Below are 72089 nucleotides of genomic sequence, written 5' to 3'. Positions count from 1 at the left end.
CAAGAGTTCAAATGTTGGTTAGGAAAATGTTACAATCTAAAAAAAGGCTGTGTTAAAAACAACCCAATCTGGGTAAATATTGGACAGAACACATGTTGGATTATTTTGACCAAGCCAGTTGGCTCACAAACAACCTATTGCTTTCTTTAAATGTGGCTGCTGAGGCTGGGTTATTGAGCTATGAGCCACTGGGTCAGATCAGAAAACTGGATTCATGGCTTAGTAGGGGTGTGGCTTTCATTTTTTGGCCACCCGTGAGAGTAAGTGTCAATATGCTCTGTTTTATGGTCAACACATTCAAATCTAATATTATATGTTATATGTTATATGTTACTGTAAAAAATTATCACATTCCTTGTGTATTATCATATATTTTGATACATTGAATGTTAATATTGTGACACTATGTTATACATTTTGTACCTTCTGTTTCAGGAAGTGATGTCACTGAGTACTGCCCCTGAGTACAAATGTATTTACATCACTGTTAGTGAGCATTTCTTCTTTGCCAAGACAATCCATCCACTTGACAGGTATGCCATATCAAGAAGCTGATTAAACAGCATGAGCATTACAGAGGAGTCCTTTGTGCTGGGGACAATAAAAGGCCACTCTAAAATGTGCAGTTTTGTCACACAACACAATGCCAACGATGTCTCAAGTTTGAAGGGAGCTTGCAATTGGCATGCTGACTGCAGGAATGTTCACCACAGCTGTTGGCAGAGAAGGAATGTTAATTTCTCTACCATAAGCCACCTCCAATGTTGTTTTAAAGAATTGGCAGTACTTCCAAACGGCCACACAACCGCAGACCACGTGTAACCATGCCAGCCCCGACCTCCCCATCCGGCTTCTTCACCTGCAGGATCGTCTGAGACCAGCCACCTGGAAAGCTGATGAAACTGAGGAGTATTTATGCCTGTAATAAAGCCCTTTTGCGGGGAAAAATTCATTCTGATTCATTCTATTGCACCCATGGCTGCAATAATAAATAAATAAAATTCAATAGGCGCTAATCTTTGGATTTCAAATGACTGGGCAGAGGTGCAGTCATGGGTGGGCCTGGGAGGGCATAAGCCCACCCACTGGCTGCACCCTTGCCCAGTCATGTGAAATCCATAGTTTAGCGCCTATTGAATTTATTTTAATTGACTGATTTTCTCATATGAACTGTAAGTTGTTGAAATAGTTGCATGTTGAGTTTAAATATTTTTTCAGTATAAATATTTTGTCATTTGTATCAAACTGGGCTGAACTACACTCCAATGTTCTTTGTAACAAGATGCTTGCGAGAGCTGTAATTTTTATTTTCTAAATACAAAATACTTTTCTATACCATTTATTATAGCGGTTCATAATTTTGTGCCCCCCCTTTCACCCTGCATTGGTATCCGAAGTCTGATGGCACTATGGTGTGATAAGAGTGTCTGCTAATGACTAAATATCAATTTATATGTAAAAATTAACAATTGCAAAGCATGCTGAGAATTATTCTTATGAGCTCCTCCCCAAAACAAGGCAAAAATAATAACACTCAGTGTGCTTTGCAACTCATTTTGGTATGTTAATTTTAACATATACATTTTGGTCATTTAGCAGAAACTCTTATCCAGAGTGACTTACAGTCAGTGTGTTCAACTAAGGAAGATTAACAACAACATATCACAGTCATAGCAAATAAAACGTTTCCAGACCTGTTACTGAGAATGTTGTTGCAGTTTGGGCCAGCTACTTTTAAAATACTAAATACTGTTGAAGTCGGAAGTTTACATACACCTTAGCCAAATACATGTACATTTAAACTCAGTTTTTCACAATTCCAGACATTTAATCCTAGTAAGGAGTCCCTGTCTTAGGTCAGTTAGGCTCACCACTTTATTTTAAGAATGTGAAATGTCAGAATAATCGTAGAGAGAATGATGTATTTCAGCTTTTATTTCTTTCATCACAATCCCAGTGGGTCAGAAGTTTACATCCACTCAATTATTATTTGGTAGCATTGCCTTAAAATAGGTTATCTTGGGTCAGACATTTCGGGTGGCCTTCCACAAGCTTCCCACATTAATCACACAATAAGTTGGGTGAGTTTGGGCCCATTCCTCCTGACAGAGCTGGTGTAACTGAGTCAGGTGCCTTGCTCGGAGTCAGGCCTCCTTGCTCGCACACACTTTTTCAGTTCTGCCAACAAATTTTCTATAGGATTGAGGTCAGGGCTTTGTGATGGCCACTACAATACCTTGACTTTGTTCCTGACTGATGTCTTGAGATGTTACTTCAACATATCCGCATAATTTTCCTCCTCATGATGCCATCTATTTTGTGAAGTGCACCAGCAAAGCACCTCCACAACATGATGCTGCCACCTCCGTGCTTCCCTGTTGGGATGGTGTTCTTAGGCTTGCAAGCCTCTCCCTTTTTCCTCCAAACATAACGATGGTCTTTATCGCCAAACAGTTCTATTTTTGTTTCATCAGACCAGAGGACATTTCTCCAAAAAGTATGAACTTTGTCCCCATGTGCAGTTGCAAACCGTAGTCTGGCTTTTCTATGATGGTTTTGGAGCAGTGGCTTCTTCCTTGCTGAGAGGCCTTTCAGGTTATGTCGATATAGGACTCGTTTTACTGTGGATATAGATACTTTTATACCTGTTTCCTGCAGCATCTTCACAAGATCCTTTGCTGTTGTTTTGGGATTGATTTGCACTTTTCACACCAAAGTACGTTCATCTCTAGGAGACAGAACGTGTCTCCTTCCTGAGTGGTATGAAGGCTGCGTGGCCCCATGGTGTTTATACTTGCATACTATTGTTTGTACAGATGAACGTGGTACCTTCAGGCGTTTGGAAATTGCGTTTGGAAAGGATGAATCAGACTTGTGGAGGTCTACAATTTTTTCTGAGGTATTAAAACAAGTTTTAAAGACTCCAACCTAAGTGTATGTAAACTTCCGACCCTTAATTCAAGACATCTCAAAATGCAAATATTTTGTAGTTTATTTTGATAAATTGATCTTTATGGTATTCTGTAATTGTATTTTGCAATTATTTTTAAATTTTTGCCCGTCCCTGCCTACAGTAATGCATCCCTTTCCTTGTGGTATATAGCTGGGAAACATTTGTTATGTCCAATCAACACAATTCAGGAAAGGAAAAGGGTTCCTCATCAAGTAACCGAGACATAATTCATCAAGAGGATGGGGAGAAGAAATCCTTTTGATGCACAAAACAAGCTGTTTGTTTGATCTTATTCATAATCTGGCCCTGCGAATGAAATGAAATGCTTAGTGAGATGAAGTCTCCAGTCACTTCATTAATCCTCATGGTTAATACAGTTTCTGAGAGAGCAGCCGAGTTGAAGTAAACGTGTTGACCATAAATCATATCGTATCTTCGCAAATCCTTATGAACAACATAGCTGTACACTGTTAGATGTTTTTGTAATTTTATCAGTAACTTACTGTACTAATCAATAGTATGATTCTGTATAAACTGAATACAGTAGATTACTGTAGAATTCACAGTAAAATACTGTATATTTGTACGACAGCACACTAACACCTATCTGTAATTTCAACAGTAAAACACTGTAGAATGCATAGTAAAATATAGTAAATGTGTTTAACAGTGTTAGTTATGGCACATTGTGAGAAAGTGTTGTGGGTGGGGAAATAGTCCCTGGCTCATTAACGTATTTTAAGGCATGCCTTGTAAGAGGCTATATTTGTTGCACCTGTGAGTGAGAATACTATACCCCCACAGAAAATAGTAATATACTGTATTTTTGTAACGTGGGAGTCGGGAAGCAAGTTCAGGGAGTGGATCATTTAATAAACAAATGAACAAAACAAGAAACAATAACACCTGAGGAAAGAACCAAGGGGAGTGACAGATATAGGGAAGATAATCAAGGAGGGGATAGAGTCCAGGTGAGTGTCAAGAAGCACAGGTGCGTGAGACGATGGTGACAGGTGTGCTGGATAATCAGCAGCCTGATGACCTAGAGGCCGGAGATGGCGCATACGTGACAATTTTATGGATTCTCCAAACTCAACAGTAAATTACTGGCCAATTGCTGCCAGTAATGTACTGTAATTCAAAATACAGTACCATACTGCCTTATTGGAGCTACAAAAATCATTCTCACTCGTTAACATATTTTGAAGAGTCTTGTAAGAGGCTATATTTGATGCACCCATTATGTGGTAGTGGTTCCCTAACAATTAAATATAGGGGACAGAGCAGAGTGACAGCAATTCTCAAACCTTTAGTGGTTCGCCATGTCCATTTGATCTGGTTTGCTATGTAGTCACTGTCAGTTTAGAGGACTTTGTGAAGGCCTGAAGTGCAAGTGATATTAAACACCAAATGTAAACTGGTATGCTGTAATGTATAATACAATATTCACTACTAGCAATTGCTAATTTTATGTTCACTACAATTCAACTACAAAGTGCTGTTTTGCTATATATGTTTTTACAGCATACTGTAAATTATGGTGCATTGTGGAGAATCTCTGGCTCATTAACATATTTAAGTCATGCCTTGTACAGTAAGTGGGTCCTGTACCAATTTAAGTGATATGTGGTAGTAGTTCCCTAATAATTGAACAGATCAGAGTGGTAATGGGTATTAAACCTTTTCATAGTTTAATATTTATTCATATCCAATTAATCTGTTTTGCCCTGTAATCAATACAATTTTAAAAGCCTTTATTTATGAGGCTAGAAGTGCAAGACATATAAAACACCCAGTATTCATAATTATGCTTTAATATTTAAAGACAACCTGCTTGCGCTAATCCCTTGTAATTACAGTAAAATACTGTAGAAATAATTTTCTTACAGTTAATAGTCACTTTTACTGTATTGTACTGTGATTCATTGCTCTGGCATCAAGTTACTGTGAATTTCTCAGTATTGTATTGAGGCTCCCGAGTGGCGCAGCGGTCTAAGGCACTGCATCTCAGTGCTGGAGGCATCTCTACAGACCCTGGTTCTGTTCCAGGCTGTATCACAACCTGCCATGATTAGGAGTCCCATAGGGCTGTGCACAATTGGCCCAGTGTCGTTAGGGTTTGGCCGGGGTAGGGAGTCATTGTAAAGAAGAATTTGTTCGTAACTGACTTGCCTAGTTAAATTAAGTTTATAAAAATATATATAATAATATATACATATTTTTTAAACTATCCAACAAGATATCTTGTTGTAATTATAATCACAATGAAGACCAATGTATCCTTAACTACAACAACATTTTCAGTAACGGTTATGGATACTTTTTACTTGCTATGACTGTGATGTGTTTTTTTAATCATCCTGTAACTTACCAAGGACAAGAGTGCCCGCTAAAAAAATATAAATGTAAACTTGCAAAGAACACTGTGTCACATATGTCACAGCATGGGTAATTCCATTAATATACCGTAAATTAGATTTCAGTAACATTTCCGGTACTGTAAATGGATAATCGTAAAATGGATTACAGTAGCTGTGCTGTAACATAAATTACAGTAACTTACTGGACAATTGCTGCCAGTAAGTTCCTGTACATTTTACAGGAAATATTTTACAGTGTAGTCATGGAAGGATATGGAATATGGTTGAAGTTAACTCATAGGCACAAAAGTATCAATAGCAATGATAATCAAATTGCATAAATACACTAAATATTTGATGCACACAGTCTGTCATTTATTCAGGCCCAATACTTATGAAGTTTTCAACAATGAAAACAGCAATGAGGTTTAAAAGAATCAAAGCAGTGCTCCTTTCAATAGTTTGTAGGACCATGCATCCCACATGAGCAATGAAAGTGGAAAGTGCACAATAATACCTGATTGGAGGGATATCGGCAGTCACATAGTGCTCATGTATGGCATTCTCGGCCAAAAGCCTTGCATTCCTTAGTGAGATTAATTGGCTAAAGTAACTGCATCTAAAATTCGGAAAACTTCTCAGTCAAGACCATGTCATTCACTACATGTAACCTTGCCAGAGTAAAAGGATCGGTAGGAATGCATTCTTTGAGGGGAAATGCATTTAATTTAAAGCACTTATGTTTTTTTTTAAAGGTGCTGAGTGAATGATGGTGACGAATCAGGGAAAGACTCTAGTCATGTTCCCAAGTAAGGCTATATATTTCCAATGTGTTATGGGAAAAAAGAGATTGCGCTCGCATCAAAGGTTCAAAGCGCTTCATTCGGCATCTCGGTAAACAATATTTTGTGATTGCACAACAGCGGTACAATTTAAACAAGTGTCCAGAGCTGAAATGTATTTACAGTTGAAGTCAGAAGTTTACATACACCTTAGCCAAATACATGTAAACTCAGTTTTTCACAATTCCTGACATTTAATCCCAGTAAAAATTCCCTGTCATAGGTCAGTTAGGATCACCACTCTATTTTAATAAGAATGTGAAATGTCAGAATAATGGTAGAGAGAATTATTCATTTAAGCTTTTATTTCTTTCATCACAAACCCAGTGTGTCAGAAGTTTACATACACTCAATTAGTATTGGTAGAATTGCCTTTAAATTGTTTAACTTTGGTCAAATGTTTTGGGTAGCCTTCCACAAGTTTCCCACAATAAGTTGGGTGAATTTTGGCCCATTCCTCCTGACAGAGCTGGTGTAACAGTCAGGTTTGTAGGCCTCCTTGCTCGCATACGCTTTTTCAGTTCTGCCCACAAATTGTCTGTAGGTTTGAGGTTTTTGTGATGGCCAATTTGCAACCAAGCTTTAACTTCCTGACTGAGGTCTTGAGATGTTGCTTCAATATATCCACATCCTTTTCCTCCTCATGACATCTATTTTGTGAAGTGCACCAGTCCCTCCTGCAGCAAAGCACCCCCACAACATGATGCTGCCACCCCGTGCTTCACGGTTGGGATGGTGTTCTTCGGCTTCCAAGCCTCCCCCTTTTTCCTCCAAACATAACGATGGTCATTTTGGCCAAACAGTTATATTTTTGTTTCATCAGACCAGAGGACAATTCTCCAAAAAGTACGGTCTTTGTCACCATGTGTAGTTGCAAACCGTAGTCAGGCTTTTTTTATGGCGGCTTTGGAGCAGTGGCTTCTTCCTTGCTGAGCAGCCTTTCAGGTTATGTCGATATAGGAGTAATTTTTACTGTGGATATAGATACTTTTGTACCTGTTTCCTCCAGCATCTTCACAGGGTCCTTTGCTGTTGTTCTGAGATTGATTTGCACTTTTCGCACCAAAGTATGTCCATCTCTAGGAGACAGAACGCATCTCCTTCCTGAGCGGTATGGCGGCTGCGTGGTCCCATGGTGTTTATACTTGGGTACTATTGTTTGTACAGATGAATGTGGTGCCTTCAGGTGTTTGGAAATTGCTCCCAAGGATGAACCAGACTTGTGGAGGTCTATTTTGTCTGAGGTCTTGGCTGATTTCTTTGGATTTTCCCATGATGTAAAGCAAAGAGGCACTGAGTTTGAAGGTAGGCCTTGAAATACATTCACAGGTGCACCTCCAATTGACTCAAATGATGTCAGAAGCTTCTAAAGCCAGGTCATAATTGTAAATGAGAACTTGTTCTTAACTTGCCTACCCGGCGGAATAAAGGTGAATTTTGTTTTTTAAATGACATCATTTTCTGGAATTTTCCAAGCTGTTTAAAGGCACAGTCAATTCAGTGTATGTAAACTTCTGACCGACTGGAATTGTGATACAGTGAATTATAAGTGAAATAATCTGTCTTTAAACAATTGTTGGAAAAATTACTTGTGTCATGCACAAAGTAGATGTCCTAACCGACTTGCCAAAAAATAGTTTGTTAACAAGAAATTTGTGGAGTGGTTGAAAAACAAGTTTTAATGACTCCAACCTAAGTGTATGTAAACTTCCGACTTCAACTGTATATGAAGTGTTCCTGGAAAGTGTTACAAATTCGAGGCTTTAAAAAAACAAGGAATTGCAGTACCTGCATCACTGACCACCAAACCCTTTCAATGGGGGAAATTGCCACCTGCATACTGGTAAGTGAAAGCATGTTGCAATTTCAATGGAAAACAGGAGGAACCAGTGAACTAATTACTTTCGTTGGAACTGTCAGTGTGTTGCCGCCGGCTTCCATTTATTTTCCCAGTGTGGTTAGGTTTGGAAACATCACTGGCCTTCTGCCATGATGGGAATCACCTGGCCAACAGTGGAGAGTGTTGGCAATTGTGATGAACATTTCAGAAAGATTGAGGTTCCATGAATCTCCAGTTGACATCTATGATGAGTTATAGAAGTTTATCCAAGGATTCCAAACAGTGGCTGTTACAGTAAGTTTCCCAGATGCAATAGCAACTTCATAACATTCTCATAGAAAAATACCTTTCACTGTTGATACCTCTTCTCAAGTGCATTATTCGTACTGTAATGTAGATGGTACGGTGAACCACACTAATGTAATGAGTAGACCTGAAGACGTACAGCTTTGTACCCAGTCAATCACACTACTGTACATACCACAAGTAGAGTCTACACAGTATTGCCCTAAAATATTGAACCGTTTTTGTTTGTCTGTTTGTGAAAAAGAAAACTTCTAAAACCTCCTGTGGTGCAGTGCAGAAGATGAGGAGTACACAAATTATACATCACCTCATTGACGTAGTGTGGATGTGAAAAGCAGGGGAACATGAAACATTCACCCAATGTAAAGTAATGGAATTTAATGAAGGTCAATCAAATCAATCACTAGTATTTATAAAGCCCTTTTATACATCAGCAGATGTCACAGTGCTGTACAGAAACCCAGCCTAAAACCCCAAACAGCAAGCAATGCAGGTGTAGAAGCACGGTGGCTAGGAAAAACTCGTAGAAAAGGAGTAACCTAGGATGAAACCTAAGGAGGAGGCATTTAAGGCCAGATTGTTCTTCAAGATGTTTAAAAGTTCATAGATGACCAGCAGTTAAATAATAATCACAGTGGTTGTAGAGGGTGCAACAGGTCAGTACCTAAGGAGTAAATATCAGTTTACTTTTCATAGCCGAGCATTCAGAGGTCAAGACAGCAGGTTCGGTAGAGAGAGAGAGAAGGCCGAAAACAGCAGGTCCGGGACAAGGTAGCACATCCGGTGAACAGGTCAGGGTTCCCTAGACGCAGGCAGAACAGTTGAAACTGGAGCAGCAGCACGACTGGGTGGAGTGGGGACAGCCAGGAGTCATCAGGCCAGGTCGTCCTGAGGCATGATCCTAGGGCTCAGGTCCTCCGGGAGGGGAGGAAGAATTAGAGGGAGCATATCTAAATTCACACAGGACTCCAGATAAGACAGGAGAATTACACCAGATATAACAGACTAGCCCCCCGGCACAGACTATTGCAGCATAGATACTGGATACTGAGACTGGTGGGTCAGGAGACATTCTGGCCCTGTCAGACGATACCCCCGGACAGGACCAACCAGGCAGGATATAACTCCACCCACTTTGCCAAAGCACAGCCCCGACACCACTAGAGGGATATCAACAGACCGCCAACTTCCTACCCTGAGACAAGGCTGAGTATAGCCCACGAGGAGCTCTTCCACCGCACGAGCCAGAGGGGGCGCAAAACCGGTGTAGTCAAACACCATCCAATCATGGGGGTCTCGGCAAAGAACAACAAAAAAAAACCTTTGATGGCTATCCTGGCAATCTCGACAGACATTCCAATATAGATAGGGAAGATGCCATTTTAACTGCTCTAGTAATGCACACCTTTTCCACCACCATACATTGTCAAAGATAAAGAGCATTGACTGTCACTGCACAGAGAAAAGGATGGAGAATCAAAAAGGTGAACTGATTAATTAAAGGGACAGAGTGTGCTCCGAATTTTTTTGAAAACTGCACGTTTTCAGGACAACCCATTAGAGTGAAAATTGAGAAATGTCACCCAACAAAGGCAGGATTTTGGCTCAGTGAGTTCAGACAGTTGCCAGTACCTTTTTATGTTCCAGGTCAGCCACACACCAAATGAATAAGTCCTTTCTCTGTCCAACCTTTGTCAAGTCAAATAAAAGACGAGGGAAAACTCGATAGATGATAGATTGATGACATCATTTACAATAATCCCCTGTGCTTATTTGATACATTTGTTAAATGTATTGTCCTCATTTATCCTCATTTATCTAAATTGAAGACAAAGATCAAAAGTAACACCTTTCTGTGCACCCACATGGGCAGTCCCTGAGTATTGTATGTTGAACAATAGTGAACTGGCAAAAAAGGAGTGAGGGACATTGTTTCCTCAGAGCTTGAAGGATGGCCAATGTGTTAAATGTGACTTGCTAAAGAAAGAGTGAGCTCAGTCATCTCCAACTGCACACTCTTGAAATAAACAATGTTGTAATTACCTTCAAAGTTGATTGCATTTAGTACAGCCGGGTGTAACATTTTTCAGTTCCCTGGCATTTTCCACCTGTGTTGAGGCAGGTCTCTCTCCACACTTGGCTAATCGCTCCCTAGGGGCTGGATTAAGTCTGCAGAAGCTCCATGCCGGTCTCCACCTGTCCTGCCATCTCCACAAGTCTGAAGTTCTACTCAATTAGAGGATTTCCGATAATCCTTCTGTTTCCCAGCTTGTAGACAGCCTTTTCATTGTGGGGGCAATCAGGGTTTACAAGGATATTCCCATTAATATTGGCCTTGGCCTGCGACAATCTAGCTACCATCTCGCAAAAACAAAGGCGGCTTTGTGATGTCTGACGCCTCTCTCCCATTGGCTGACGCCAGCTCCTTGGGAAATAAAAACAAATAGCAGCCATTCAATATAATGCTTCTAAATTTAGGAGCAGGCTTTCATACAGGAATCCATTAATTTTGGGATGACAAGTTTCCACTTGCTCTGAGGCCAGTGCTTAATTAAAGGGAGTCAGAGTTTCAGTGCAGCCAAGAGTCCTGGTTTTGTCTCTGAATTCTTGAATTCCTGTAACGTGAAACCAAGTAGTAGTCTGCACAGTAAATAACAGACAATATTCAATGTTTCTGAAACATTTTCCTGAGGGCACAAACGAAAGGCCACATAAGTCACGACACGTATTCTGAATAGTACTGTGTCTGTCATCCTTATCATCGGAGTTTGAACCCTCAGGAAAATATAGACATGCTGAATATCAGGTTATGTCAAAGGTAGACTCAATGACCATACCTTCAGGTGACAAGTATGTCAGATTAGATAAAGGTGAAAAGTTCAGAGGTTGAGCTATTAGTATATTTTCTCTGCTATCTTTTCAGCTCTTAGTTTATTTGCCCAGAGGGGCCACCTAAACCCACCGGTCCTAAATCAGTCACATTTACTACAGAGCCTCATCGGCTGCGAGTAAAACAACTGGCCAATGAGGTTATACTGACAGGGAAAATGCAGCTAAAACTTTCAGCTATTTTCTCACCTGAAAATATGACCTGTGACAAATTTGATCAAATGTGGAGAGACAGAATGGGTCTGCAAAGTCCATGGAGAACGATAGAGCTACAACTCCTTTCCTTCAGGCATTTGAATTTCAGATGATCTATCCCAATCCTCTATAAACTGTGAGCTGACATTGAGACAGTTCAGAGGGTGTAAGGCAGGGGGAGTGGTGTGAACTGTCCTGTGATGCCTCACTTCCGAGATATGTTCTATATCTGGTTCTCTGAAAAACGTTGTCCCTCTACAGTACAGATGTATCCAAGTGAAGGTATGTGTCCATGCAAGAACAGATTCCCATCCCTGATGGCTAATATTTTATTTCGGGAGGCTGGACGGGAGGCTTCATCCCCGGTGAGGAAAGCCAGGTCAGGAAGCAAGGAATGTCACGCGGCGGATATGACAAGATTAGGGGAAAGTATCTCTTGGCTACTCCCCAAAATGTAGCTGAGGCATCACCATAAAAAGTACAGCGAGAATGGTTTAAATGAGGGAGCGGTCTCCAAGAGACAAGTGGACCAGATGTAGTGAAATGTAAGCAGGGATGGTAGAGCACTGATATGTTAATGGTGGGAGGGCACAGGAGTACAATGATTTCACCTGTATGGAATTTTACTATACTTTAAAGTTGAATTGGCACAGCCAACTGTTGAATGAACAATGCAAAAATATTCCCATAAATAAGATAAATCATGGAAATACATTCACCACATTAATCTGTTTGTGAGCTGCTGAGCAGGAACTATGTGATTTTGATTGAATCAATCCAAACCTTATCATAACATTAATTTGGACACATTACTTTAGAGGGAACATTATACTAATATTCTGGGATATTTCTAAAGGTCATAGATAGATCACTCTTAGAAACTTAGGTAATGAAAACCTAATTTGCTAAAATCAGATTTGGCAACATTTTTTCTTTACTTAATTTGTTTGAGAAATTCAAACAACTGAACTCGGCATTACTGGATGTACAGTGCATTCGGAAAGTATTCAGACCCCTTAACTTTTTTTTACGTTGTTATGTTACAGCCTGATTCTAAAACGGATTAAATAAATGTTTTTCATCATCAATCTACACACAATACTCCATAATCACAAAGCAAAAAAGGTTTTTAGAAATTTTTGCAAATTAATACAAAATAAATAACTGAAATACCCTATTTACATAACAATTCAGACTTTGCTATGAGACTCAAAACTGAGCTCAAGTGCATCCTGTTTATATTGATCATCCTTGAGATGTTTCTACAACTTGATTGGAGTCCACCTATGGTAAATTAAATTGATTGGACATGATTTGGAAAGGCACACACCTGTCTATATAAGGTTCCACAGTTTCCAGTGCATGTCAGCGCAAACACCAAGCTACGAGGTCGAATGAAGTGTCCGTAGAGCTCGAGACAGGATGGTGTTGAGGTCTGGAGAGACCTGAAAATAGCTGTGCAGTGATGCTCCCCATCCAACCTGACAGAGCTTGAGAGATCTGCAAAGAATGGGAGAAACTCCCTAAATACAGGTGTGCCAAGCTTGTAGCATCATACCCAAGAAGACCCGAGTAAAGAGTCTGAACACTTATACAAATGTGATATTTCAGTTTTTTATTTTTAATACATTTGTAAAATGTATAAAAACGTATTTTCACTTTGTCATTATGGGGTATTGTGTGTAGATTGATGTGAAAAAATCTATTTAATACATTTCTGAATAAGGCTGTAATGTAACAAAATGTGGAAAAGGTCAAGGGGTCCGACTACTTTCCAAATGCACTGTAAATGGAAACTAAAGGCTAGGATAGTGTATGTATGGACTTCCCAAGGGAAAAGCCAAGAACAGCAACATTAATCCATCAGGACTATAATATTAGCACATTTGTCTATGAAAATTAGAATTTACGGGTCACAAAGTGATATCAATATTCTGCAACAAATCTTTACTCATTGATAATTTGAGGCCAAAGAAAACATCATTTGTGCCAATTTTGAGTTTTTTCATTTGAGGGATTTATTTTCCCACCGGATAAAAATGGTTCCACAGCCAATGCAGCTGGTCTCTCCCTATCGAAATCCAGCAACCCTCTTATGGCAGTGTGGAAATGGACTCTCCAGCTAACAAAACAATAACTAGTACATTACATGAACTGCTCTCTCAAAAATGAGAAAATAATAAGTCCCTGTGAATCTCTCAGGTTCATTAACTATGGGAGTGCAATAGTCTGGGTCCCCAGCCCTTTAAAGCGACAGAGGAACCAATACTTATTACACTCGAGTCCTTTATGTGAGGCTAGCCCTTCTCCACCTACTCTTTTCTCCTCTACCGCCCTTTGAGTACAGCCTCGTGATTGTTTCAAATCCAACCCTTTCCAGCCATGATTCAAACAACCAAACAGTACAGTGTCTTTTGATTAAGAGCCACAGAAACAGAAATACAGTGAGTGTTTGGTCAGTACTTAGTTGTCATTTAACCTTTATTTATAAAGGTTATTCCCATTTAGATAAAATCTATTTTGCAAGCGAGACCTGTTCAAGTCTCCCAACGTTATTGATCAACCTATGTGGGGGGGGGGGTGAATGTTTTGGGTGACACATTTTCAAGAACTGCCCTCAGGGGTGACTGGGTAACATCAAAGGTATCCCATAAGAGCACCTCGTTGTTACAAGCTTGCATCGAGAATCAGGGGTCAGAGAAAGGGTTAAACAGATGCATTTGGATGGAGCGGAGTGGGTAAATGAAGCCAGCTGCCACCTGCTGCAGAGCTAAGACAGCCCGACTAAAGCTCTGGTTGAAGATGGAAAAGGTTTAGACAGCGGGATTGTAATATCCCATAACTCTTTGCAAAAATGGTACCAGCGTTGCTACTTGAATTATTATGTTGTCTTGCACCTGTATATTTTCAACCTTGACTAAAGCGTGGTAATGGCGATGTCCCAGTGGTAGTGTTATCCATATTGCAGGAACATGAAGGAACCAAGAAGAGCGTATCCTGCTAACTGTGTCAGCTTCGCAGAGAGCTGCTGGACTGCTTGTATGCTGATGAGCAACTCTCACCACAGGAAAAAAGCACCCATGAGAAACTTCTTGATGCCCGAGTGGGTTATAATCAAATCAATAGCTGGATTGAAATGGCAGCATAGAGCATATGGGTAGAAATAAGAAAGGTAAGTGCTACACAGTGGATGTGAATCCTCTGGGGCTGTAAAGAAAAACAAACAAGGCCTTTCTCACTTCAGGGCCATACTTGCAAACATTAGAAAAAGTAAAAGTGTTAGTTTAATCAGCAGCCAATTAAAATCGTCAACGTAGTTGGACATGATCCAACGCTTGTTCATAAAAGCCTCTTTAACAGAATTACTACAATACATAAAATTACTACAACACACAAGAAATGTATACTGGATAATTAGCTCAAAGTGTAGCTAGACTAACTTCTAGTACTTTTCACCATACGCAGCAAGTCCAAATCCCAGGTGAGATGTTTTTTCCCCTTTGAAATGTAGAATTGCATTTTTTGTGATAGTGTGTTGTGAAGGGAAGCTCAGCCAAAACCTTGTAAATTAATATTACAAATATATTTAATGAGGAACTTCTTGGAATCCCTGCAGACCGATACATAGGCTACCGCTACACAGAGGTGCAGTGCTGCCAGTGTCGCCACATCTCAGAATGCTCGTTTAACGTGGACCTCAGGAAGAGTAGCTGCTGCATGAGCAGTAGCTAAAGGGGATCCAAATAAACTAAACAAATAAAGTTGGCATCAAAGCTGAATCAATGCCTCGCAAGATCATTTAATAATGAATTAGTATTTTACATAGGTTCTAAAATAGCGAATACAACAGCATAGTAAAACGTACTGTTAGACCAAAAACATCCCATAAATTTTGTAGGCTACACTTACATACACAATGTTTTATTTGCATTATTATAATCATCCACTTCGTCAGATATGCGTTATTTGAATACAGCATCAAGGGTCGGTAGTAGATATTTTTTTCCTTAACAAAAAAGCTTGACAGGAGGGGGGCTCGTAAAAGCAAATTAATATACAGTACCAGTCAAAAGTTTGGACACACCTACTCATTTAAGGGTTTGTCTTTATTTGTACTATTTTCTCCATTGTAGAATAATAGTGAAGATATCAAAACTAAGAAATTGTCACGCCCTGGTCGAAGTATTTTGTGTTTATCTTTATGTATTGGGTCAGGCCAGGGTGTGTCATGGGGTTTTTGTATTGTGTGTTTTGTCTTGGGGTTTTGGTGTTGGTATTGGGATTGTAGCTTAGTGGGGTATCTAGCTAAGTCTATGGCTGTCTGGAGTGGTTCTCAATCAGAGGCAGGTGTTTATCGTTGTCTCTGATTGGGAACCATATTTAGGCAGCCATATTCTTTGAGTTTGTCGTGGGTGATTGTCCTTAGTGTCTTTGTTCCTGTCGCTGTGTTAGTTGACAAGTGTAGGCTGTTTTGGTTTTTCGTTACGTTTTGTGTTAATTCGTGTTTACTTTTGTTGATTAAACATGGATTGCAATCTACACGCTGCGGTTTGGTCCGACTCTCCTTCACACCTAGAAAACCGTTACAGAAATAACACATATGGAATCATGTGTTATTTATGGGCTCCTGAGTGGCGCAGCGGTCTAAGGCACTGCATCTTAGTGCTAGAGGCTTCACTACAGACCCTGGTTTGATTGCAGGCTATATCACAACTGCCTGTGATTGGGAGTCCCATACGCCAGTGCACAATTTTCCCAGCATCGTTAGGGTTTGGCCAGGGTTAGCTGACATTGTAAGTAAGAATTTGTACTTAACTAGTTTAAAAAAGGAAACTGTTAAACAAATCCAAAATATATTTTAGATTCTTCAAAGTAGCCACCCTTTGCCTTGATGACAGCTTTGCACACTCTTGGCACTCTCAACCAACTCCACCTGGAATGTTTTTCCAACAGTCTTGAAGGAGTTCCCACATATGCTGAGCAATTGTTGGCTGCTTCTCATTCAATCTGCAGTCCAACTCATCCCAAACCATCTCAATTGGGTGGAGGATTGTGGAGGTCAGTTCACCTGATGCAGCACTCCATCACTCTCCCTCTTGGTCAAATAGCCCTTACACAGCCTGGAGGTGTGTTGGGTCATTGTCCTGTTGAAAAATAAAATAGTCCCGCTAAGCGCAAACCAGATGGGATGGTGTATCGCTGCAGAATGCTGTGGTAGCCATGCTGGTTAAGTGTGCCTTAAATCTAAATAAATCACCAACAAAGCACCCCACACCACCTCCTCCATGCTTCATGGCGGGAACCACACATGCGGAGATCATCCGGTCACCTACTCTGCATGTTTTCTTTTGTTCTACTGTATGTTTTGTTTATTCCATGTGTAACTCTGTTGTTTGTTTCGAATTGCCAAGCTTTATCTTGGCCAGGTCGCAGTTACAAATGAGAACTTGTTCTCAACTAGCCTACCTGGTTAAATAAAGGTGAAATGTACAAATTTTAAAAAATCTCACAAAGACACGGCGGTTGGAATCAAAAAGCTCACGTTTCGACTCATCAGGCCGAAGGACAGATTTCCACCGGTCTAAACAGTTGATGTTGAGATGAGTCTGTTACTTGAACTCTGTTAAGTATTATTTAGGCTGCAATTTCTGAGGCTGGTACCTCAAATGAACTTATCAGCAGAGGTAACTCTGGGTCTTCCTTTCCTGTGACAGTCCTCATGAGAGCTAGTTTCATTGAAGAAACTTTCAAAGTTCTTGACATTTTCTAGATTCTGACCTTCATGTCTCAAAGAATGGATTGTCATTTCTCTTTGCTTATTTGAGCTGTTCTTGCCATAATATGGACTTGGTCTTTTACCAAATATGGCTATCTTCTGTATACCACCCTTCCTTGTCACAACACAACTGATTGGCTCAAATGCATTAAGAAGGAAATAAATTCCACAAATGAACTTTTAACAAGGCACACCTGTTAATTGAAATGCATTCCAAGTGACTACCTCATGAAGCTGGTTGAGAGAGTGCAAAGCTGTCATCAAGGCAAAGGGTGGCTACTTTGAAGAATCTCAAATATAAAATATATTTTTATTTGTTTTACACTTTTCTGGTTACTACATGATTCCATGTGTTATTTCTTAGTTACAATGTAGAAAATAGTAAAACATAAAGAAAAACCCTGGAATGAGTAGATGTGTCCAAACTTTTCAATAGTACTAGATGTGAAACAGCTAAGCAAACACGTGTGATTTTGTCATATATGAAAAACAGCTTTGTCTAACATAAAATTAGTAAGTAACCTAGTCAGGATTGATCATGCAATACCTTGAATTTGGAGGTTTAAATATATCCCTCTGGTGTCCAAGTTGACCTATTTTCAAAAATTCAATTTATTGTGGATAGAAAGTTAAAGATGTTTGATAGGCTGATGCAAATTTGTTACAGGAATCAATCACAGCCACCTAGTAAGGTTAGCATAAGGCTAAATGTGGCAGGTTATGTAATGGGAACAGCTAACGTGAAGCCCTTAATCAGGTGCAACTACGTCAACAATTTTAGTTGGCTAATGCTTAAACTAAACATTTTCTCTTGTTCACTAGTATGGCCCCAGTGCCTTTTTCAAGACTGGTCTTGAGACAGACTTTGTTGCAAAAACATTGACGCCAACATTAAACAGTCTCCCTGAGTTCCCTTTATCCCACTGTCCTCGTTTTTCTCTAAACATGTATGGGGACAATTTGCAGCCCACCGTCTGATTTAATGACACCCCCTAAAGTTTCCAACCTTTCCAACTCTTACATACCTCTGTTTCCAAGACTATTTGAAAGGAATACAAATATGTTTGAAGAAAAAGTCTGTCAGTTAATGCTGTTTAGTTAATGAGTCAATGAGCAACTGCTGGAAGCATGCGACTACAGTACAGGCTAAACATGGGTGTAATATACATATTTTTTAGGCCTCCTGACATTTGCCTTGAAAGGAAAACAAAATCACCATTAAGGAACACACGACAAGGCTGTAATAAGGGAGCAGAGACCTTAGTCTCATTAGTCTGTGGATGGTGATCATTATACAGTATGTAGGTTACGTAGATCAGGTAAACAGAGCATTGTCATGCAGCAGCCCGTGAATAAACTGCACACCGGTGCGAGACACGACATGCCTCAGCCCGCGGAATGTGCACTCCAACCCTGGAGCGACAGCATTTAAAAATAGGGTGTTTCTGAGGAACTCAACCTCCGTCTCCTCCAGCTACGCTGCACACCTGTCTGTACACCTCTCTTTTTGTCTAGTCTATCTCTACACCTCTCTGTCTGTGTGTCTCTAACTCTTCAACTGTTTGTCTGTCTGCACCTGTCTGTCTCTACACCTCGCCGACTGACTGTCTGCACATGTCTGTCTCTACACCTCTCTGACTGTTTGTCTGTTAGTCTGTCTCCACACTGACAAGAGATTAAGGCCAATAGCTTTGATGTGATTTTGGCCTCCATGTCTCTCCATAGCATGCCACACAAACACATTATTTCCAAGCAATCACACCCCACAGTAATTGATAGTACCCGTAGGCACTGTAAATGAAATATGAAACCCATATTCAACAAAATGTATGTTGGACTATGGCATAGATGATGTCTCTCTGTAAGACGAGTGAAACACAACTACTGTACCATGGGTAATGAATTGTTACATTTTTGTCATTATCTGTACACTTTCGGCCCGTCATTGGACACTGTGCTATCTAACCTCCAATCGAGCTTCAATGCCATACAACACTCCTTCCGTGGCCTCCAACTGCTCTTAAACGCTAGTAAAACCAAATGCATGCTTTTCAACCGATCGCTGCCTGCACCCGCTTGCCCGACTAGCATCACCACACTGGATAGTTCCGACCTTGAATATGTGGACACCTATAAGTACCTAGGTGTCTGGCTAGACTGCAAACTCTCCTTCCAGACCCATATCAAACATCTCCAATCGAAAGTCAAATCAAGAGACGGCTTTCTATTCCGCAACAAAGCCTCCTTCACTCACGCTGCCAAGCTTACCCTAGTAAAACTGACTATCCTACCGATCCTCGACTTCGGCGATGTCATCTACAAAATTGCTTCCAACACTCTTCTCAGCAAACTGGATGCAGTTTATCACAGTGCCATCCGTTTTGTCACTAAAGCACCTTATACTAATATAATAATAATAATAATAATTTAAATAATATATGCCACTTGTATGCTCTAGTCGGCTGGCCCTCGCTACATATTCGTCGCCAGACCCACTGGCTCCAGGTCATCTACAAGGACATGCTAGGCCTGCAACACCCATCCGTAGCACGCGCTCCAGCAGGTGTATCTCATTGATCATCCCTAAAGCCAACACCTCATTCGGCCGCCTTTCGTTCCAGTACTCTGCTGCCTGTGACTGGAACGAATTGCAAAAATCGCTGAAGTTGGAGACTTTTATCTCCCTCACCAACTTCAAACATCAGCTATCTGAGCAGCTAACCAATCGCTGCAGCTGTACATAATCTATTGGTAAATAGCCCACCCATTTTCACCTACCTCATCCCCATAGTTTTTATTTATTTACTTTTCTGTTCTTTTGCACACCAATATCTCTACCTGTACATGATCATCTGATCATTTATCACTCCAGTGTTAATCTGCAATATTGTAATTATTCGCCTACCTCCTCATGCCTTTTGCACACATTGTATATAGACTCCCCTTTTTTCTCTACTGTGTTATTGACTTGTTAATTGTTTACTCCGTGTGTAACTCTGTGTTGTCTGTTCACACTGCTATGCTTTATCTTGGCCAGGTCGCAGTTGCAAATGAGAACCTGTTCTCAACTAGCCTACCTGGTTAAATAAAGGTGAAATAAAATAAAGACGCTCTTATCCAGAGCGACTTACATTTAGTGCATTTTTCTTAAGATAGCAAGGTGAGACAAACATACATTCGGAAAGTAATCAGACCTATTGACTTTTTCCACATTTTGTTATGTTACAGCCTAATTCTAAAATTGATTAAATAACCCCCCCATCAATCTACACACAATACCCCATAATGAAAAAGCAAAAACAGGTTTTCAGAAACTCTTTGTTGAAGCACCTTTGGCAGCGTTTACAGCCTCAAGTCTTCTTGGGTATGACGCTACAAGCTTGGCACACCTGTATTTTCTCCCCTTCTTCTCTGCAGATCCTCTCAAGCTCTGTCAGGTTGGGTGGGGAGCGTCGCTGCACAGCTATTTTCAGGTCTCTCCATAGATTCAAGTCCGGGCTCTGGCTGGGCCACTCAAGGACATTCACAGACTTGTCCCAAAGCCACTCCTGAGTTGTCTTGGCTGTGTGCTTAGGGTCGTTGTCCTGTTGGAAGGTGATCCTTCGCCCCCAGTCTGGAGTGTGCGGAGGAGCGGGGTGACATGGGAGGATTTAGGATGTTTGCAGAGAATGACAGGGTGTTGTCTAGGGCCATGCCAAGGTTCTTTTGCACTCTGGGAGGGGGACACCGTGGAGTTGTCAACCGTGATGGAGAGGTCTTGGAATGGGCAGGCCTTCCCCGGGAGGAAGAGCAGCTCCGTCTTGTTGAGGTGGTGGGCCAACATCCAAGATGAGATATCTGCCAGGCACGCAGAGATGCATGTTGCCACCTGTGTGTCCGAGGGGGGAAGGGAAAAAAGTATTTGAGTGTCATCCGCATAGCAATAATAGGAGAGACCATGTGAGGATATGATGGAGCCGAGTGACTTAGTGTATAGAGAGGAGAGGGCCTAGAACTGAGCAGTGGGGGCTAGACACAGATCCTCTCCATGTCACATAGTAGGAACGGCCTGCCAGGTAGGATGCAAACCAAGACTGTGCAGAGCCTAAGATGCCCAGCCCCGAGAGGAGGATCTGATGGTTCACGGTGTCAAAGGAAGTTGATAGATCTAGGAGAACGAGAACAGAGAAGAGTGTGTCAGCTTTGGCAGTACAGAGAGCCTCCGTAACACAGAGAAGAGCAGTCTCGGTTGAGTGACCCGTCTTGTAGCCTGACTGATTAGGGTCAAGAAGATCATTCTGAGAGAGACAGCGAGAGGGTTGGTCAGAGACAGTACGCTCAAGTGTTTTTGAAAGAAAAGAAAGAAGGGATACCGGTCTGAGGTTTTTGATGTAGGAGGGGTCGAGAGTTGATTTGTTGAGGAGGGGAGCAATTCGGGCCATTTTGAAGTCAGAGGAGACTCAGCTTGTGGTCAGTGATGAGTTGATGAGGGAAGTGAGGAAAATGAGGGATGGGAGAAGGTCTCTATAGGTGGTCTGGAGAAGGGAGGAGGGGATGGGATCGAGCGGGCAGGTTGTTGGACGGCCAGACCTCCTCACTAGTCGCAGGATTTCATCTGGAGAGAGAGGGGAGAAAGAGGTAAAGGCGTAGGGTAGTTCTGTGTGAGTAGGACCAGTGGACTCACTAGGCTGAGTGAATGAGGAGCGGATGTCGTCTACCTTATTTTCAAAGTGGTTTATAAAGTCGTCCTCAGAGAGGGAGAAGGGAAGGGGGAGGAGGATTAAGGAGAAGGTGGAAAATAGTTTCCCAGGGTTAGAGGCAGAAGCTTGAAATGAAGAGTGATAGAAAGTGGCTTTAGCAGTGGATACAGAGGAAGAGAAGGTAGAGTAGCGAGTGAAATTAGGTAATGACTAATTATCAAAGTAATATCACATTACTGTTACAAAGAGCAAATGCATCCATAAAAGGACCATGATGCTTGGAGCCATTAAATCTAATGCCTAACAGTTGTCCTTAAAGCCAAGAAAGGGAAGAGGAAAAATTAACACGGTCTGTTTCACATTAAAAACTGTGATGTATGAAATACCACCCCTCCAAAATAATGGCTTTAAAAAACCTTGAAAGAATAGTTGAAACTCAATGCAAAGCTCTCGATGTCAGATTTGTACGGATCATTAAGCTTTTGGCCGAATAAACCATAAAGAAAGAGCTTTAAGTCTCCTCTTTGAAAGACACGCAGTTTGGCTTCTGATGCTTGCGATCAAATTTCACACAAATGCTTTTTACTCTTTTGCAGTTGATCCAGACTGAGGGTATCATTACAGCTGTCTCCAACAACCATTGCAGCGCTTTCCATCATCTTTAGTTATACAAGACTTTTGTGCTTTCGCAATAGCCATCACACTCTAGAATTCTGTCTCTAGCTAGGGTACCATCCAACTACCGACACATTTTCATGCGAATATTCTAAAATCTGCATGAAAACAAAAAGCGTATTTTCCCACCAGAGATGTGTTTCCATCAAATTGACTTGTTACGGATAATAGGCGATGCGTGATGACATAGTTCACATGAAAATAATTTTTTGATTAAATTCCCATGTGCCAAATAAAGTTTCCATCGCATTGTCAACTCTACTGATGGTTTTGTCACAAGAAATTATATAGCTAATGTGCCCACTCTGGTCTTGGCACGTGCGCTCTAGACAACAGCTCGCAGATACAGTGCAGGTATAGCCTACATGATGAAATGATTATGGACGAAAGAGCAAGATTATTTTTATTTGTCAAATGGCAGCCAAGCATCAGTCACCAGAATAAAACCCTCAATATTTATTGAAAAGGAGTATCAAGCTCATTACCTTGCACTTTCACCACCCTGTGAAGTTCATCATAACTTATTTCATCTGTAGCCTAATAAACTGCATGCTTTCCAGAGTCATAGTTGGAGGACCACAAAACATATCATTGCGTGACTTCAAGTTTACTTTGATGTAATTATTGTATCAATATTTGTGCATCAAGGCGCTTCCACCACCATTTCTCACATAATTTAAATATCCCACCTTGTCTAGCGTATTTTGGTTTGTCGACATTTGGAAAGTTTAGCGACAAATTAGCTGTTTTCATCAGGCTGTCATTACATGTTTTTATCTGACATGTACTTTACTTGCATATAAAGGTTGGATGGAAACCTGGCTGGAGAGAGAGGCATTGAAGAGAATTTGTGAGTTGACTGGCTGGCTCAGTTTTATTTTTATTTTTATTTCACCTTTATTTAACCAGGTAGGCTAGTTGAGAACAGGTTCTCATTTGCAACTGCGACCTGGCCAAGATAAAGCATAGCAGTGTGAACAGACAACACAGAGTTACACATGGAGTAAACAATTAACAAGTCAATAACACAGTAGAGAAAAAAAGGGGAGTCTATATACAATGTGTGCAAAAGGCATGAGGAGGTAGGCGAATAATTACAATATTGCAGATTAACACTGGAGTGATAAATGATCAGATGATCATGTACAGGTCAGTACAGGTGCATCAAAGCTGGGACCGAGAGACTGAAAAACAGCTTCTATCTCAAGGCCATCAGACTGTTAAATAGCCACCACTAACATTGAGTGGCTGCTGCCAACACACTGTCATTGACACTGACCCAACTCCAGCCATTTTAATAATGGGAATTGATGGGAAATGATGTAAATATATCACTAGCCACTTTAAACAATGCTACCTTATATAATGTTACTTACCCTACATTATTCATCTCATATGCATATGTATATACTGTACTCTACAACATCGACTGCATCCTTATGTAACACATGTATCACTAGCCACTTTAACTATGCCACTTTGTTTACTTTGTCTACACACTCATCTCATATGTATATACTGTACTCGATACCATCTACTGTATGCTGCTCTGTACCATCACTCATTCATATATCCTTATGTACATGTTCCTTATCCCCTTACACTGTGTATAAGACAGTAGTTTTGGAATTGTTAGTTAGATTACTTGTTGGTTATCACTGCATTGTCGGAACTAGAAGCACAAGCATTTCGCTACACTCGCATTAACATCTGCTAACCATGTGTATGTGACAAATAAATTTGATTTGATTTGAGGTAGAGATATTGGTGTGCAAAAGAGCAGAAAAGTAAATAAATAAAAACTGTGGGGATGAGGTAGGTGAAAATGGGTGGGCTATTTACCAATAGATTATGTACAGCTGCAGCGATCGGTTAGCTGCTCAGATAGCTGATGTTTGAAGTTGGTGAGGGAGATAAAAGTCTCCAACTTCAGCGATTTTTGCAATTCGTTCCAGTCACAGGCACACTTCAATCAATAAGGTCAGACCTGGGTTCAAATTCTATTTGAAATAATTTCAAATACTTTATCTGTTTGACTTTTGCAGTGGAGCTAATAGGAAAGTCCCCAAAGTGCAAACGCCGGCCACCTGGCACTCCTGTAGGTTGAAGCAAACGCTCCCACAAAAAAAAAAAAAATGATTTGAAGATTTTCGAATAGTATTGGAATCTAGGTCTGGTCACAGAACATTCACTCTGCTGAGAGTAAAAAGTGTAAGGGGGCCATATTCATTTTACATGGGGAATCTTTTCTATTTAATATTAAAAATATCTTTGTTTTATTATGGCAATCAATGTGTATGCACAATTTCAAAGGATCTGAATATTGAATAAGTACTAACAGACATTTGCTTTGATCTTTTCTGAAATAAAGCTCAGACATACTACAGAAAATTACATCTTGAACAAGAAAAGCAAGAAATGGGGATTAATAAAAATGACTAATATATAAAACAAAACTATATAAATAGGAGATATATTACTCTTTTTATGTTAAACAAATACATTCAATAAATATATTACATAAAATGATCTGTTCTTTCCTCAAACTCAAGGCCAGAAACATCTTACTACCTCAGTTGAATTGACTTCTGTGCCCAGTGGGTATTAACTTCATAACAAGAACACCATACAGGTACATGACATATCATTCAAGAATGATAACACAGAGACCTGATAGCAATACAAAGCTCACTATCAATGACCCTTAAAACCAGCTCGTTCTCTGTGATGTTGAATAGTGTAAAATGACCCTCTCTGTGCCTGTCTGGAAGGTGACCCTCACTACTCAAGATTCACTCAGGCAACGCATGACCTTTGACACCAGCTCCTCTTTCCTTTCCTTGGACCGTACCACCACTCCGCGGCTCTTCAGCCAGGCCTGCAGGGTCGTCACATTGATCTTCGACAGCTGAATAAATAGCAAACAAGACATGTTCAATCATAAAGCCAATCAATCAATAAAATGTATTTCATAAAACCCTTCTTACATCCTTCTTATCCTACTGTAGGTCAAGAAAAAAATCTGAGGTGGTAGAGAATTTCCTCACAGGTATACTGTAATCTTTGTATAATGTCATCTTTCGGACACTTACTTTGCTTAATTTAGTTTCTGAATTATAGCTCTCGAATTGGACCGATAAGGATAAAAAAAAAAAAGTATATATTTTAAAAAAAATCCTTCAGCTTAGTTTACAATTAGCGGTTTGAGAGTGATGTCATCAGACACAGTGGAGACACCTTCACCTTCTGAGGGGGGAGCACATCAAACATCAAGACATTTCTTATGTGAATCCTCCATACATTATGTGTTGAGATCCTTAGTTTTGTTCAATCTTCATTGTACAGGGAAATGTACTTTCTGTTGATTGGGTGTAGATGTTGGCAAATTTCCTGGTTTCATTGGGTGTTTGCTTACAGAAAAAAAAAGTCTAAATGACCTAAAAGCTCAAATCTACTCGGACTTCCATAGTTTACCTTACCCGTGTTTATTCAAATAAAACCAAAACCAATGCAGCTACAAAAGATAAATGACTGCAGTTGTAATTATGAACTATGCAGACGCTGTAAAGTCATTTTGAAGAGTAACATCCCTATAGATTACATCTAGCCATCCCTGAAGTATATTAGGTAAGGTCTCTATGTCCATTCAGTGCCCATGTGTGTCCCAGTCCGAAAACTAATCCGTCAAAATGGCAGCAATCATTCTAATAAACTTTCCCCCGGCTCCCTCGTAAAAATGATCAACCGAGTCGTAAATTTTGTGAAATAGTATCTGTAAAAAATGGTATCTAGCTCGAGAACAAGACACAAGACAGATCTCATTTAGTAAAAGCTTGTAATGGAATTCAATCAGGGGTGTAGTGGGAAAATCTATTCGGTTTATGGATCTTGCTAAACATTTACTCTGATGTATCGTCCCCTAATCAACCTGCTTTGGTGGGATGTTTTGCCTCCCTCAAACCATTTGTTGAATTTATCACCTCTCTCAACACGCAGAACATTTGCAAAATACATACTTTTCACTGTAAATCAAAGCTATGGAAAAAGGTCAAGGTAAAAGTATAGTAAAGGACATACCTGGTTACTTCTCGCGTGTTTCTCCACGTCCACATCCTGCACTGCAGACTTTGGCTTCTTTGGTTTTGACTCAAACCAGTCCCCCTGAGAGGTGAGAACCCATTACTTTAATTACAATACAATATATCTTTATATATATATATTTTAGTTTTACTATTCAAATTCTCAGCAAATACACACACATAAAACATATTTGACTACTGCACAGTCTCAAACATATAGTACAGGGACAAATCCTCACCTGGGAAAAGCATTGACTTCACGCAAACAATCAAGCACTGAATGCAATGGGAGATATGCCCTTATATTTTAAATTAGGCGAGCTAATCTTAATTCCTAAGATTGAAATCCCACCGTAGCCCTTTCCTGCAGTAAAATGACCTAGTGGCCTCATGGGTGGAATGTTATTCCTATTTTTCATAATTTCAACATGAATAAACATTATTTATTTTTTAACGCTTCAAATACAGTGTTTCTCTGTCAAATAGTTTTGTTTTCAGTTTTCTGTGATGTATAGTATATATAGTGTAACGTTGGGATGCAAACAAAAAACTATATCTGATATGGTACAGGTGTCTTCCTTTTTAAAGCTCATAACCATGTGTGTGAGGTGTATACTTTTGTTTCAAAGGAGATTTGTTTAAGACTACCAAGAAACACTCGGTGTGACCCTGATTTAGCCCACTGCAGTAAAAAGTTCAACTGAAATGTGATTGGACTAAATCTCAAATTACAATTACATCTAGAGTGTGTTTGGTGGTGACTCACCCCTCTGTTGCCTAGCAGACCAGATGGAAGAAGATGAGGGGGACCTGAGGCGATCTCGTCCCTCACTCTGAAAGCTCTCTCACTGGCATGCACCTGGGAGGAATGTGGGGAAACCCCTTCAGGCCGCGGAAAGGGGGTCAAGTGAGGCATGGTCGCTGAAGTGGGCCGGCGGGCTTCCTCTGTGCACTTGGAAGAGGTAGACGACGAATGCAAAAAGAGGGGAACAGACGAGGAGGAAAAGGAAGAGGAGAAGAAGGCTGGACAGGCCCTCTTCTGTCCCGACACAGGTGTCTGCCGTTGCTCCTCGGCTCTCTTCTGCTGCTTCTCAGCCAGAAGCTTGGTGACATTGACATGGCGCGGGAGGGCCTTGTTCTTGAAGATGGGTACCATCTTGGGTCCAGTCGGTGGGGCCTGGCTGTGTTGGGGGTGTGTGGTGGGTTGGGGAGGGGCAGCACTGCGATAGAGAGAGGAGGAGGGCAAGCCTCTCCCTGGGGTATAACTCTGAGTGGGAGTGGGATGGACCCCCTGGGTTCTCCCAGTGCTGAGATAGCTGCTGCTGCCACTCTGTCCCACTGGCTGGCTGAAAGTCTGGGCGCCTGGTGCCCCCCCAAATGAGGGCTTGAGGGGGCAGGAGGCATGGAGTTGACTCAGCACGGGCCTGCTAGCTGACTTGGTCGTCAAGTTCACCGGTTTGCCACTAGCCACCTGGAATGCACCACAAAGGAATGCACAGTGCAGTGATGTTGGAACACGGGAACATACAGTTCTGGGAATTAAAAAAGTGAAACTGTACTGCAGTTCAGTAAAAAACATTTGCTTCAAAGTGGATGTACTGTAACTGCACCGTCATTACATGTTGTATTGCAAATTAACTAGTATTTGGCAGCATGTTTGTCACAATAACAATGTACCTTCATGCTGCAGTAGGTCATTTTGAAAAAATATGATATAACGGCGAGAGTTGCACCAGCTTTGTATATTATAAATGTATGAAATGAATCCATAATGACTCAACAATACCTATGAACCATATATTACGTTACCCCAAATCTAGGTACATATACAGTTATTACTCCTGTAAAACAGATGATTACTGTGAGTTCAAGTTCTACTTCATTAACTTCTTAATTAAACACTGTAAATACCCACTTGGCACACACTGGTTGAATCAACATTGTTTCCACGTTATTTCAATGAAATTACATTGAACCAACATGTAAAATACATTGCATTGACGTCTGTGGCCAGTGGTTAGGGTGTTTCAACAAGCTCCCACATAATTTGTCCAGCACAAATAAACCTCTATTCACTTTGACAGCGAGAGCTTCCACCACCAACATCTGTGGGCAATAACAAACCAGGGTCGTATTCACTAGGCACCAAACAGACGCAAAACGGACTGAAAGAGGGAGGGATTAACCTGAAGTTATCCATTATGAATCGTTTGTTTTCATTGCAAAACCTTTTGCTACGGTGAATACTAATGAATATGACCCAGGGAAGAGGATATGACCTAGCTGCTAGCAGAACGCTTGCCATTGTTTCAAATTGAAAATTCAAGGATTTTCTCTGCCTTGTATTATTCACCCAGATTGTACTAATCAATCACCAGAAAGGGTGGGTGGATGGAGGAGGGAACCTGAGCCTTCTCTCTCTCTTTCTGCTCGTTTCTCACATCCTATCGGGAGGACCCAGACATTTATCATCACACCTCCTTTCTGACAGTTTGGAATTAAAAAACTGTCAAACATACATTTGGATCTAGAGAAATGTAAGGCGTAAATCTTATTTTGTGAAGATAAATTGTACAGATAAAACTAATGTGGGAAATGTTAAAAATCTACTATTAAAATAAAATCTTTATCATGAATAGTGTCTCTTTTGTAAAACTTCTAAAACGTAGAAATATTGCATGTGTAATTTGAAATACATGAGAAATATGAGCAGCACCAATTGTATATTGTACCAGTACGTGCGTCTATGTGTGCAAAATGACACACGTTGTATCAACGACAGTCTGTAGTCCTGTACCTGTGAGTGTGGACGGGTTTAGGGTAATTCAATATAGTGTAGATTTTCTCATTTTACCATTATTTAACCAGGTAGGCAAGTTGAGAACAAGTTCTCATTTACTATTGCGACCTGGCCAAGATAAAGCAAAGCAAAATAAATAAATAAATACAGTAGGGGAAGAGGTAGCTGTTTGGGGTCAATTATAGATGGGCTATGTACAGGTGCAGTAATCTGTGAGCTGCTCTGACAGCTGATGCTTAAAGCTAGTGAGGGAGACAAGTGTTTCCAGTTTCAGAGATTTTTGTAGTTCGTTCCAGTCATTGGCAGCAGAGAACTGGAAGGAGAGGCGGCCTAAGGGGGAATTGGTTTTGGGGGTGACCAGAGAGCTATACCTGCTGGAGCGCGTGCTACAGGTGGGTGCTGCTACGGTGACCAGCGAGCTGAGATAAGGGGGGACTTTACCTAGCAGGGTCTTGTAGATGACCTGGAGCCAGTGGGTTTGGAGACGAGTATGAAGTGAGGGCCAGCCAACGAGAGTGTACAGGTCGCAGTGGTCGGTATTATATGGGGCTTTGGTGACAAAACGGATGGCACTGTGATAGACTGCACCCAATTTATTGAGTAGGGTATTGGAGGCTATTTTGTAAATGACATCGCCGAAGTCGAGGATCGGTAGGATGGTCAGTTTTACAAGGGTATGTTTGGCAACATGAGTGAAGGATGCTTTGTTGCGAAATAGGAAGCCAATTCTAGATTTGACTTTGGATTGGAAATGTTGGATGTGAGTCTGGAAGGAGAGTTTACAGTCTAACCAGACACCTAGGTATTTGTAGTTGTCCACATATTCCAAGTCAGAAACGTCCAGAGTAGTGATGTTGGACGGGCACGCAGGTGCAGGCAGCGATCGGTTGAAGAGCATGCATTTAGTTTTACTTGTATTTAAGAGCAATTGGAGGACACGGAAGGAGAGTTGTATGGCATTGAAGCTCGTCTGGAGGGTTGTTAACACAGTGTCCAAAGGGCCAGAAGTATACATAATGGTGTCGTCTGCGTAGAGGTGGATCAGAGACTCACCAGCAGCAAGAGCGACATCATTGATGTATACAGAGAAGAGAGTCGGTCCAAGAATTGAACCCTGTGGCACCCCCATAGAGACTGCCAGAGGCCCGGACAACAGGCCCTCCGATTTGACACACTGAACTCTATCAGAGAAGTAGTTGGTGAACCAGGCGAGGCAATCATTTGAGAAACCAAGGCTATCGAGTCTGCCTATGAGGATGTGGTGATTGACAGAGTCGAAAGCCTTGGCCAGGTCAATGAATACGGCTGCACAATATTGTTTCTTATCGATGGCGGTTAAGATATCGTTTAGGACCTTGAGCATGGCTGAGGTGCACCCATGACCAGCTCTGAAACAAGATTGCATAGCGGAGAAGGTATGGTGGGATTCAAAATGATCGGTAATTTGTTTGTTGACTTGGCTTTTGAAGACCTTAGAAAGGCAGGGTAGGATAGATATAGTTCTGTAGCAGTATGGGTCAAGAGTGTCCCCCCCTTTGAAGAGGGGGATGACCGCAGCTGCTTTCCAATCTCTGGGAATCTCAGACGACACGAAAGAGAGGTTGAACAGGCTAGTGGTAGGGGTCGCAAAACAAATTGGCAGATAATTTTAGAAAGAAAGGGTCCAGATTGTCTAGCCCGGCTGATTTGTAGGGGTCCAGATTTTGCAGCTCTTTCAGAACATCAGCTGACTGGATTTGGGAGAAGGAGAAATGGGGAAGGCTTGGGCAAGTTGCTGTGGGGGGTGCAGTTGACCAGGGTAGGGGTAGCCAGGGGTAGCCAGGTGGAAAGCATGGCTAGCCGTACAAAAATGCTTCTTGAAATTCTCAATTATAGTGGATTTATCTGTGGTGACAGTGTTTCCTATCCTCAGAGCAGTGGGCAGCTGGGAGGTGTTCTTATTCTCCATGGACTTTACAGTGTCCCAGAACTTTTTTGAGTTTGTGTTGCAGGAAGCAAATTTCTGCTTGAAAAAGCTAGCCTTGGCTTTTCTAACTGCCTGTGTATATTGGTTTCTAGCTTCCCTGAAAGGTTGGATATCACGGGGACTGTTCGATGCTAATGCAGAACGCCATAGGTTGTTTTTGTGTTGGCTAAGGGCAGTCAGGTCTGGAGAGAACCAAGGGCTATATCTGTTCCCGGTTCTAATTTTCATGGTTTTTTCATGTTTATTTAAGATGGTGAGGAAGGCATTTAAAAAAAAATAACCAGGCATCCTCTACTGACAGGATACCCCGGCCAGGTTGATTAGAAAGGCCTGCTCGCTGAAGTGTTTCAGGGAGCGTTTGACAGAGATGAGTGGAGGTCGTTTGACCGCTGACCCATTACGGATGCAGGCAATGAGGCAGTGATCGCTGAGATCTTGGTTGAAAACAGCAGAGGTGTATTTAAAGGGTAAGTTGGTTAGGATGATATCTATGAGGGTGTCCGTGTTTACGGCTTTGGGGTGGTACCTGGTAGGTTCATTGATAATTTGTGTGAGATTGAGGGCATCAAGCTTAGATTGTAGGATGGCTGGGGTGTGAAGCATGTTCCAGTTTAGGTCGCCTCTATAAGTACCTAGGTGTCTGGCTAGACTGTAAACTCTCCTTCCAGACTCATATCAAACATCTCCAATCGAAAATCAAATCAAGAGTCGGCTTTCTATTCCGCAACAAAGCCTCCTTCACTCACGCCGCCAAACTTACCCTAGTAAAACTGACTATCCTACCGATCCTCGACTTCGGCGATGTCATCTACAAAATTGCTTCCAACACTCTACTCAGCAAACTGGATGCAGTTTATCACAGTGCCATCCGTTTTGTCACTAAAGCACCTTATACCACCCACCACTGCGACTTGTATGCTCTAGTCGGCTGGCCCTCGCTACATATTCGTCGCCAGACCCACTGGCTCCAGGTCATCTACAAGTCCATGCTAGGTAAAGCTCCGCCTTATCTCAGTTCACTGGTCACGATGGCAACACCCATCCGTAGCACGCGCTCCAGCAGGTGTATCTCACTGATCATCCCTAAAGCCAACACCTCATTTGGCCGCCTTTCGTTCCAGTTCTCTGCTGCCTCTGACTGGAATGAATTGCAAAAATCGCTGAAGTTGGAGACTTTTATCTTCCTCACCAACTTCACACATCTGCTATCTGAGCAGCTAACAGATCGCTGCAGCTGTACATAGTCTATCGGTAAATAGCCCACCCATTTTTACCTACCTCATCCCCATACTGTTTTTATTTATGTACTTTTCTGCTCTTTTGCACACCAATATCTCTACCTGTACATGACCATCTGATCATTTATCACTCCAGTGTTAATCTGCAAAATTGTAATTATTCGCCTACCTCCTCATGCCTTTTGCACACAATGTATATAGACTCCCCTTTTTCCCCCACTGTGTTATTGACTTGTTAACTGTTTACTCCATGTGTAACTCTGTGTTGTCTGCGCATACTGCTATGCTTTATCTTGGCCAGGTCGCAGTTGCAAATGAGAACTTGTTCTCAACTAGCCTACCTGGTTAAATAAAGGTGAAATAAAAATAAAATAAAAAAATAGCAGCACAAGCTCTGAAGATAGATGGGGGCAATCAGTTCACATATGGTGTACAGAGCACAGCTGAGGGCAGAGAGTGGTCTATCGCAGCCGGCGACAGATAAACAGATAAAGGGCGGGTGGGTTGAATAGAGAGAAAACAATACCTTACAAAATCCATAAATGTATCACTCTTGTGCAATTTATATTTGCAGACCCATGAGCCACTGTTCCCATGAGACCCATGAGCCACTGTTACCCATCCCTGATCTATAGGCTAATAGAGTTTTTTCTCTCTCATTGTTTTAGGCTATCTGGCATTAGTGCACAAGCTTAAACTGTGCCAAATAGCTTACACACCAATCGCCAAATCCACGAAGGCAAAAAGGGCAATGTCGGAGTTTAATTGAATAACATTTACATTTACATTTAAGTCATTTAGCAGACGCTCTTATCCAGAGCGACTTACAAATTGGATAAGAGAAAAGCTGTGAAAGGGGAGTGAAAGTGAAGGGAAGGCCAGAAAAGTAATGTTTGGGAAAGATTGGTTGAAGTGCTAAAAGAGGATGATAGCAATGCACTTTGTTATGTGCATACACAGTCACAAGACAGTAGACTTCAAATAGGCCTATGGTACATCAAGGGAATTGTAGCCTGCTGTTCAAATGGGTTAAATGGAAAGTGAAATCTGGACCTCTCACATAGCCTTAATATAAACTCCTGCAAAATTAAGCACTTCTTGCAGTAAAATAATAACCTACACCAAATGTAGGCAACATTTTGACTCAGGAACAGGAGTGGAGAAATATGATTTATGTCTTTCAGCATCTTGAGAGAATGCTAATGCTCAGTTAGATACCATCTGTAGAGGTACTATATTTATCAGCATCATAAAAGCTGCTAGTATTTCAACCACATAAAATATGTATCCAAGCCAACCTGAAATCTTATCAGAAACATGTTGGATTGTTTTCACAGCTTTCGATTTCCTTACAACAGGTCAAACTGATGTCATTTTTTGGGAGTTACTGCATTTTCTCCCGGTCCCTAAAGGTCTTTGCTCCATGAAAGCTTGGTCAACTAGATTTAAGCATTCATTCTATCGATTCAAGACATTATACTGGTGAGCAAGGGTTTATTTAGTATTCTAGGGCAACATATAATGACAGAAGAGAAGCTGCATGGATCTAGTTGACGAACAAATAGCCTACCAAAATGTCCTGCACCCTGTCCAAAAATCTTTCCGCAGTCTTTGACTGTAGCCTATAGAGCATTTTCTATATCAGCGGGTTAGGGTCGGGTGCGGGCCTCAGATTTTCACTTCATCACATATAGTCGGGCGGTTGTGGATTATTAGCAATTACGGGCATGTGCGGGTGAACAAACAGCTGACCCGCGCACCACTTGTGTGCACCCTGTACCTGTGCTGAGGCAATGCTGAGCAGGCTGGTGGTGTGGTAGCAGGGCTTGCTGGTCATGCGGGCTGGGAAGCCACAGACAGTCTGCAGGCTCTCCCTCAGGTGGGATAGGAAGGAGCTGAGCGCCCCCTGGAGGTCCACCCTGGGACAGCGCTGCACCGGGTCAGTCCGGATACAGCTCAGAGGGTATCTTAGCAGACTAGTTAAAGGTCCAATGCATCTGTTTTTTTTTTATCTCAGTATCAAATCATTTCTGGATAACAATTAAGTACCCTACTGTGAGTGTTTTCAATTAAAATGGTCAAAAAGTATGCAAAAACAGCTTCTTAGAAAATAGCAATTTCTCAAGCAAGATTTTTGCTAGGACTGCCTGGGAGTAGTCTGAGTGGGGAGGGGAAAACTTCAAATGAGCTGTTACTGGTTTGGAACTCTCTTTCTTATTGGTCTATTAACTGTTGACTGGTGATGTCACCAGGCAGGCCAAAACTTTATCCCACCTAACCAGGCTGAAACATCATGCAGTCTTTTCAAACAGCTCTTCCACTAAAAAGGCATTATCAACATTTTCACAATCTCACAGTATTATTCAACCTCATAGTGTGGAAGTATGTAAACTCAGCAAAAAAAGAAACGTCCTCTCACTGTCAACTCTGTTAATTTTCAGCAAACTCAACATGTGTAAATACTTGTATGAACATAAAAAGATTCAACAACTGAGACATAAACTGAACAAGTTCCACAGACATGTGACTAACAGAAATTGAATAATGTGTCGCTGAACAAAGAGGGGGGTGGTTCAAAATCAAAAGTAACAGTCAGTATCTGGTATAGCCACCAGCTGCATTAAGTACTGCAGTGCATCTCCTCCTCGTGGACTGTACCAGACTTGGCCGTTCTTGCTGTGAGAGGTTACCCCACTCTTCCACCAAGGCACCTGCAAGTTCCCGGACATTTCTGGGGGGAATGGCCCTAGCCCTCACCCTCCGATCCAACAGGTCCTAGACATGCTCAATGGGATTGAGATCCGGGCTCTTCGCTGGCCATGGCAGAACACTGACATTCCTGTCTTGCAGGAAATCACGGACAGAAAGAGCCGTATGGCTGATGGAATTGTCATGCTGGAGGGTCATATAAGGATGACTCTGCAAAAAGGGTACCACATGAGGGAGGTGGAGGTCTTCTCTGTAACGCACAGCGTTGAGATTTCCTGCAATGACAACAAGCTCAGTCCGATGATGCTGACACCCCGCCCCAAACCATGACGGACCCTCCACCTCCAAATTGATCCCGCTACAGAGTACAGGCCTCGGTGTAATGCTAATTCCTTCGATGATAAACGCAAATCCGACCATCAACCCTGGTGAGACAAAACCGCGACTCGTCAGTGAAGAGCACTTTTTGACAGTCCTGTCTGGTCCGGCGAGGGTGGGTTTGTGCCCATGAGTGACGTTGTCGCATGGTGATGTCGAATGAGGACCTGCCTTACAACAGGCCTACACGCCCTCAGTCCAGCCTCTCTCAGCCTATTGCGGACAGTTTGAGCACCGAAGGAGGGTAGGTGCGTTCCTGGGGAACTTGGGCAGTGGTTGTTGCCATCCTGTACCTGTCTCGCAGGTGTGATGTTCGGATGTACCGATCCTGTGCAGGTGTTGTTACACGTGGTCTGCCACTGCAAGGACGATCAGCTGTCCGTCCTGTCTCCTGTAGCTCTGTCTTAGGTGTCTCACAGTACTGACATTGCAATTTATTGCCTGGCCACATCTGCAGTCCTCATGCCTCCTTGCAGCATGCATAAAGCACATTCACACAGATGAGCAGGGACCCTGGGCATCTTTGTTTTGGTGTTTTTCAGTCAGTAGAAAGGCCTCTTTAGTGTCCTAAGTTTTCATAACTATGACCTTAATTGCCTACCGTCTGTAAGCTGTTAGTGTCTAAAAGACTGATCCACATGGGCATGTTCATTAATTGTTTATTGTTCATTGAACAAGCATGGGTAACAGTGTTTAAACCCTTTACAATGAAGATTTTGAAGTTATTTGGATTTTTACAAATTATCTTTGAAAAACGGGGTTCTGAAAAAGGGACATTTATTTTTTTGCTGAGTTTCTAAAACACAGGAAAATCTAGTTTGCCTGAACAGGGCCTTTAAAGAAACGTAATATGTTCACTGTCTGGATGGAACTCACTTTAAAGGACCCATCTGGGATTGGTACATCCATTTTTGGATTTTTAAATGAATGATGTATAGCCATTGATGTTTGAAAAATATAACTTAGAAATTCCTCACGAGTTTAGTTCAACTGTTGTACCCCATCAGAAGCCAAAATATAAGCTTGTTTTACTTGTAAACAATATAATTGCCCCTTTAAGATGAATTGAAATGTCTGCCAAATTTGAATGAACTTAAAGAGTGAACACTGGCTTGAAGAACACCATATGTGAACCATTTTACACTGTTTGTTTTGTTATTTTCCCTCTCCAGATTTCGATTAATGTTTCATTTTACAACCTATCAAGGGACAAATGCTGGTTACAAGCAGTTACAAGTTACAAGAAAACACTAACTGTGCCTTATCAAAATAACAGTTGCATGAGTAGACATAAACGTTTTGAATCAGTGTAACAACATAACAGTCAACAGGTGGGCCAAAGGCAGATGCCTCAGATGGTCCCCAATCCATACCACAGGCTGAAAAGGATACGTGAACAGCCTTTCTCCAACCAGTTTGAAGTATACATTGCAATAAATCACTTCTTCCTCATCAATTTGGGGGAGTTGGTAGCCATACTGAAAAATAAAAAATAAACAAGGAAGAAGCAGTAAGGACAAATACATTAACTGTGTGTGAGTGTGTATTGTGTGTGTGTGTGTATAAGCTAGCAGTGTCAAACAGAGGGGGTGAGTAGACGACACAGCAAGGAAGATTATTTGTTTGTGACCCATCTCTGAATGTGAAGCACTCACCCAGATGTGACGACAGACCAACACCAACACTAACGTGTCGAGCATTACTATCAGCCAGCTGTCCCGTCCATTTGTTCTATCCACTGGCCCAACCACACAGGCCAGTGAGAGCTCTTGTTCAAGGCTGAGATACAATAGTCATACAGCACTATAATATACTTAATTAACAACACATGTTGGGGAGAGGGCTTTGGCAATGCATGTTTATTATTGGGCATTTTAGGAGCAAAGGGACCTTAATTAACAACATGATGGTAGAGTAAACTGTTAGGCAGCGTGGGTGTGAAATCTGATGGCTTGTTTCCAGCCAACATTAGTGAGTCATACTGAAGGGCCAAGTCCACTAAAACACGCACACACATTGTCACACACACTCACACGCATACAGGCACACTCAAGCACACACACTGCGCCGGGCGAAGTCCATGTTTAGTTGCTGACAGACGTTGACAGACAGGATGTGAGCAATGGGATGTCATTCACCACCATCAAGTTTGGTCCTGTGGTTGTAGTTAGAACAACAGTTCCCTGGAGTAGGCCACGTGTGTGTCTGTGTTGTGTGATGCCAATGTGAGTTTGCATTATTGTTGACATAACAGAAATCAGTTGATGCCAAATAACTTGACATGGTTGTGACACTACATATCATTTAGGTAAGCTAGCAAGCAGGCGTTATGCATAGCCAATTACAGTAGGTAACCTATTAGTGAATAAGTCTGAAATGACAGTGACACATGGTTCACTAAAGTGAGCTTGACCCAACCTGGAATCATAACCTTTAACTAGGGCCCAGAGCTTTTCCTAGTCAGGTAACGTGGTCAGGAAAATCTCGTAGTTATGACATATGAGATGTCTCTTTCATGGCAGCTTTATGCAGCCCTTATGAAGAGTAGTTAGTGTGAAGTGTAACTTACCTAGCCTGGTCTCAGATCGGTTTGTGCTGTCTTGACAATTCCTATGGCCATTGTCATGACAGTGATTATAGGAGTTGGCAAGACAGCACAAACAGATGTGGGACCAGGCTGTGACCTACCAAACTGCTCCAGTGATTCTGGATGTCAGCGTAGCACTGGAAGGGGCTCTCGGTGGGCATCCGGTGACTGATGCTGACGATCTGACCCCTTTTCATGCTACACACAACACAGATGGAAGCTTTATATCAAGTGTACCTATAACATATCAGTGAAGACATACAAGATTGACAGGTTGTACAGATGTCGGACCTTAATTTGGATCTTAATTTGTCAAATCTGAGAAAGTTTTGAGAAAGGAAAATAATCCCGCAGCAACAGGAAACATGAATTATTATTTGATTATAATTAATGGACATGTTTATAGGGTTTCATATACTTATCGTAAGGGAAAATCAAGTCTGAAATTTCAAAGTGAAAATTACAAACTTCAGAAACCCTTTTAAACCTCAAATTAAGATTCAGTAAATTCAGGAGGTAAATTGAAATTGCAAAATGTATGTTCACTTCCTGAATTGAAATGGAATTGAGCCCAACCCTGATTTTGATGTTCTTACGTTTTATGTTATTCTCTGTTCATACATAAGTATTCAAGTTCCATGACATATCAACAGTTCAATCCAACCTGTCATCGCAATGTTATTTTTCTCAATTTATGCCATTCCAGCCACTACAATGAGCCTGTCCTCCTATAGCTCCTCCCACCATAATCTACTGGTTTACACGGTGTCTTCGTTTTCAAACTCCTGCCTGTGTGCACATACCTGTGTACCCTGCCCGTGTGTCCGTAACACTTGTTATTATGAATACAGAAAGAATCTAGGGTTGTGAACGCTAGGGTTGTGGGTTCGATTCCCACAGGAGATCAGAATGAAAAAAGTAAGAAAATGTACAGTGCCTTCGGAAAGTATTCAGACCACTTGACTTTTTCCACATTTTGTTATGTTTACAACCCTATGAAAGAATCCTCAACAATCTACACACAATAGCCCATAATGACAAAGTGAAAACAGGTTTTTAGACATTTTTGCAAATGTATTAAAAATACAAAACAGAAATACCTTATTTACCTATGTATTCAGACTCTTTGCTATGAGACTCAAAATTGAGCTCAGGTGCACCCTGTTTCCATTGATCATCCTTGAGATGTTTCTACAACTTGATTGTAGTCCACCTGTGGTAAATTCAATTGATTGATCTAGAAGAAAAAGAAACGCACGCCTATTTAGCCGAGGTGCTGGCTAGCGGAGTGGAAAACTTGAAAATAAAGGAGAGCCACACACTCCTGTCTATATACGGTCCCAACAGCTGCAGGGATGCAAACTGGTAAAGGCCCAAAAAGGTGACACTTTTTTTTGTTGGGCTGAAACATGCACAAAATCTCTGCTAGTGGGAAATGCAGGTTTTAACTAATTAAATAGCAAAGAATATATGAGCTACATGATCAGTCTCTATGTGTAAAATAAAACATTTAAAGAAAGCAATCCTTATTCCTTATGTAATACATGTATCACTAGCCACTTTAACTATGCCACTTTGTTTACTTTGTCTACATACTCATCTCATATGTATATACTGTACTCGATACCATCTACTGTATGCTGCTCTGTACCATCACTCATTCATGTATCCTTATGTACATATTCTTTATCCCCTTACACTGTGTATAAGACAGTAGTTTTGGAATTGTTAGTTAGATTACTTGTTGGTTATCACTGCATTGTCGGAACTAGAAGCACAAGCATTTCGCTACACTCGCATTAACATCTGCTATCCATGTGTATGTGACAAATACAATTTGATTTGATCCAATCTTATTTGTTGCCTAGACTTTACTGCAAATGACACTCATGTCTTGAGAAAAAACAATACACTAATATTGCAGTTAGCCATGACGGCCTTTATAATAGAACGCTTGTGACCACACACGTCTAAATATTGTACTTGGGAAAAAAACATATTAAAGTAGAAATAGAATGAAACAAATAGGCATTCTATTTTTGCTCTATTATAGTGGTCACTATGGTAGACATTGATCAGGTGCACAAGGCTACATGTGTGCAAAAGTAAAACATTTAATAATCCCCTCTCACTCAGTGTGACTGTCAAGTTCAACACAATAAAAGCAATATCTTTGGACTACATTGCACATTACATTGTACACCTTCTGCCTGTGGACATCTGTTCTACAATGTGTCAGATACCCTTTGTTGACATAACTGATCTCTTTCAGGCAGAGAGTACACCTGGCATACCCTTTTTAATCCACTGTTTTGAAAAAGTGAGAAAGAGGGAAAGTGTGTGGTGTTCCTTTCACCTCTGTCATGACGTGGCCCTTTCAGGGTATAGATTGCGGCATCCCCATCCTTCTCTCTCTCTCTCTCTCCCCTACACCCATGTTCTGTTACCTCAGGTCATAAATTCCTGGAGGAGACTCTCTACCCCTGGCCATGCAGAAAGAGAGACATATAGAGAGAACAAAGGATTTCACATGGCGAACTCCTAAATCCCCAAAATGGGAATTTGTTACAAAATGTCCACTTGTGAGAAGGTGGGAATGGTCTGCGGACACTTAAAGGACGGGTATGACGAGTGTGTTTCATTTGGTGACCTCAGAGAGGACAGGAAACACATAACTTGTAACCATATCTACTGTTTGTTTGTCTATGCATTTCTGTGATTATTAAGTTAGTTAGTAAATAAATTATTAAGACAATCGGGGTATGGATGATTCATAGTAAAGGCTGGGTTCGTGTAGATAACCAACATTTTATGACGTTTGGAATGAGACTAACGTGAGGTAAAGAATAATTAATTCATTAGAAGACTAATTGATCAGATATTAAAATATCTGAAGAGTTATATTAGGAAAATTATAACTTTGCAATCTGAAGATTTTCCTTGGTGCCCGACTTCCTAGTTAATTACATTTACATGATTAGTTTAATAACGTAATAATAATGACAGAGAATTCATTTGATAAAATAACCGTCTTCACTTTAATGATACCAAAGACACAACACCTCTGTAGTGGCATCCAGCATAAGCCAGGCCTAGCTCCAGCTACACTTGATCCCTGAATCCACTTGCTTCACAAGCAACGCCTCATTTTCACCTAATTCACTCATTTTGAAAATGAACCACATACTGTCGAGGGAAACCATTAGTTCACAGATAGTAGATAGTTCATTTGCTAGTTAACATTTCACACAAATTGCCAGGGTTCAGTAAGCAACTAATGCGTTATAACTTGAGGAACGGCAAGGAGTCGTATACATGTTAATACTATAGCCAATTGGTTAGGTTACTAACGTTAGCTCATCTGATGTTATAACGTTAGCTAGCTGTTATTAGCCAGCTAATTTTCGCAACAAAAACTCAACTATTTGATCAGTTAAGTTGGCTAATGTTGCTCAACATTTCTCTGGCTAGCTAATGCAGAATTCGATCCAGCTAGCAAGATACTTAACAATGCTTACAATTCTTGTTCCACCACACTTTCTCCCTCACCTCAAACTTTCTAAATGCCAGTTGTTTTTCAGTTACAGCTCATGAAGTACGCTTCATCACCTTCTCACCCCTGTCTCCGTGGTCAGGCTTCTCACCTACCTCTTTGTCATCGTTCAGGGGATGCGTTTCTGTGACTTGGAAACTGCCTTTCCAATCTCTGCTGTCTTTCCAGAGCGCGCACTGATGCTGCAAATTGGTTGTCTCTTCAGTAGCATGCTGCATTCTGTTGTTATGTGAACGATTGGCTGAGCCTTGGATACAGTCAGTATTGCTCCAAATGCGCATCACTCGTTCGCTTACAGCCCGTAGTGATCCAAAGCCCCCATTTGATCTACACAAATCACGTAGGTCACCTATTTTGGATTCAAAACAGCGAATTTCGCCGAAAGGTGACTAGTTTGCAACCCTGTACAGTTGACAGTGCATGTCAGAGCAAGAACCAAGCCATGAGGTCGAAAGAATTGTCCATAGAGCTCTGAGACAGGATTGTGTCAAGGCACAGATTTTGGGAAGGGTACCAAAACATTTCTGCTGCATTGAAGGTCTCCAAGAACCAAATAGTTGAAGGTCCCCAAGAACACAGTGGCCTTCACCATTTTTAAGTGGAAGAAAACTGGAACCACCAAGACTCTTCCTAGAGTTGCCGCCCGGCCAAACTGAGCAATAGGGGGAGAATGGCCTTGGTCAGGGAGGTGACCAAGAACCTGATGGTCACTGACAGAGCTCTGGAGTTCCTCTGTGGAGATGGGAGAACATTCCAGAAAGACAATAATCACCAATCAAGCCTTTATAGTAGAGTGGCCAGACGGAAGCCACTCCTCAGTAAAAGGCACAAAACAGCCCGCATGGAGTTTGCCAAGAGGCATCTAAAGACTCTCAGACCATGAGAAACAAGATTCTCTAATCTTATGAAACCAAGACTGAACTCTGTGGACTGAAGGCCAAGCGTCACATCTGGAGGAAACCTGGCACCATCCCTACGGTGAAGCATGGTGGTGGCAGCATCATGCTGTGGGGATGTTTTTCAACGGCAGGGCCTGGGAGACTAGTCAGGATTGAGGCAAAGATGAACGGAGCAAAGTACAGAGAGATCCTTGATGAAAACCTGCTCCAGAGCGCTCAGGACCTGAGACTGGGGCAAAGGTTCACCTTCCAACAGGACAACGACACTAAGCACACAGACAAGACAACGCAGGAGTGGCTTCGGGGCAAGTCTCTGAATGTCCTTGAGTGGCCCAGCCAGAGCCCGGACTTGAACACGATCGAACATCTCTGGAGAGACCTGAAAATAGCTCTGCGGCAACACTCCCCATCTAACCTGACAGAGCTTGAGAGGATCTGCAGAGAAGAATTGGAGAAACCCCTCAAATACAGGCGTGCCAAGCTTGTAGCTTCATACCCAAGAAGACTCGAGGTTGTCAAAAATGTATAAAAAATGTTTTTGCTTTGTCATTATGGGTTATTGTGTGTAGATTGATGAGGGAATTTGTTTTAATCAATTTTAGAATAAGGCTGTAACCTAACAAAAATGTAAAAAAAATCAAGGGGTCTGAATACTTTCCGGAGGCACTGTCTAGCTACAGCATATTTTCAGATATTATAATATTCCCTCTATAATCACTCTCTATTGTAAGTCGCTGTGTATAAAAATGTCTACCAAAATGTGATCACGTGACCGCTGTGAAATTGCTGAGTCTACCTTTAAAAGGAAAATAAAACGTGTCAAAGTGCTGACCTTGGCAGAATGTAACACCAGTTGCTGGACATGGAGGTCTGGATAACAGCATCTGGCTGGCTATGGAAGTTCCTCAGGACCATGGGAGGGATGTCAAAGTCTGCCAACTAAACGTCAACCATACAATCCTTAAAAAGTAAATGTTACAGAGTACAACTAGAGATAACTAATGAGAACAAATTATTATAATGACAACCTGATGAATGGTTAAGGTAGAAATACTTGATGAAGGTGTGTAGTTTGTTAATGTCTGTCTGGCAGTGTGATGCATGGTACATATTGTGTTGGAGGGAAACAATTTCCAGTGAACCTACTTCTGTTTTAGCAGTATTCTATGGAATATCAGGCAGTGAGACAATTGCTTTTTTTTACTGCAATATTTAACTGATGGCTGTGTGTGTGTGTGCGCGTGTGTGTGTGTGTGTGTGTATGTGTGTGTGTGTGCTTGTGTGAGTATGTAAGGTTGTTTTGACTGGCTGCTGGGCTCACCCTGATTGGAGGGAGTCGGACAGTGTTGGCCTCCACACTGACACACAGCTGGCTTTCATTGGCACTCAGCTCGATCACTGGCAAAGGAAATAGGAAATATAGAACCTTGTCATTCTGCTGGATTAGAGGCCAGTAACACTTCATTTTAAAGTGGCCTAAATAACCCAAAATATAATTCAGTATAATTCCATCAAATACATATGGTGAGGACTGTACAGTACAGGGGCGAATCCTAACATCGTTCTACTCAAGTAGATTTTTCACTTAGTCATGCCATATCAATGTCAGGTGGAAGTTTAAATGTACAGTACAGTCCTGTAGTCATCACCATATGTATTTCGACAGTAAAGCTATACTCCAGCAATTTGAATTGGATATCAAATCAAATTTAATTTGTCACATGCGCCGAATACAACAGGTGTAGCCCTTACTGTGAAATGCTTACCTTCAAGCCCTTAACCAACAATGCAGTTCAAGAAATAGAGTTATGAAAATATTTACTAAATAAACTAAAGTAAAAAAATGTAATAAAAAGTAACACAATAAAATAACAATAACAAGGCTATAAATAGGGGGAACCGGTACCGAGTCAATGTGCGGGGGTACAGGTTAGTCAAGGTAATTAGTACATGTAGGTAGCGGTAAAGTGACTATGCATAGATAATAAACAGCAAGCAGCAGCGTGTAAAAACAAAGGGGGGCGGGGTGTCAATGTAAATAGTCCGGGTGGCTATTTAATTGATTGTTCAGCAGTCTTATGGCTTGGGGGTAGAAGCTGTCAGTATCTGGTGTGACCACCATTTGCCTCATGCAGCGCGACACGTTGTCCCACTCATCTTCAATGGCTCTGCAAAGTTGCTGCATATTGCCGGTAACTGGATCAAGCTGTCGTACACGTCAATCCAGAGCATCCCAAACATGCTCATGTGACATGTCTGGTGAGTATGCAGGCCATGGAATAACTTTGTTTCAGAACATTCTCTAGCAATAGCTCTGGTTGACATTCTTGCAGTCAGCATGCTAATTACACACACCCTCAAAACTTGAGACATCTGTGGCAATGTGTTGTGTGACTAAACTACACATTATAGAGTGTGCTTTTATTGCCCCCAGCACACGGTGCACCTGTGTAATGATAATGCTTTAATCAGCTTCTTGATATGCCATACCTGTCAGGTCGAATGGATTATCTTGGCAAAAGAGGAATGCTCACTAACAGGGATGTAAACAAATCTGTGCACAGAATTTGAGAGAAATACGCTTTTTATGCGAATGTAAAATGTCTGGGATCTTTTATTTCAGCTCATGAAACTTGGGATCAACACTTAACATGTTGTGTTCATATTTTTGTTCAGTGTAATAAGTAGTCTAGCAGTATTTGGTCCCATATCGCGTGAACCCAATGACATCAAGATTGTGACTACAAACTTGTTGGGTGCATTTGCAGTTTGTTTTGGGTGTATTCTTTCCAATAGCAACTGAATGGGGAATGGTATCTGGAGTAATTTTCTTTGTAAATGAGCAGAGATGTTTCTGAACACTTCTAAATTCATCCTGATGTTGCCATAATTCAGATAATTCATGAATGGATCATGAATAATGATGAGTATAAAAGTTACAGAGGCTACAACAACAGATGCTAACCACTCACCATGACGAAAAACTGAAAAGTTAGCATTTTTTCGGGGGTTTCATCTTTGTGCCTCTGTAACTTTCTCACTCATGATTTTTTTATTAACATGGCAGTATCCAATGAATATAAGAGCGTTTATAGCCATCTTCTATTTTCACAACTCTCAATTAATAGGTGACATTCTGTGCTGTCGCCTCATATGAACTAATTTGATCTCAAATATAAAATGCTGGAGTACAGAGACACTTAAAAAAAAATGTAGCTTCAAAATACATCGTGAGAACTATTTGAATTGACTAAGATTTGTAATTTACTGAGCAATTAGTTAAGCCTAATGCACTTGGCTAGAGCAACTAGAATTTTCATTATAGCCTTTCCACTATAGGAAACCTTCAACCCAGAGCCATATATAGTATGGTGACCTCTATATCTCTATATATGACTCTGCGTATACCACTGTGGTTCGAGAGCTAAAGGTTAAAGGCTTTGAGAAATAGCTTAAACAGCTCAAATAACTTCTAAACCAATGTTGTAAAGGATACTGAAAGTGTAACAGCTGAACATTCACACTCAAACACCTACCAATGGCGTTGAGCTTCCCCGAATCAGCCAGAAAATCCCTCCCTAGAAAGTGAACAAGATCAATAGACATGGTTAAGTAATCAGACCTAGAGTACTACATTGTTGCAGTACAATGTAGATGGATTAGTACTAGTCATCTATTGATGATTGTGTGCGTTTCTCTCTATGTGTGTGTGTATACGCGTGTGTGAGACTTGTGTGTGTGTGTGTGTCTGTCTGTGTATGTGCGCACGCATGCATATGTGCGTGTCTACGTGTGTGTCATTCTGGCAGCCATGAAAGACTAGATATAAAATAATAAAGTTGGCAAGGAAGGTCGCGTTTAGCACGGAACAAACTCCCAAGTCGAAGGACAGTCTGGCCTTCCCCCGGTCTGTTATCATAAGACATGGACACGCTTTATGTAAAACATTAAGGTTTTGGAGGACCTCAGATACATTTTCTCTCTTCTTGGCCAGGCTCTTGAGGTGGGAGTCATAAAATAATAATCTTAATTTATTTATAGATTATGGGGGCTGGAGGGTCTGCAATAGAGGAAACGGCAGTAATGATGCAGCATTAATGATAACATTACTGGAGTTGTCTAAGCAGAGCTGTTCTCATAGTCGTAATCTAAATACGCGCCAGACAGGCTGTTCATGGATCCCATCCATTCAAATAGCGGAATATTTTGGAAGGCAACAAAAGGCAATCCAGGTTAAGTGCAAGTACATTTTCACTTTTTTCTCGTTTCAGTCAAGGGCAAGAAAATATTTGGGAATAGACAGCGGCCTGTATGTAGGCATTCATTGTAAATAAGCATTTGTTCTTAACTGACTTGCCTAGTTAAATAAAAGGTTAAATAAAAAAATGAAAATTGTACTAGTCATCTATTGATGATTTTGTGCGTTTCTCTCTGTGTGTGTTTGTGTGTGTGTGCGTGCACATGTGTGAGACGTGAGAGTGTCTCTGTGTGTGTGTGTGTGTGTGTGTGTGTATGTGTGTGTGTGTAGCGCCCTGTGTGAACTCAGAATCAAATACACACTATCATATCAAATAGGCCCAAGGTGAAGGTAATGGAGGGTGGTGTAACATATTTGCAGAGTCATTGCGATTATAGACATGCCTTCTCAACAGGTCTGTGATTAAACAGTGACCTTTGCAACCACCTAGCGAAATCACTTCCAACTAGAAGCAACATTTCACAAAAGAGGGAAACAATTCAATGTTATCAGGCCCAGCTTATTAATTATCCCCTTTTCTTACTTTGTAAATGACAAACGCTTTAATTGGATTATGAGCCAAAAAAAAGAGCAAGGGAAAATACCAGGGATTAGGGAGGGGCTTTCAAAAGGGGCTGCAGTTAGGGCCTGTGCTATGGTAACTGTCAGATTACTAGTCATCTATTGATACCACTGTCAACTTTCTACAGCATGGCCGTTTCTGGGGTTTGTTCCTGTGTAAATGTGAAATTCTGTCACTCATGAGCTGTTTAAGCTCTCCTCTCCTAGATAAAAACAGACTGGTGATAGGCTAACTACTGTATATCATAATAACTAGCCCATAACAATATTACTAAGTTAAAACAGTACCATTATATTAATTCCATATTCCTTTATACAGTACTAGTACAAACCAGCAATAAGGAACTGTCCGACTTTGTTCCAGTTTGGAGCCAGCCTGCTGGTCAAGGAGTAGGACAGACAGGTCTGCAGAATACCAGGGAGAACCCTCTGAGGAGAGCCCATCTGCCCAAACACAACACAGAGAGACTACATGTAACTTAACTGACTAGACGGGACAGCATCCACCCATCTATGATACAGCATTCTATATCAGTGATTCTCAACCAGGAGACCTAGTACTGAGCCCTGTGGGGCCTCGGTGAGTTTTCAAGGGGTCACAAGATAAGCAGGGAAAGACCTCTCAAGTAGTAAATAACAGAAGTAAGAACATAATATCTCACATTTATTTAAAATGTGGATGTGGATCATGAATGTAAAACTAGCATACATGTAAAAATGTATCTGAATTGGTTTCTAAACTTGGTCAAAATTGCAGAAGTAATGAGTAAAAGTGAATGACAAGTAGGCCAGCCCAAGCTTACCTGCAGACTGTGTCGTTGTACATAAGCTTGTACTATTCCTCTTTTAAAAAAGGGAATCTGTTGGGGGAAAAGTTTGAATTCAACAATATGAAAGTCATTGACTCTTCTGATAACCCACTCGGTTAAAGGGAAGATAGTTAAACAACTGCAATACAGTCAATGATTCACCAGATCTGTGTTTATTTATTTATTTTACTAGGCAAGTCAGCTAAGAACAAATTCTTATTTTCAATGACAACCAAGGAACAGTGGGTTAACTGCCTGTTCAGGGGTAGAGCAACAGATTTGTACCTTGTCAGCTCAGGGATTTGAACTTGCAACCTTTCGGTTACTAGTCCAACGCTCTAACCACTAGGCTACCCTGCCGCCCCAAGTAGCACTAGTGAAAGCAAATGGAGTGCTGGAGCAGATGCACAATGTCGATTACATGTTTACATGCAGGGGTTAATTAATAATGTGGATTTTCCAGTTAGGAAGTTATTGGTGTTTCACAAATAGAATACAAATTGATTCTTTTTGTTTGAAATTAAGATTCAAATATGGAGAACCTGTTGTTTTTGTAAAGCAGCTCAAACTGTTATACACAGCTTAAAATGATATTACATTTGGACAAATCTCATATTGTTTTTGTTTTTCTATTATTTTGGCTATAATCCAGAAGGGGTGAAAAAAATGACAGTGTTTGGAATGCAGACCAACTATTTTGGGTTGCATGCAACTTGCCTCTGCACGATATGTTTAGGCACGCACACACATACGTTACACTCACTCACACATTTCTAATTTTCTCACACACTATTAACCTGTTTACATCATCTATTTAAACCAGAGAACATATTTCAGCAGATGAATGAATGAATGAAAGAATACCCTTTTATGTTGCATTATGCTACCCATTCCATGTAAGATTAGTAAACACAACACTTTAATTAGTTACAATGATAAATTAGAGAGAGAAGCCAATTCTGTAATCGTGCAATGTGAAACAGGGTAAATCCCTCCTCAAAATCCCAAGAAAATCCAGGGTCGTGTTCATTAGGACATGCAACGAAAACTGCTTTCAAACTTTTTGCAACTGAAATCGACAATGAGCGTTTGTTATAAATCCATAGAGTCCTTTCCTATTTCAGGCCATTGTCTTCCATTTGGTGCCTAACCCATATATCTCCCTCTAAGGAAAACAAACCATTTCCTATGACTGGAGAGTCGTGACAAAGCCTCCCTTGCGTGCACACCTGGTTGGTGTCATGTTACATGGCATGTGAAGGTGGTGTTTTACTCACTGTGCACTTACATAACCTCCAACAATTGGTAAACAAGCCAGATCAAAGGCTCCAGTTACCTGCTTTAGTGCAGTCATTGGTAACCATACTAATGAAAGTATATGAGACAAATTATACAGGGGAACTACTGACAATACTAAGTAAAATACATTTCACAGAACTCATAAATGCATGATTTTCAACTGATTGGTTCAAAAAGTGTATCATCATCTTACTCAAATATATGCAGGAGAAAATGTATTGTGTTGGCTGGTTACCACAAGTACATTTAGCCAAACATGAACCAGAAGTAAATTATTGTGTAACTTGGTCAGCTGCCTGAATCATTTCTATGTTCAAATGTGTTAGAAATTGAGTGTTCCGGCAAAATGAAGTCTTCACCCTCACAAATGGAAACTCACAGCCAAATCACCCCCCCCCTTTCCGATCTGTGTGGGCACACGTACAATGCACTCGTGGGCAAGCGGTTTAAGCACCGCCTTCGCCCAATCCTGATATGTCCAAATTACCAAACATGAAAACTGGAGCTTGGACTGCTCGGATATCACACATCCCATTCAGTCCTGGCAGATTTCCTCGGTCTACACTCAGAATCCGCACACGGGAGATTAGTCTGTCTGTTTCGTGGACTATTAAATACGGACTTGAGTGCACGCTTACCGCCATCACCATTGTGATCTCCGAGAAGCACCCCAAAACCGGAGAGGCAATGATGTCTGCATACAATAACAACAGCTCCCTGAAAGTGAATATAGGAAAGTTAATTAAAATGGTCTGCTTATTAACCTGAGAACAGCAACAATGCACTTTAATACAATATAGAAAGTTGATTTTAAACTAGAAAATAACTGTGCAGTCTTTCTGTGCATCCTTTCTGCATCTCAAAAGTTTTTATATTTCATTCAAAAAACAACCTGAGTTTCTTTCAGAAAGATAAATACATTACCATTGGGTTAAGAAGAGATTGGGAATTTTGAGGTTTGCATTCCATTAATTAATCAATCAAAAAATAAGAACCTGTATTTATTCAAGCAACCTCCAAGCAAACTCTGAGCAGCTGTCTCACCTGCATGTTTTCACCTGCTTGTTTCTCACTTCTCCATCATCAGACTGCAAGGACAGGGTGACACAGCACAGCTTCCTCAGGTCAGGGAGAATTAGAAAGAACAGGGACTGCTCTCCACCTTCAGTTCCACTCATCCTGCTGAAAGACAGAAATATAATTGAAAGGGTCTTAGCCTGTGTCAAGGAATGAACAATTGCTCTGTTGGCACAGTGTCATACTGTGCCTTGTGAAAGTATTCACCCCCCTTGACATTTTTCCTATTTTGTTGCCTTACAACCTGGAATTAAAATAGATTTTGGGGGGGTTTGTATCTTTTGATTTACACAACATGCCTACCACTTTGAAGATGCAAAACTTGTTTTATTGTGAAACAAACAAGAAATAAGACAAAAAAACAGAAAACAAGAGTGTGCATAACTATTCACCCCCCCCCCCCCCCCCCAAAGTCAATACTTTGTAGAGCCACCTTTAGCAGCAATTATAGCTGCATGTCTCTTGGGATGTGTCTCTATAAGCTTGGCACATCTAGCCACTGGGATTTTTGCCCATTTTTCAAGGCAAAACTGTTCCAGCTCCTTCAAGTTGGATGGGTTCCTGATGGTGTACAGCAATTTTAAAGTCATACCACAGATTCTGAATTGGATTGAGATTTGGGTTTTGACTAGGCCATTCCAAGACATTTAAATGTTTCCCCTTAAAACCTCTTTGGGATAGGCCTGGATGCAAATGTCCCAACTGGCCAATTGCCAGGGAAAATGCAGAGTGCTAGATTAAAATAAACTGTCATTAAATCACACATGTAAGATACTTAATTAAAGCTACACTCGTTGTGAATCCAGCCAACATGTCAGATTTAAAAAATGCTTTTCGGCGAAAGCATAAGACGATGATAGCACCAGCAGTAAACAAAGGGGTTAGCATATTTCAACACTGCAGGCGCTACACAAAACACTGAAATAAAATATAAAACATGCATTACCTTTGACGAGCTTCTTTTGTTGGCACTTCAATATGTCCCATAAACATCGCTTTTGTTCGATTAATTCTGTCCATATATATCCAAAATGTCAAATTATAAAGCGCGTTTGATCCAGAAAAATCAGTTTACAAAAAACGCACCGTCACTACAAAATATTTCAAAAGTTTCCTATAAACTTTGCCAAAATATTTCAAACTACTTTTGTAATACAACTTTAGGTATTTTTAAACGTTAATAATCGATCAAATTGTAGACGGGGCAATCTGTGTTCAATACAGGAATGAAAACAAACCAGCGCTACTTTTCACGTCTTGCACAACTCACAAAAGTGTTACTAAGTTCCTAATTGGCCTACATCTTCATTGCACAAAGGAATAACCTCAACCAAATTCCAAAGACTGGTGACATCCAGTGGAAGCGGTAGGAACTGAAAACAGTTCCTAAGAAATATCGCTTGGCAATGACAATTCAGGGAACAGAGAGAGGAAAAAAAAATCTGAACAGTTAGTCCTCTGGGTTTTGCCTGCTACATAAGTTATGTTATACTCACAGACATGATTCAAACAGTTTTAGAAACTTCAGAGTCTTTTCTATCCAAATATATGAATAATATGCATATCTTATATTCTTGGCATGAGTAGCAGGAAGTTGAAATTGGGCACGCTATTTATCCAAAAGTGAAAATTCTGCCCCCTAGCCCCAAGAGGATTTATTTTAAACCACTCGAGTGTTGCTTTAGCACTATGCTTAGGGTCATTGTACTGCTGAAAGGTGAACCTCCGTCCCCGTCTCAAATCTCTGGAAGACTGAAACATGTTTCCCTCAAGAATTTCCCTGTATTTAGCGCCATCTATCATTCCTTCAATTCTGACCAGTTTAACTGTCCCTGCCGATGAAAAACATCCCCACAGCATGATGTTGCCACCATCATGCTTCACTGTGGGGATAGTATTCTCGGGGTGATGAGAGGTGTTGGGTTTGCGCCAGACATAGCATTTTCCTTGATGGCCAAAAAGCTCAAATTTAGTCTCATCTGACAAGAGTACCTTCTTCCATATGTTTGGGGAGTCTCCCACATGTCTTTTGGAGAACACCAAACGTGTTTGCTTAATTTTTTCTTTAAGCAATGGCTTTTTTTCTGGCCACTCTTCCGTAAAGCCCAGTTCTGTAGAGTGTACGGCTTAAAGTGTTCCTATGGACAGATACTCCAATCTCAGCTGTGGAGCTTTGCAGCTCATTCAGGGTTACTTTTGGTCTCTTTGTTGCCTCTCTGATTAATGCTCTCCTTCCTTGCCTGGTCTGTGAGATTTGGTGGGCAGCCCTCCCTCGGCAGGTTTGTTGTGGTGCCTTATTCTTTCAATTTTTTAAATAATGGATTTAATGGTGCTCTGTGAGATGTTCAAAGTTTCTGATATTTTGTTATAACCCAACCCTGATCTTTACTTCTCCACAACTTTGTCCCTGACCTGTTTGGAGAGTTCCTTGGTCTTCATGGTGCTGTTTGCTTGGTGGTACCCCTTTCTTAGTGATGTTGCAGACTCTGGGGCCATGTGATAGATCATGTGACACTTAGATTGCACACAAGTGGACTTTATTTAATGAATTATGTGACTTCTGAAGGTAATTGGTTGCACCAGATCTTATTTAGGGGCTTCATAGCAAAGGGGGTGAACACGCACCACTTTTCCATTTTTTATTTCTTAGACATTTTTGAAACAAGTAATTCTTTAAATTTCACTTCACCAATTTGGACTATTGTGTGTATGTCCATTACATGAAATCCAAATAAAAATCCATGTAAATTACAGGTTGTAATGCAACAAAATAGGAAAAATGCCAAGGGGCTGAATAATTTTGCAAGGCACTGCATGTTCTTTTCATTGTGCTCAAGGCTTCCAATAACTGTGGAATTGATGCCTTTGCAAGCATCTTTAGTGTACCGCTCTTTAACATGAACTTGCAAGTGAAATTGCAGTGTAGAGTGTAACAGCTAGTGTGCTACACACAGTGCTGGTGACAATCATGTGTAGCTAGATCAATTTGGTTTAACATTCTAGCTAGTTATAGCCTAACATTACCGAGCAGATAGGTTTGAGGGTAACCTCAAACCTATCTGAAGCAAGACATATATATATATATTTTTTTATTAACCTACCTATGAACAACCAAAACATAAACATGGAGTTGAAGCTAGCTAGGTCCTTTTTTGTTGTTGTTGTTATGAATCATAAGGTGTTAAAACAAATTGTAGAGCAGGTGTACTCAAAACTTTTTGGGTCGGGGACCCCTTTTGATCGCAAATTCATCAGGGACCCCCTCACAATCGGAGCACAACTCGAGTGAGAAAAAATAGCAGACAAGGAGTTTTACTCTGACATCGACAGTGCATGGCCGGACAAACCAAGTCTCAGGCCCTGGGAAGGAACACTTTAAAGGCCTGGCATGGGAGAAAACATTTTGCACATTTCAAGCTATTGTGATTTCCTGCAATTCTACACATTTTGTTGTTGCAGCTTTAAAGGACGCCACCAGAGGGCAATGCCAGCCCTATTTCAACGTAATTCCTGTTCTATAGTGGAAATGTAGAGTAGTCTTCATTATCGCCAGGGAGCAACTAATTTTGCAGCGCATAGTAAAAATACATGAACACATAACAATAAATATACACAAAAACAATATATACAGCAATATGTACACAACTACCAGAAATACTAGCTTATTGGGCAAGCTGTTAGCAGCTGGCATGGAGGAGATGTTAACCCTATTAGTTTACTTGCTCATTTAGGTTCCACCTCTGAAGAATGACTTATACACGATACTTGTAAAAAATATTCACAAATTGGGGGTGGGAAGGAACGCAGAGGTGATTTCCAATTGAAGTGGAGAAACATCAACAAATAAGGCACTGATAGCTGTCAGTGTAGCTAACTATGTTAACTTTATCTAGCTAACCTTATCTAGTTGCATTATCTCCAAAGTTTTGGCATTTTCCATAAATTGCGGCCGCAAATCTGCCATAGAAATAGTAATAAGATGAAGCTCTGGTAATATGGTTAACTATTGAAAGGTTTAGAGACATGCGTTCTTCTACATTGGAATGGACAAGGTGCCACCTTTGGAACAGTAGGTAGGCTGCTGGCAGGCTTCGGGTGTGGTACAGCAAAACCAAATATTCCCCTGCTCATGGTTCTCGCAAGGGATGTGAAATGATAGGTTACAATGACTTTGCTCATGATGCACGTCACAAATTACACCTAACAACACCCTGAGCGAATCGGACTCGAAGCACTAATACAAATGTAACAACAGCACACCAAAATAAGTAAAGAGGTTCCTTGAATTTACTTTTGCGGGGCCTTTTCATTATAGGACAGACACTTGTGGCTTCTAGATGCACCAACCAAAACAGTGGAGCATGTAGTGAAGCAAAACTTTAGTGGTCAAAATCATTCATCTTGGGGTGACGGGGGAGAGAGAACTCAATCATGTCACACAATTATACAAAAACAAATTTAAAATGAAATACAGACTAGCTCAAAAATAAGTGAAAATTTACAGATTTTCCAATGGATTTTAATAATTTCTGGTTAAAAAAAAAGTGGAGCTGCAAAAACAAGTTTGCTCCCCCTATTTTAATTTGCTCCATGGCTCAGGCGGCCAAGTGGACGAAAGGCTGTTTGGCTCACCTCAGTAGCGAAGATGAAGAACTTTGCAGTTGTTTCTGATTAATAAACAATACCACGCTGGTGGGTGGTAACAAAACGTTGTCTGAAAAGTATTTGAAAGTCATCTAATAAGCATTGCCAAGTATTTCCACAAATCTCCCACTACTTAAATCGGTGTGCAACATCATCACGGCGCTGACGGAGAAGAGCGACATCTTACGAGTTCCAACCCAACTTTTCTATTTAGTGTTTACCTTAACTTTTTGTATAGAAAGGTCATACTATTATCACATATGACCGCCAAGCACTTCTGGACATGAGATTGTCAGTTACTAACCTCGATTTTGACATCAACTCTGACTGAGTTGTTTCCTTGTTCATACCGGACCCTATCTATTCCTTTGTTCCATGGGCTACCAACGCGCCACAAGCATAGACGCAGTAGAAGAGCTGGAGTCCTGGTGAAAATCTAACGCCGCTCTCCTCCGTACTATTGGCAAATGTCCAGTCACTCGAGAATAAGCTGGATGAACTTCGTTCGAGTCTCCCATCAGAGAGACTTGAAAAGCTGCAATATTATACCAGCACTCACAGTCTCACGTCAGAATTAGACATTCACCATGCTTCTCAAATATAACATTTTGAAGTTCTTCCAAACGTCAAATCTCAAAGTGTTTGAGGTTAAGATTAGCGTTAAGTTCAGGCATTAACTCTAAATTCTTAAGGCTAGGCATGAACTCCGAATAGTTAAGGTAAGGGTTATAAGGTTTGGGATAGGCTTAAAACAAACAAAAACTTTCTATCGCTTGATTTGAACTTGCAACCTTTGGAATTAGATGCAGATGCTTACGCCCATCTACCATCCCCAACACCATAAACCTACTTGAAGGTAACTAGTGGCCGGTTTACACGTCATCTCCTGACGTCCTCAGACATGGATGGACATTGAATACTGACTTGTATCACGATTGACCTACAGGGACGTGGCAGGATGATGACACGTAGTACTTAGTGGATTCTTCATGCAGCAGCATGATCGGACGGTGGCTTCAGGCAACTCTAAATGCATAGACGATGTCGTCCCCACAGTGACTATATGAACATATAAGAAACGAGGCACAGACATGGACGCATACAAGAAAGCATGCTACAACCTCCGACGAGACATCAAACATGCAAAAGGACAATATAGGAGGAAGGTGTAATCTAATTACACCGGCTCCGACCCTCATCATATGTGGCAGGGCTTGCAGACGATAACAGATTACAAAGGGAAACCCAGACGTGAGTTGCCCAGTGATGCAGAACTCCCATACAAGCTAAAAGCCTTTTATGCTCGCTTCGAGGAATACAACACTGTGTCTTGCATGAAAGCCCCTGTTTTTCTGGATGATCTCGAGCACCGTGGCTGATACGAGCAACATTTCTAAACAGGTTAACAATCACAAGAAATAACAGGGCGCGTTTCTCAAAGCATGCACAGACTAGCTGGCAAGTGTCTTCACTGATCTCTCATTGCCCCAGTCTGTAATCCCAACATGTTTCAAGCTGACCACCATTGTCCCTGTTCCCAAGAACTCCAAACTTAACCTGCCTAAATGACTATTGCCCTGTGGCACTCACATCTGTAATTATGAAATGCTTTGAAAGGCTGCACATGACACACATCAACACCATCATCCCAGACACCCTAGACCCACTCCAATTCGCAATACCGCCCCAACAGATCCACAATCTCAATTGCACTTCACACTGCCCTGTCTCACCTGGACAAGAGGGGAAATAACTATGTGAGAATGGTATTGATAGACTACAGCACAATGTTCAACACCATAGTCCCTACCAAGATCACCACCAAGCTAGGGACCCTGGGACTGAACTAGAGGTCGGCCGATTAATCGGAATGGCCGATAATTGGGGCCGAGTTCAAGTTTTCATAACAATCAGAAATCTGTATTTTTGGGGTGCCGATTTTGCCGTTTTTTTCCTCATTTTTCATATACCTTTATTTAACTAGGCTAGTCAGTTAAGAACACATTCTTATTTTCAATGACGGCCTAGGAACGTTGGGTTAACTGCCTTGTTCAGGGGCAGAATGACAGATTTTCACCTTGTCAGCTCGGGGGATACAATCTTGCAACACTAACAGTTAACTAGTCCAACACTATAACCACCTGCCTCTCGTTGCACTCCACGAGGAGACTGCCTATTACGCGAATGCAGTAAGCCAAGTTAAGTTGCTAGCTAGCATTAAATGTATCTTATAAAAAACAACCAATCAATCATAATCACTAGTTATAACTACACATGGTTGATTATAATACTAGTTTATCTAGCGTGTCCTGTGTTGCATATAATCGATGCAACGCTGGGGGATGATTTCACAAAAGCGCATTTGCGAAAAATGCACAATCGTTGGACGACTGTACCTAACCATAAACACCAATGCCTTTCTTAAAATCAATACACAGAAGTATATATTTTTTAACCTGCATATTTAGCTAAAATAAATCCAGGTTAGCAGGCAATATTAACCAGGTGAAATTGTGTCACTTCTCTTGCACGCAGAGTCAGGGTATATGCAACAGTTTGGGCAGCCTGGCTCATTGAGAACTAATTTGCCAGAATTGTACATAATTATGACATAACATTGAAGGTTGTGCAATGCAACAAGAATATTTAGACTTAGGGATGCCACCCGTTAGATAAAATACCGAACGGTTCCGTATTTCACTGAAATAATAAACGTTTTGTTTTCGAAATGATAGTTTCCGTATTCGACCATATTAATGACCAAAGGCTCATAGTTCTGTGTGTTATTATGTTATAACTAAGTCTATGATTTGATAGAGCAGTCTGACTGAGCGAAGGTAGGCAGCAGCAGGCTCGTGAGCATTCATTCAAACAGCACTTTCGTGCGTTTTGCCAGCAACTCTTTGCAAGCACAGCGCTGTTTATGACTTCAAGCCTATCAGCCTATTGGCTGGTGTAACCGATGTGAAATGGCTAGCTAGTTAGCGGGGTGCGCACTAATAGCGTTTCAAACGTCACTCGCTCTGAGACTTAGAGTGGTTGTTCCCCTTGCTCTGCATGGGTAACGCTGCTTCGAGTGTGGCTGTTGTCGATGTGTTCCTGGTTCGAGCACAGGTAGGGGCGAGGAGAGGGACGGAATCTATACTGTTACACTGGCAATACTATAGTGCCTATAAGAACATCCAATAGTCAAAGGTATATGAAATACAAATGGTATAGAGAGAAATAGTCCTATAAATACTATATTAACTACAACCTAAAACCTCTTACCTTGGAATATTGAAGTCTCATGTTAAAAGAAACCACCAACTTTCATATGTTCTCATGTTCTGAGCAAGGAACTCAAACTTGAGCTTTTTTACATGGCACATATTGCACTATTACTTCTCCAACACTTTGTTTTTGCATTATTTAAACCAAATTGAACATGTTTCATTGTTTATTTGAGGCTAAATGTATTTTTATTGATGTATTATATTAAAAATAAGTGTTCATTCAGTATTGTTGTAATTGTCATTATTACAAATAAATAAATAAAAATTGGCCGATTAATCTGTATCGGCAGTTTTTGGTCCTCCAATAATCGGTATCGGCGTTGAAAAATCATAATCGGTCGACCTCTAGACTGACCACCTCTGTCTGCAACTGGATCTGAGACAGCTTCTACCCCCAAAGCCATAAGACCACTAAATAGCTGTAAGACTGCTAAATGGTCAATTAATGGTTACCACAGAACTATCTCTACTGATCCTATCTTGCACTGACCTGACGAACACTCACTAGACAATGTATAAACACTATATACACACTCACACACACACACACACACACACACACACTATACATTGACACTGCCACACAAAACCTGACACAACACAAACACACACTTTTATACTAATCATTTGCGGCTGCTACTCTGTTCTTTATTTTACACTTATTATTATCTATCCTGATGACTATTCACTTTACCCTGCCTTAATGTACATACAGTGCATTCGGTAAGTATTCAGACACCTTGACTTTTTCCACATTTTGTTACGTTACAGCCTTATTCTAAAATGGATTAAATAAAAATGATCATCATCCATCTACACACAATACCCCATAATGACTAAGCGAAAACAGGTTTTTAGAATTATATATATTTTTTTTTATAGTGCCTTCATAAAGTTTTCACACCCCTTGATTTTTTTCTACATTTTGGATTTAATTGTCAATTTTTTGTGAACGATCTACACAAAATAATCTGTAATGCAAAGTGTAACAAAAATTATAAGATTTGTCAAAAAAAAATATTAAAAATAAAACACTAATAGATCTTGATTAGATATGTATTCAACCCTGAGTTAATACATTTTAGAATCACCTTTGCCAGCAATTACAACTGTGACTATTCTGGGTAAGTCTCTAAGAGTTTTCCATACCTGGATTGTGCAACATTTGCCCATTATGCTTTTCAAAATTCGTCAAGCTCTGTCAAATTGATTGTTGATCATTGATAGACAACCCTTTTCAGGTCTTGCCATTGATTTTCAAGTAGATTTAAGTCAAAACTGTAACTCGGACACTCAGGAACATTCACTATTTTCTTGGTAAGAAACTCCAGTGTAAATTTGGCCTTGTGTTTTAGGTTATTGTCCTGATAAAGGGTGAATTAATCTCCCAGGGTCTGGTGGAAAGCAGTCTGAACCAGGTTTTCCTCTAAGATTTAGATTGTGCTGAGCTTTATTGCATTTATTTTTTATCCTGAAAAACTCCCCAGTCCTAAACGATTAAAAGCATACCCATGAAAAGCATACCCATATCATGATGCAGCCACCACCATGCTTGAAAATATGAAGAGTGGTACTGTCCTCAGTGTTGTATTGTATTTTCCCCAAACATAACACTTTGTATTCAAGACAAAAGGTTAATTGCTTTGTCACATTTTTTACAGTATTACTTTAGTGTCTTATTCCAAACAGGATGCATGTTTTGGAATATTTGTATTTTGTACAGGTTTCTTTCTTTTCACTTTGTCAATTAGGTTAGTATTGTGGAGTAACTACAATGTTGTTGATCCATCCTCATTTTTATCCTATCACACCATTGAACTCTGTAGCTGTTTTAAATTCACCACTGGCCTCATTGTGAAATCCCTTAGCGGCTTCCGTCCTCTCTGGCAACTGAGTTAGGAAGGACACCTGTATTTTTGTAGTGACTGGGTGTATTAATACACCATCCAAAGTGTAATTAATAACTTCACCATGCTCAAAGGGATAAGCTTTTTTTTGACTGAGGGACATTACAGATATTGTACAGTTGGGGGTACTGAAAATGAGGTTAAACACTATTATTCCATACAGTGAGTCCATGCGACTTATTATGTAACTCATTAAGCAGATTTTTACTCCTTAACTTATTTAGGCTTGACATAACAAATACTTATTGACTCAAGACATTTAACATTTTCATTTTGAATTAATTTGTTTTAAAAAAGAATGAAAAACTGTATTCCACTTTGACATTATGAGGTATTGTGTGTAGACCAGCACCAAAACCAATCGTAATGTAATCAATTTTAAATTCAGGCTGTAACACAACAAAATTTGTAAAAAAAAGTAAAGGTGTGTAAATAACTTACTTTCTGAGGGCACAGTATTTACCTAAACTACATCGTACCTCTGCACATTGATCTGGTACTGGTACTCCCTGTATAATATATAGGTCCATTATTGTGTAATTAATTCCATTCCTGTGTTACTATTTGTATTTTTACTCTGCATCCTTGGAAAAGGTTCAAAGCAAGGATTTCACAGTAAAGTCTACACCAGCTGTATTCGGTGCATGTGACAAAAAAAGTATTTTAATTTCATTTTTAAAAATCCATGTAAATATAGCTAGCTATGTATAACGTTATACTTTGAGATCTGGGCATGGACCCACTGCACTGCAGTACCTCCACAGACCACTTTGAGAAGTCCTGTTGTGGAGAACACAATCATGAGCTTTGGAAACCTTTCACCATCATTGTAGAGTTGAACAATACAACTTAGCTAGGTATCTCCCAACAATGATAACTCACCTGCAGAACAGTTGTGTCAGATATGTTATTGGATGGAACTGGATTCTGTACCTAGCTAGCTACCGTTAGCTAGCCACCGTTATTTAGTAACCTTGTTCTCTTCTTTGACTAGCTAGCTAAATAACTGAACTGGGTAGGCTACACAAGTCTATAAGCAAGGACACTATCTGGCTTGACTGGCTAACAATATTTTACAATTGTATGACCGCTAACTAGCTAAGCTACCAACGAAAATATCAGAAAGCATCAGAAATTCGAAATAGCCAACTCTTCGTGGCACATTCATGTTGCTCATTCTGGCGGGAAAACCATCGCGTGCAACCCGAACCATGCTCTGGCTGCCTCATGTTATCGTCAGTCATCACAAAAGAGTACTCTGCTGCACAATGTTTCATCAAGTGTGTGGTTGCAATGTTTAAAGTCAAAATTGTTATCTGTGCATAGTTCCCTAGGTTGTCTAGCCGATGTATAATCAATAGCATTCACTGTAGCCCATACATAAAGCATATACGTTTTTCTTTTTGTTGTTTCTGTATTTGTTGATTTAAGCGAAAGAGTAGCCTAAATAGCAATTCGTTTAACAGGCTTGCACACAGTAGGAAAGGACAATGCCTTTTTGCACTTCACATTGTTATTTTGTTGCATTTTTTTGTGGCAACATTCCTGGTTTGAATCAATTTGCATACACAACGCACAGGTGGAAATGCATGCCCCTGTTATTGCGCGAGAGATAGGTTTATCCGGATGAACTTTTGTCAACCTTAGCTGAGTCACCCTGCGTGCTATTTTGTCAGGGACAGACTGACATGGAGTACACCAATAAGAGCGCCTCAGAATGAAAAGGAAATATTAAAATAACCAATCACCGCATTCATGGTCAAGTCTGGGGGAGCTTCCTGGTGCGTGCCAGGAATTACATAGAAATCTCTGAACTCACTTTGTCATCTAGACTAAATGTCGTTACCTGTGTACTTGTGCATAGTCACTGCATCGAATTATTTGTAAGATTGGAACATAATTCTTTCCCGGATTCACATTAGGTGTATTTATTGAAAATATAAATGGAGGATAAAGGGGAGAACGGACAAGCTGTAAAATACTACCGACTGTCAGAAATCGAGGAACAGAATACGTTCAAGAGTACATGGATTATAATCAACTTTAACGTTTACGATGTCACCAAATTTCTGGAAGAGGTGAGAAAGTTAGGCTACACGAATGGTTCATATTATAGCCCATCAAATGTTACTTGATTTAGGCTAATGTCCATATGGCAACAGTCAACTAAACCAGTGTTTTTCAAGCCTAGGACCAGGATTGAGAAACACTGGCCAGTTTTTCTCAGCAATCATCCAAGGCTTAATTTCATATAGGCCTACGATTGTGTGAACATCACATATGTGAGGATAGTAACGTCACATTGTAGCACGAATAACTATCGGACCATTCTCTAGCAATCAAACTTGCTGAGGGTTTGTAGCATTTTGGTTCCCGGTCGCCAGCAGATTAAGACCCTACCATTACACTTGTTTACACTGAGCTGCACTGGGGTCGGAACGCAATCACTGTTACATTAAGACACTGTGGAGCCAGCGCTGGATGTGGGTCGGAAAACGTACCCAAATGCAGGGATGGGATGTGCCACTGTACTCCAAATTGTACCGTTATCCACACTGATACATTGAGAAGATTTAAATACTGCTAGTTGTCCCAGTAAACTGCCCTTTTTGTCCTCATGCTAACTAGCAGTAGCCACATGGAATGGCACTTGCAGTGAACAAAAAAAGGAGCTGATTAGCTGACACTGCCATTCCTAAATGGCTACTTGTAGCTAGCATGAGGACGAAAAGGTGTTTCCAGGAAAACTAACAGTATTTCAATCTTCCCTGTGTATAACATTTTAAGTATTTCACAGATTAAATGTCTAGGATTATAGGGTTTCCAAATGGACTGTTATAAATTGGTTCATAGCACATTGCCATAATCAACTAAATTTACACAAATATGATTGGTCTAAGTCAGCTGTAGGATTTTAAGAAGGTATCTTAAAAACAGTTTATAGTGGAATGTGGGGAATCCTTATTTAGCCCAATGACATGCAGTCTATAGGTCAAGCATGACAAATCTTACTGTTCCATTATTAAATATTTGAACCTGTTATACAGTCTCCAAATGTAGGTGAGTGTTCTAGACTTTTTATGTTTCTGTATTATGCAAAAAATACTATGTTTACATAATTGCTTCCGGTCCTCTCCTTTCCCAATTGTCCATTTAGCTACACTTTAACATTAGCATGGTTGAGAATTAAACAGTGATATGCCCTCAATAAGCCTAAATTGCTTGAAAAGAACTACTCTGACATGTACAGTATATTACAGCACCCAGGTGGAGAGGAGGTCTTGAGGGAACAGGCGGGCGGCGATGCCACGGAGAGCTTTGAAGACGTCGGGCACTCATCGGATGCCAAGGAGATGGCTGCCAACATGGTCATTGGAGAACTGCATCCAGTAAGCACTCTTCATGTTTCAAATATGCCTTTTAAAAGCTTTACCTAACTTTTGTCTCTGGCAATCAGAAACAGGGGTTCTACTGAGTGTTATTGTAGTATCCCAAAACCCCATAATATGGTGTTATTTGGTCATGGGGAAGAGAGGTATGTTTAGGGTACTACAGTGTAAATGCTCTAATTTGACATTACTACTAGCACTTGCGGTACTGGTTGCACTATTGGTAGTGTTTGTCTTAATGAATTCCAAAAGTAATTCATAGGTTGTTATTGTTTCTAAGTACCCGTCATCTTCTTTACCGTAAAATTAAGTTGTATAGGTTTCAGAGTTAGCAGGCAAATTCTTCTCTCTTTTGAGGCATGAGACTGGATTGTGAGAGTACAATATGGTATTGTGGTTGTGTTGTCCGCCCTGTTGTGTTCATTGAATATAAGCATACTGACATTGGCTATCCTTCCATTCTCTATTTGTCATCTTGATTGAAGGCATATGACCAAGATGTTGTGTAGGATGTTTCAGTGGTCCCATTGTCCTGCTATGGCAATGATATGGAAGAGACCTCTTAATTTTCATTTGGTATATTTGTTGAACAATGAATCATTCTGGTTTCAGTTGGCTGATGTGACACTCAATAGCTCTACATTTTGTCTGTTTTTGTGAACTGCTTTGCTGCAGTGTATAGAAATAATTTAGTTCTCAACCTTCATCAGGGTTGCAAAGGGTCTGAACTTTTCTGTACATTTCCTGAATTTCTCCGGAAATGTTCCTTGGTAAGTTAAGACTTGGGAATTTTGCTTAAATTCGTCAAAAAAGTTAGCTTATAGCCGCAAACCTTTTTTTATGGGATTAACATAAGGCAATTCTATGTCTTGTGGCATATTTTGGTTAAGCAATCCCCAATTCAATGGAATTGCAAACCTCTGCATGCACAGTGCATTCTTCCATCACATGTACAGCTGATTCTCAAGATCTTGCACACTAATGAGATGCTATTGAGCCCACACTACACACTGTGTGAGCCAAGGACTACATGTTTTCTGGTAAGTTTTGATTACAATACTAGGTGGGGTGGAAATATTTTATATGACATACATGATTTTTTGTTAACTAGTAAATAGTGGTCTACAGTAAAGTGTGTTTAAATAATTTCTAACTTGTTAACAATTTCTGCTAGTTAGTTTTCGCTACCATGTGGGTTTTAGCTTGCTTGAGCCTGCTAACTGATGAGTGTTAATTCACCTGTTTCCATACATGTGTCATTTTAAAACATTTATCTTACGAAGGAGTTGTTTAATCTAACTGCTTAATTATCTGTACATGGAATTCTATATTTTTTTTAAAACTTCTAATCTTTACAGGAAAATGCCACAAGCACTATCTGATGTGTGGAGACATTTCACTGCAGCTAATGTGGAAGGAAAAGCTGTGTACATTTGCAAATACTTGCCAAATCATATGTGAAGAATTCAACAAAGATGCTGAATCATCTGGCCAAGTGCATAAAGTTCCCTCAGCGCTCACAACAAGCAACCTCAACTTCTATTCGAGGTGAAAATGATGAATCAGACACCTTATCGATAGCAACAGCTCATGGTCCTCCTGGAATCAGAGGAAGGAACGTAGTCAGAGAAATGCTGATTAATGTCTGGTTCGCCTCTGATGCTCATAGTCAATGTGCATTAGAAGAGATTTCTGAATGTTCTTCGCCCAGCGTACACCCCTCCAACCAGACATGCTTTATCTACTAATTTGCTGGATGCAGAGTTCAACAGAGTTCAAGTGAAGGTTAAGCAAATCATAGAGAAAGCAGAATGTATTGCAATAATCTCTGATGGGTGGTTGAAGGTTCGTGGGTAAGGAATAATTAACTACATCATCTCCACCTATCAACCAGTATTCTACAAGAGCACAAACACAAGGGACAACAGACACACCAGTCTCTACTTTGCAGATGAGCTGAAGGCAGTCAATGACCTTGGAACACAGAAGGATTTGCACTGGTGACAGGCTGCTATGAACATGAAGGCTACTTGGTCTAAAGTGGAGGAGTCCTACCCTCACATCACACCCATTGGCTGTGCTGCTCATGCATTGAATCTGCTCCTCAAAGGCATCATGGCACTGAAAACAATGGATACACTCTACAAGAGAGCCAAGGAAATGGTTAGGTATGTGAAGAGTCATCAAGTTATAGCAGCAATCTACCTCACCAAGCAAAGTGAAAATAATAAGAGCACCACATTGAAGCTGCCCAACAACACCCGTTGGGGTGGTGTTGTCATCATGTTTGACAGTCTCCTGGAGGGGAAGGAGTCTCTCCAAGAAATGGCCATATGACAGTCTGCCGATATGGACAGCCCCATCAAGAGGATCCTGCTGGATGGTGTATTTTGGGAGAGAGTGGTAAGCAGCTTGAAACCTATAGCAGTAGCCATTGCACAGATTGAGGGAGACAATGCCATCCTGTCTGATGTTCAGACTCTGCTTGCAGATGTAAGAGAATACATCCATACTGCCCTACCCACTTCACTGTTTCTCCAAGCAGAGGAAACTGCATTTCTGAAATACATCAAAAAGCATGAAGACCTCTGCCTGAAGCCCATACACACATGCCTGAAGCCCATACACGTACATGTTTGGACCCCAAGTATGCTGGCAAGAGCATCCTGTCTGGTGCGGAGATCATCACTACCGTGTCTGGCCACCTTGGCCTGAATGAGGGCAAGGTTCTTGGCAGTCTTTGGGATGGAGATGCAATATGGTAGTCGTGCCAACATATCTCATCAGCCACCTGGTGGAAGGGACTTTGTGGATCTGAGGTCCTTTCCCCTGTTGCCTCCATCATCCTCCAAATCCCACCAACATCAGCTGCTGCCTCAGAACGCAACTGGTCCTTGTTTTGGAACACACACACACACACACCAAAGCACGCAACAGGCTGACCAATACAAGGGTTGAATAATTGGTGGCCATCTGGGCAAACTTGAGGCTTTTTGAGCCTGACAACGAGCCATCCTCAACAAGGTTGTAAAGTGACAGTGAAGATGAGGCCTCAGTCTGATGTTCAAGAGGTGGACATTGAGGAGGTCCAGGGAGAACACATGGAAACCTGAGAGGAAGACAACCAAAGCTTTAGTTTCTAGACTATCATTTTACAGATGTATGTTGAAAATGTTTTTGGGAGATGCGATGGATGATTGGGGATCATTCAATATTTCCTTTCTTTTGTTGTTCAGTGAACTCATTCCATGTGAAGAGTTAACTCATTTAATTAAAGTTAAATTCCTAACTAAATTGTTTGTTTTTTTTTCTATTGGAAGGATTTAATTATTTGCAATTATGTCTACTTATGATAAGGTTTATGTTTCTGTCTCCATATGATTTGGTAAATATATCCCATGCAAAACAATCTACATTTAAATGATATTAATTTGCATATATTCCCATTAATTCCCACAGAAAATGTCCACCTCCGAATATTCCCCAAAATGTGCAACCCTAGCCTTCATCCACATCTAGTGTAATCTAAAGGGGAAGGATGGCCTGGTCTTATTTTTTTTATGCCTGCCAACTCATAGCATAATAAACAACCTCTCCCTCTCTTCCTTCCTCTCTCTTGTGTAGGATGATCGGCCAAAGATGGCCAAACCTTCAGTAAGTTAAACAACGATCTCAAATGTGAAAAGTTACACTACTCAAATTTAAGCACACATAGTAAGGCGTGACCATATGTTTTTGATCCGATGATAATAAGTCACCGACATTTCGATGGCAAGCTGCCTTCATCCAGGTTTATTTTGAAAACTGTAGTTCACATGTACAGTACATATAAAACAATATAATGAATCATAAAGATAGGTTTACTCAAAGATAGAGATATCCATGTAGAGATTTGTGAGGTCTTATAGACTTTCCTTTTCTAACAGGTGTCACTTGCCACCACAATCGAGGAAACCTCAAGGTATGTAGGCACCCCTGATGCCATTTTCATATTCTTGGTTTTGAATCGGGTTGAAACAAAACTGATTTAAAATCAGAATTTATTTGAGCAAGTTTGCATCTGCATGAGCTATGGATATTTTCTACATTGTCGAATATGCACACATGACTGTAAGTCGCTTTGGATAAAAGCGTCTGCTAAATGGCATATATTATTATTATTATTATAAGACATCAAAACTATAAAATAACACATGGAATCATGTAATAACCAAAAAAGTGTTTTCAACAAGATTTTAGATTCTTCAGAGTAGCCACCCTTTGCCTTGACTGCTTTGCACACTCTTGGCATTCTCTCAACCAGCTTCATGAGGTAGTCACCTGGAATGCATTTCAATTAACAGGTGTGCCTTGTTAATTTGTGGGTTTGATGCATTTGAGCCAACCAGTTGTGTTGTGACAAGGTAGGAATGGTACACAAAAGATAACCCAATTTGGTAAAATACCAAGTCCATATTATGGCAAGAACAGCTCAAATAAGCAAAGAGAAACAACAGTCCATCAATACTTTAAGACATGAAGGTCATTCAATCTGGGAAAATTAAAAGAACTTTAAAGTTTTTTTCAAGTGCAGTCGTAAAAACCATCCAGCGCTATAATGAAACTGGCTCTCATGAGGACCGCCACAGGATAGGAAGACCCATAGTTACCTTTGCTGTTCATTAGAGTTACCAGCCTCAGAAATTGCAGCCCAAATAAATGCTTCACAGATTTCAAGTAACATGTCAACATCAACTGTTCAGAGGAGACTGCGTGAATCAGGCCTTCATGGTCAAATTTCTGCAAAGAAACCACTACAAAAGGGCACCAATAAGAAGAAGAGACTTGCTTAGGTCAAGAAACATGAGCAATGGACATTAGACCGGTGGAAATGTATCCTTTGTTCTGATGAGTCCAAATGTGAGAACTTCAAGACTGTTGGAAAAGCATTTCTTATGAAGCTGGTTGAGAGAATGCTACTTTAAAGAATCTACATTTACATTTAAGTCATTTAGCAGACGCTCTTATCCAGAGCGACTTACAATCTAAAATTCTAAACTTTTTTTTGGTCCCTACATGATTCCATGTGTGTCATTTCATAGTTTTGATGTCTTCACTATTATTCTACAATGCAGAATACATTGAGTGTGGCCAAACGTTTTACTGATTCAGATTTTTCAAGTGCAGGTTGGCAGAACTATTGTTTGCTATTCTATGACATTAATGTTCATCATTTTTGTACCGTTTCAGCTGTCCGTTTTACTGATGTACTGTATCTGAGTTCTTGTTCTTCCTCTACCCTCAACAGTTGGTGGACAAACTGGTTGATCCCCTGTTTGGCCGCGGCAGTTATCACAGTTATGTACCGTATGTACACGTCTGTGGAGCAGTGACCGTGCCACCGGTCCATCACCTTTGCCAATCAAATGTAAATCACAATCACTGGCTACAAAATGACCGCTACAGAGTCTGCATTTGACCCCTGAGAAACCACTGCTAGTTTTGGGGGGATTTGCACAGCTCATATGCAGCATTGCAATATCCATGATTCATTTAATGTTTTTCATCCAATCCCTCGGCATTCATGATAATGAAGGCATATACTTTTGTTATTGTGTTAATCTTACTTTTCCTCTCCTGATTTACATATTGATATTTTAGACAGATTAACACGAATGTATTCAGAATGTAAAATTGTTATGTTATTGTAATATCTTACGATTCACTATTACTCGAACGTACTGTAATAACCCTGCGATTGAATCTCAAAATTGCAGTTTAGCTTAAAAGAGCAGGCTACACCTGTGCATAGCTAGACTGAATTTACCTTCATTTTGGAACGGAACTAATGAGTCTGCAGCTCAACCCACTGCCATTTAAATTCAAAGGCTCGGGTTACATAATATTTTGCATTAGCTGTCTTGTTTTAATCAATATGCATATAGCAAGAGACATGCTTTAAATTGCACAATGTATGTCAGTAGAGTACTGTGTGCATAATATATGCTATAAAGAGTGAATGAGTTCAATATGCAAAACTGTAGACCCAATGGTCCCACATTTCTGGTGCCATTGGTATCAACATTCCATAGACCAAGTAGGCCAAAAGCTTGCATTGTGCAACAACTAAGTGGGGATTAAGTTGACCCCATGTGACTTCCCTTGAACAATACAATGTGTTTTTTGAAATGGAAAATATCCTGGTTGTCCCTACTTGCTGCTAATGTGTGTAAGAAGCTCACCACTGAATTTTCTAATCGACAGTCCAATCAAATGTAATTGTACAGCGGCCATTTTAGTTTTTTTTCAATAAAATGATTAATAAAAGTGTTACATTTGTCTAATTTGACCATAAACAATTGTGCAGTGGTACACAGTGGGTATTAAACCATCAAAGTATGCTAATTTGTCACATGCCTCACTTTATCACACTGATTAAATATTTTTGCAAAACCAACCTCTGTGCAGGCTCATTATACTGTTAAGTTTGTACTTGTAGATTGTGATAGAGCACCATCTACTGGATAAAAAGTTGCTGTCATGAGAAAAGTTTTATTATAGAGCCAACACCTAGGATTTTGCTTGTCATCAGGAAATCTTTGGTTGTTCACGCAATCTCACTTGTGTCAGTGGTTGTAAAAGCTAATAAAGCTTTTTTGAATGTGTTTTATATATATTTTTGCTTTATTGAGCTAGTGATAGGCCTAGATTTGAATAAGGGGGAGACCGAGAGAGAGAGGTACAACTTTTCACTTTCATAGTCTGGATGAAACATTAACCTAAGAAGTACTGGCAAACATTGAAGCACTTGATATAATCTACAAAGAGACACAAAATAGGCCACAAAATAACAGTACGTACTAGATGCCGTTGATGTTAACAGATATCCCCACTTGCTTGAACAAATATGGTGAGGAAATCTTAACAAAAAGTTAACCGAATGTCGTAGGTATGATGTGCGTGCAGCTGACCTCTATTGATTTTGTTAGCGGTTTTGTCTACTGTGACGCAACTGGAACTAAAGTAGGCTATCACTTATGCAATTATGTTGTTTTGTTGGCTTAAATAACAGCCATGATCTTTTATCAGAGTAAAAACAATTGGTAACACTTAATTTTAAGGGGTACTTATTACAGTGTAATTACATATGTAATTACACTAACAAGTATTGTAGTTAACTGTAATAACTGATATTCACACTCAACAGGTAACTGGTTGTAATTGCAGTCTGTAATTACAGAGGTGTTCTTGTACTACAAATGGGCACATTTCCACTAAATTCACCAATTTAGTTTATTCTAAGCTGCATCTGATTCACTCTTGTGGACAGATGGGCTGGGTATCCGAGATTGCAAAGATTGGAGGCTCAATAGGCGCTAATTGGATCCCCAGACAGATTCATGTAAGATTATCCCTGTTTCGTTCCGTTTGCTTCTGTTTAAGAAACATTTTTCAACAGAATTGGTGGAATTAATACACCCCTGATCACAAGCAAACAGGTCACTTTCATAGCAGCCACATAAAAACAGTGATCACGTTGCTAGTTGTATATATATACAGTGGGGCAAAAAAGTATTTAGTCAGCCACCAGTTGTGCAAGTTCTCCCACTTAAAAAGATGAGAGGCCTGTAATTTTCATCATAGGTACACTTCAACTATGACAGACAAAATGAGTGTTGCCAATATTTAATGTATTTTTACCTCAAAAGGATAACTTTTTAAATGTTTTACTATTTTGTTTTTATGAAATTCACTGAGGAGGATGGTCCTTTTCTGAGGAGCCTCCACTGCTTGAGGTGTACTTACTTGTGATTATTGTGTACCTACAAAGTACTTTACCCATTCTGACAATCTCATCGTCAGCTTCTGAAAGCGCCATCCAATTGGGGAAAAACACACTAATACACCACAGAGTACATATTTGTAATATCTACATAAGTACAAGGTTGTCACTAGTTCTTAAACAGGATTTAGCTATTTAGAGTGAAGTGTAACCTGAGCAATTTCTATATATAATTACTTATTACTCATTACCAAGTGAAAATACCTACAAACAAAAGACAAGCTTCTACTTTAAGTCAACTTTATTGCCAGATGTTGTTATGTTGTTATATGTTTTTGCCAGATGTAAACAGACCTTACATTTCTTACATTCTTACATAATCTA

The 72089-nt window shown here is 40.5% G+C and overlaps 2 protein-coding genes across 3 annotated transcripts; one reads left to right on the top strand and one right to left on the bottom strand.

Moving 5' to 3' along the window:
* Positions 1–24427: 24427 nt before the first annotated feature.
* On the bottom strand, positions 24428–61779 carry LOC124039829 (uncharacterized protein C18orf63-like). 2 transcript variants are annotated; one of them, XM_046356272.1, is made up of 14 exons: positions 61437–61779; positions 50696–50833; positions 50290–50368; positions 48347–48403; positions 47876–47987; positions 46261–46302; positions 44046–44122; positions 43557–43663; positions 38374–38470; positions 37078–37163; positions 34379–34565; positions 27361–28065; positions 26593–26676; positions 24428–25423 (listed from the first exon to the last, which is right to left on the bottom strand). In XM_046356272.1, the coding sequence occupies exons 2-14, from the start codon at positions 50827–50829 to the stop codon at positions 25301–25303; spliced, it is 1890 nt and encodes a 629-aa protein (XP_046212228.1). In that variant the 5' UTR covers positions 50830–50833; positions 61437–61779; the 3' UTR covers positions 24428–25300. The 2 variants fall into 2 exon arrangements, with proteins under 2 accessions (XP_046212228.1, XP_046212227.1); XM_046356271.1 differs by lacking the exon at positions 61437–61779 and adding an exon at positions 55677–56114.
* A 537-nt stretch (positions 61780–62316) lies between these two features.
* On the top strand, positions 62317–70379 carry LOC124039828 (cytochrome b5). The gene is made up of 5 exons (XM_046356269.1): positions 62317–62632; positions 63815–63943; positions 67568–67597; positions 67870–67904; positions 69231–70379. Exons 1-5 carry the CDS (start codon positions 62498–62500, stop codon positions 69313–69315), a joined length of 414 nt encoding a protein of 137 aa, XP_046212225.1. The 5' UTR covers positions 62317–62497; the 3' UTR covers positions 69316–70379.
* Positions 70380–72089: the final 1710 nt, after the last annotated feature.

Source organism: Oncorhynchus gorbuscha, linkage group LG07 (assembly GCF_021184085.1).
Source record: "Oncorhynchus gorbuscha isolate QuinsamMale2020 ecotype Even-year linkage group LG07, OgorEven_v1.0, whole genome shotgun sequence".
In the NCBI taxonomy this organism is placed as follows: domain Eukaryota; kingdom Metazoa; phylum Chordata; class Actinopteri; order Salmoniformes; family Salmonidae; genus Oncorhynchus; species Oncorhynchus gorbuscha.
This window is presented reverse-complemented; position numbering and strand designations above follow the sequence as displayed.

What these genes read in the sequence shown, in the direction of transcription:
- LOC124039829 (XM_046356271.1), bottom strand. Translation starts at nt 55,720, where the DNA reads ATGAACAAGGAAACAACTCAGTCAGAGTTGATGTCAAAATCGAG. An exon ending in AAGCAGGTGAAAACATGCAG is followed by an intron (nt 50,369 to 50,695) that starts GTGAGACAGCTG and finishes ATTCACTTTCAG; the next exon opens with GGAGCTGTTGTTATTGTATG. An exon ending in AGATCACAATGGTGATGGCG is followed by an intron (nt 48,404 to 50,289) that starts GTAAGCGTGCAC and finishes TTCCCCCAACAG; the next exon opens with ATTCCCTTTTTTAAAAGAGG.
- LOC124039828 (XM_046356269.1), top strand. Translation starts at nt 62,498, where the DNA reads ATGGAGGATAAAGGGGAGAACGGACAAGCTGTAAAATACTACCGACTG. An exon ending in TCATTGGAGAACTGCATCCA is followed by an intron (nt 63,944 to 67,567) that starts GTAAGCACTCTT and finishes TCTCTTGTGTAG; the next exon opens with GATGATCGGCCAAAGATGGC. An exon ending in CAAAGATGGCCAAACCTTCA is followed by an intron (nt 67,598 to 67,869) that starts GTAAGTTAAACA and finishes CTTTTCTAACAG; the next exon opens with GTGTCACTTGCCACCACAAT.